This window comes from Lactuca virosa, chromosome 5 (genome assembly GCF_052849685.1).
Source record: "Lactuca virosa cultivar CGN04683 chromosome 5, Lactuca_virosa_CGN04683_v6, whole genome shotgun sequence".
Classification (NCBI taxonomy): Eukaryota; Viridiplantae; Streptophyta; class Magnoliopsida; order Asterales; family Asteraceae; genus Lactuca; species Lactuca virosa.
In genome coordinates this window covers 249,436,582-249,508,670 of record NC_136430.1, presented here as the reverse complement: position 1 = coordinate 249,508,670, position 72,089 = coordinate 249,436,582, and the positions used below count along the sequence as shown (strand labels likewise).

The 72,089-nt window shown below is 38.3% G+C and overlaps 1 protein-coding gene across 1 annotated transcript; it reads left to right on the top strand.

Moving 5' to 3' along the window:
* Window positions 1–51,556: 51,556 nt before the first annotated feature.
* On the top strand, window positions 51,557–52,009 carry LOC145112601 (secreted RxLR effector protein 161-like). Its single transcript, XM_079048747.1, has one exon. It carries the CDS (start codon window positions 51,557–51,559, stop codon window positions 52,007–52,009), a length of 453 nt encoding a protein of 150 aa, XP_078904873.1.
* The last annotated feature ends 20,080 nt before the right edge of the window (window positions 52,010–72,089 follow it).

The following is a 72,089-nucleotide window of genomic DNA, read 5'->3' as shown; positions in this document are numbered from 1 at the left end:
GTGTGGATTGACAGAGACGCGATTGATTTTGGAGTGGAGGCTAACAAATTTTAGGGTTTCTTTTTGTATTTATATGGACGGGTTAAAATTGGGCTAAAATAAAAAATTGGCTGAAATTAAAACTTGGGCTATCATGTTTATTAGTTTTTACACTAATTTTTTTTTATAAAACATATTAATTTTTAGATTAGTAGTATATATATAATTTTATTTTTTATAATTAATTATTATTTTGCAGTGTTTAGCAAAAAATGTGGAGACCCGACGGAAATAATTTAAATGACGGCGTTGAGAATACGATAGCGACATCATCGTTTTCTACCAAGCGGGTATAATTCTAATTCAAATGTTGATTAACATTTTTTTTATCATTGTGTTACAATTTGTTAACAACGATTTTTTTTTAAATATGTGTTTGAGTCTCGTGATGAGTTGATGGAATGGGTGCAAAGTATTGCATTCTCTCTTGGTTATGTCATCGTGATGAGAAGATCAAAGGCAAAAAATGGCGAGGTGTCTTAATTACACTTATTTGTGACCGTGGTCGTGAATACGAAAGCACAGCAACAATTAAAAATTCTTGAACCAAAAAAAAATCAATTGTAACTTTCAATTGGTAGGTTCGTATATCAAAAAATATGGCGGTTGGACCCTCAGGGTGATATGTGATCAACATAATCATCCACCTGCACAATATATGGAGGGACATGCTTTTGCTAGGCGGTTGAAAGAACACGAGAAACAATTGGTGGCTGACTTGACAAATCAAAATGTTACACCACATGACATACCCTCGATACTAAAGGAGCGCGACGAGAATAATGTTTCTACACTAAAAACCATATACAATGAGCGTCTCAAGCTTCGCTCGTCCCGAAATTACGGAAAACTCCAATGCAGGTTAGTATATCCAACAAGTAGTATTTTAAATTTAATTTGTATATTAAATTTTTTATTAATTAACAGTATTTAAATGTAGGTTCTAATGGAAATTTTGAACGAGAAACATTTTGTTACGAAGTTCTCCGTAAACAGTATTTCAAATGAATTGGAAAATCTTTTCTTCATTCATCCACATTCGTTGAATATATGGAAGGCATTTCCACACGTTTTGATTATAGATGCAACATACAAGACCAACAAATATGGTATGCCTTTTGTTCAGATTGTTGGTACAACTTCAACCAACAAGACATTTAGCATAGCTTTTGCCTTTATCATTAATGAAAAGGAGGAGAACTATAATTGGGTGTTAACGTGTCTAAAGTCCACACTAGACAAGTGCATGCACCCACGCGTTATAGCCACAGACAGGGAATTGGCACTGATGAACGCATGTCAACAAGTTTTCCCCGGTGCCACTCGGTTACTTTGTAGATGGCATATTACTGAAAATATTAGAAAGCGTTGGAGGAGAACATTCAAGATACACGATGAGTGGAAATCCTTTCGTATAATGTGGACTGTACTTGTTGACTCTCCAACATAGATAGTGTACAATGAAAACTACAAAACACTCCAATCGATGTTGAGAAAATATCAAGGTACAAATCTTCGTATTTTCTAAATAATTATTTATGATTTTAGACTATTTTCATAGATAAATAACATTTATATAATTGCAGATGTTTTAAACTATCCGGATGAAGTTTGGTTAAACAAATATAAGGAAATGTTTGTCTCAGTCTGGATCGATCAACATCTCAACTTTGGACAACGAACTACGAATAGAGTTGAGAGCGCACATTCAAATCTAAAGAAGTTCTTGGATGGCACAAATTCTTCTCTTGATAAATTTATCGGTTGTCTTGATCGATTTGTGAGGTCTCAACTTCCATCGATACATGATAGTCTTGAAAAGAGTAGAATTGTTCGTAAATGGGAACACGACTTGCCATGTTTTAGATTATTGCAGGGTTCAATGTCACATGAAGCTCTCGATAAACTAGTTGGGGAACTTTATCGGTTGAGTGAAAATCAAACTGACTCATCAAACTGTGGTTGTAAACTACAACATAGTTGTGGCTTACCATGTGCTTGCATGTTATCCGTTTACTTGAACTCGGGTGAGTATATTCAACAAGTATTTTTTTTTAAATTAAATTAATATATTGAATTTTTATATATTAATGGTATTTCAATACAGGTGAGTATATTCCATTAGATTCGATAGATATATTTTGGAGAAAGCTTGATTTATCAGAGTCAATTTATGTAGCAAATGAGGATATTCGTTGTGAGGATGATTTAGAAATGATTAAAGAAAACTTCTATCAGCAGTCAAAAGCAGGAAAAAAAAAGTATGATAAGAAAGTTAAGAGATATTTTCCTACCAAGTAAAACACGCATTAAGGAACCCGCAATTCAAAAAAATACCCGTGTTTCATCCATATGTCTCACATATACAAAATGTTAAGGGTGATGGACATTGTGGATTTCGATCAATATCTGTTTGTCTCGGGTATGGCGAAGATCAATGGCTCTTCGTTCGAGAACAACTAGTAGACGAGTTACAGAGTGCATCCGATGTATATGCAACGGTTTTCAAAGATGGAATCCATGAATTGTGGACTTCGTTGTATTTCTTCGGACCGAGTGCACCTACGGAACATTGGATGCTTATGCCTGAAACAGGTATTCTGATTGCTAACAGGTTTGGTGTGGTCCTTACTTTCTTAATCAATCATGGTTCCTTAACTTTCTTTCCTCTTTGGAAAGGTCCGGAAGAATTTTTGGACCATCGGATTATTACAATTTCAATTGTACATGGTAATCATTATGTTATGGTACAATTAAAAGAAGATTTTCCGATGCCTACCATTTCGGCTTACTGGATCCGCCATAGAGCTCCGTGTGCAGCTGGATGGGAAACGATGTTTATGTCACGTCTGCAAAGTTATAGACAACTGAAACCTTGTAAGCGTGATTTTATAACTATAGAGGATTGTTGAAGAGTATTATTTATGTCTTGTATTTGAAGATGATTTTATTAAATTAGATTATTGTTGTTGAATCAATTTTCATTTATTAATAACGTATTTATGATATTCATTATAACAACTTTTTGTTTAAAAAAATCAAAAGTAATAAGTAATCATCATATGCATTTTGAACACTTCTTGGTTTAAAACTTTATGGCCACAAACAATAAAAATATGTCTCCTTATCATTGTAAAACAAAAAAAACTTTAAAATATAAATTTAAGAATAGATGTAGTGGGTAGATAAGTAAAAAAAATTATAAAACAATAAAAACTTTAAAAAACGATAAAAATGTGTCCCCCTTATCAATTGTAAAACAAGATAAGTAAAAAAATATAAACAAGAAAAACTTTAAAAAACGATAAAAATGTGTCTTCCTTATCAATTGTAAAACAAGAAAAACTTTAAAATATATAAATTTAAGAATAGATTTAGTGGGTAGATAAGTAAAAAAATTATATAATTTTAAAAGTAGATTTAGTGAATGTACGAATAGAAGTTCCAAAAAATAATATAAATTTTATCGATTATAATATTTTATAATTGTATTGCATGAACAAATTTATGAAAAATGGTTCTAAATTGATACAACTAATTTTTAGGGACTAAATTTGACCCAATTAATTTTTAAGGATTAAATTTGTGAATAATAAAGGGCATGTTAAAAACTAGGAGATAATCATAATTTAAAAGTAATTATTATGTAATGATTGGTCGTAGGATTGTCAACCTCATAATAAACTAGAGTGTGCAGGGATTTGAGATGGTTACATATTGTGTTAAGGCCGGTAAGTCGGTTATGTTGGAATTAAATTTGTAATAATGATCTTATGAGAGTTTGTCTCTCTTAAAGAGATTATCATTGATTTTTTAAAATAATCGTGCAATTTTGTCCAATCGATCCTTTTCTATAGAAACCTTTTAAGTTGTTTTATTAATCAATCTTCAACCCCTTAATAGAAACGTAAAGATACTAAAATTAAATTTTGTTCAAGTTAGATTAACTTTTAACAAACTCAAAATTATTAATCAATTTTTTAAAATAAATTATTAATTAAGAGATCTTTTAAATATATAAAATTATAATTGTTGATTTAAATAAATATATGAAATTATATAACCTTATAATTTGTATTAATTTTGTTTTAGTTTTTGGTATAATGTTATTAATTAATGTAATTAGAGTGGGATTTTAAAATTTAAAACTTGAAATTGAAATCAATAGGTTGACAAATGACATGATATTAATCAGAAAACCTAATAGGATGACACATGGCAAAAGGAAAATAAACGTATTCTTTTACTAGTTGTGAAACTCATGTATTACATAGGTTAATTTAAAAAAAAAACAAGTTAAATATGAAGTTCTAAATAACGGAGAACTTTAAATTTATAAGAAAATATAAAAAATAATAAATCAATAAATTGAAATTTTTTATCTATTAAATTTAAACAAATAATTTAAATAAATAAACAAAAGAAATTAATAAAATTTAATTTAAAGTTTTTGAAATTTGTAGGTAAGCTTATTAATGAAATTGATATCAATTTATTACTATATTTATTGCAATTAGTATATTAACATATTATATAAAATTTAACAAAATAGGAAACCCATAAAATCATATGTGGAAAAAATTAATTTAAAATTACCACAAAGTTCTTTATTCAAAATTAATTTATTTTTCTCATAATATTATTATATACTATTTTATAACCTGTGAGAATCACATTTACAAAATTATTTAAACTTTCATAATAAAAACTCAAAATTATTAATTAATTATTTTAAATAAATTATTAATTAAGAGAGTTTTTAAATATATACAATTATAATCGTTGATTTATATAAATACATGAAATTATATCACCTTATAATTTGTATTAATTTTATTTTAGTTTTTATTATAATATTATTAGTTAATGTAATTAGAGTGGGAATTTAAAATTTAAAACTTGAAATGGAAATCAATAGGTTGACAAGTGGCATGACATTAATCAGTAGACCTACATGACAAAAGGAGAATAAACTTATTTTTTTACTAGTTGTGAAACCTACGTATTACATAGGTTAATTTAAAAAAAAAAGTTAAATATGAAGTTCTAAATAATGAAGAACTTTAAATTTATAAGAAAATAAGAAAAATAATAAATTATTAAATTAAAATATTTTTTTATCTTTTAAATTTAAACAAATAATTTAAATAAATAAACAAAAGAAATTAATAAATTTTAATTTAAAATTTTTGAAATTTGTAGATAAACTTATTAATGAAGATGATATCCATTTATTATTATATTTATTGCAGTTATTATATTAAAATGTTATATGCCCCTTATGTATTTATTTTTTATTTTTTCTTTCATTTTTTTAATTTAATATATATTTATCTATTTATTTTAATAATAAAAAAATAAAGAGGGGCCCTTTCTCTCTAACTCTTTCTCTCTCTCTCTCTCTCTCTCTCTCTCTCTCTCTTTCTTCGACCTTTGACTTGTGAAAGTCAAATGGACTTATGAGGGAACATGCTAAAGCACTTTCCTTCCTGATCAAATTGGAGCCATATACAAGTTAATGAAAGAAAATTAATGTTGTCTTCTTCTCCTCGTAACCATTCACCACCTCCATCTTCTTGAAATGGTGTTAAATATAGGGCATAACCCTCTAAACGTGGCAGGAGCATTGGTGAGTCTGAAGGGCATCACCACGAACTCGTAGTGGCCATAGAGAGTCCGAAAAGCAGTCTTCTGTACATCATCGTCTCTGACCCTCATCTGATGGTAGCCTGAACGCAAATCTATCTTGGAAAACCAAGATGCCCCCTGAAGCTGGTCGAAGAGATCATCAATCCTCGAGAGTGGGTAATGGTTCTTCACCGTTACCTTGTTCAGCTCCCTGTAATCTATACACATCCGATGCTACCTGTCTTTCTTCTTCACAAACAGGATCGGGGCTCCCCAGGACAAACTGCTCGGCCTAATGAATCCATTGTCTAACAGCTCCTGAACCTGTGTAGACCACTCCTGCATCTCAGGAGGAGCCAAACGATATAGTGCCTTGGCTATCAGAGCCGAACCAGGAACTAGGTCGATCTTGAACTCTACCTGTCTCTCCTGAGGTATCCCATGCAGCTTCTCTAGGAATACGTCCGAGCACTCTCGCATCACTGGTACCTCACTCACAGTCGCCTTACAGCTTGCTGGAGGTAGCGCCTAGCCCTCACTGAACATAATGCTGGTCCACGTTGTGGCCTCTCGCCCTGAATCACCAGCTCTCCCCCACTTAGGGTCCTAACTCGTACCAACTATTGTGCACAGTCGATCACTGCTCCGTTGGGGCTCAACCAATCCATGCCCATCATAGCCTTGTTCCCACGGAACGAAATGGGAACCAAGTCAACTAGGTAGCGCTCCTCATACAGTCTCAAAACACAATCCCTGAAAACCTCTGCTGCTCGTACTGATCGGTCGACAGAAATCTCGACCTCTAGAGGGAATTCCAACATGCCCTAAGACTTAGGAAACCTCTTGCTAAGGGCAAGAGAGACGAACGATCAGGTAGCCCCCGAATCGAACAACACCTGAACTGGGATACCGTTCACATGGAACGATCCTAAACAACACATAAAACATATACATAAATATCATAAACGACATATAATAAGAGCTAGGGAGAAGAAAACATACCCGTCACCACATTGGCTACAGCACGTGCCTCCTCGGCTGTCAACTGGAAGGCTCGGCTCCTCACCACCGGAGTATCTGTATTGCCCTGTCGGCCATCCGTAAGCCGCAGGGTCGCTGGAGCCGGCGCCACCACTGGCGCTGCTGCTGCTGTCAATCTCGGGCAGTCGGCCTTTTTATGGCCCTTCTGATTGTAGTGGTAGCAAATCAGGTCTGATGTCTGGAATGTGGGGGTAGGGGCAGTATAATCCTTGCTAAAGTGCCCGGTCTTGCCGCACTTGTAGTAGCCCGATGATCCCAATCTACAAACTCCCTCATGCGGCCTGCCGCATTTCCCGCAGTGGCTCTGGCCCGGCTGGCCCTTCGACCTAGTGTTGGATCCCTTGGATTTCTTCCCCGAAACCCCAGTAACCTGCCCATCAGCTGCCTTCCTCTTCCTAAGGTGCTCTATATCAATCTCCCTCTCCCTTGCCCTCGCAATCATGTCATCCAATGTCGGACATGCCGAGTAGCTGACATGTTTATGAATGTCAGCTCTCAACATGTCATGATAGCAGGTCTTCCGCATCTCCTCATCCCCTGCATAATGAGGCACCAATAAGGCCCTCTCCCGAAACTTGGCGGTAATCTTCGCCACTGTCTCCGTATTCTGTCTCATGTCAAGAAACTCTCTGGCCAACTGTTGAAGCTCCACAGCCGGCGCAAACTCAACCCTAAACTTGGTCACAAAGTCAGACCAGGTCATAGCCTCAATGGCTGAGGCTCCCAACAAATCACCAACTGACTCCCACCAATCTCTAGCTCTGTCCCTCAAACAACCTGCAGCATACCGGACCTTCGACCCCTCAGGGCAGAAGCTCGTCAATTGAGCATACTTCATGTCGGCGATCCACCTCCTGGCAACAATGAGGTCCTTCACCCAATGGAAGTTTGGCGCACCACATCCCCTAAAGTCCTTGAAGGAGAGTGTGTGTGTCCCTGTCTGGCCAGATGCCATGTCGCTCCTGAACGCCCTGAGGCGATCCTCCATCAGCTCGATAATCCCCTCCTTAATCGACCCGAAAATCACCGGGGTCGCCTCAAGGATACCTCTCGTGATCTCTGATATGATGAACTCCTGCAGTCTCTCATTAACAGGTTCGGAACCTGAACCTGATCCTGATCCCAACCCTGATCCTGATCCTCCTGCTCCGTGACACGTAATCATCACCATTCTGAAACAAAACATATAATTGTCAGGGTCATACATAATCTCGAGAGATCTTACACACTCTACAGATTCCCTGGTTCTATCTTGTCCCTCCTTGACTTGAGTACGGATCCTCTGCTTTCAGTAGTACGGGCCCAAACTACCTTCCACATCTATCCGTACTTTCCTCAAGGATTGCTTCGACTTCACCAAGTCCCTTCTACTACTGTTGTACTCTGTGCTAATCTCATCCTATGCTTACCTTATGGTAACTCTCCAACCAACTCTCCGCCATCAGCTGCGTAAGAATTCCCTGCTACCTTCACCTAACTAGCTCACGAATACCATTACATATCGCTAAGGCCAGATAATTCTTCGAATGAGAGGTCCTACCCTACAACGGTTGGACTCAAACAAGAGCTGCGAAATAGGGCCAGACCTAACCTTCTGAAATTATATAGTCCTCACAATATGTAACTTAACATATTCGTTTACTAGTTAAATAAGGATAACTAGAACTTCTAATAGTACGAAGCAAGCAACATTCGGGCAATGAGTAACCCAACCAACATATCCTATCCATGCTATCATATTACTGGCTAATCAGTGTTATCATGCAACTCAATAAGCACATACAACAAGCATATCAGGTATCTTCCTAGATCATTAGCCCTATTCTAGCATGCAGTTCTCATACACATACATGTAACATCCGGAATTCCAGGTATCATAATTTTATTATTTATTTTGGGTGCAGAAGAGGGACTCGACGAGTTGGCGCTTAAACTCGTCGAGTAGGATCGCGACTTGCTGACTGGATTAATGAATGGACTCGACGAGTCGGTAAGGCGACTCGACGAGTCCGAGCTGTGGACAGAAAACCCTAAATCTTTGGGCATGTGCCCTATTTAAGGGTCCTTATAGCTCTCAGTTGCGGCTACCATTCCAGAGAAAAGAACTCTAGTGAGCTTGAGAGTAAAGTGTGAGAGGAGGAGCCATCTTGAGCCTTTTTGGTGTAATTTTGCAAAGGAAGAGAAGGGATTCAGTAGGAAGGACCAAAGGAGGTTGTGATTCTGAGACATTCAAGCAGGGATCTCCATTTTGAGGTAGTGATTCGACCCTTTCTTCTATTTTGTGTAGAATCCTTGAATCTAGGGTTTTCTTTACCCTTTCTTGGTTAGAATATGATGTATATGAGGTCCCATTGAGAAATAGACATTGGATCTGGACCTTGAGAGGTCCAGAGAGACCCAGCCTTCCAACTTTATTCTGTTCCATTGGAGTTGTGAACCTAGGTTGCTATTTTAGGAGCTATTTCTTCAAATAAGGCCATATGAATGTTGCATGAGCTTAAAGATTGGACCTTTACGTGATTATTGGGTGTTAGAAGGTCAGATCTATAGGTTGGAGAAATAGATCAGACCTCAGAAGGTCATTTGAGTGTTGCCATGGAGGGAACTCGTCGAGTCCATAAGGGGACTCGACGAGTCGAGTCGGGTTGCACCGCGATTCGTGACCCGTGGTAACCCGTCGAGTGAAGGGTTAACTCGACGAGTCGAGTGAGGCCATAGGAGGATTCAGAGGACACGCATGGACTCGCCGAGTCACCCAGGTGCACTCGACGAGTCTGGTCAAAGTTGGACCGTTGTCTAGAGTTGACTTCAGTTGACCTTGGGGTTTTGGTCAAAGCTGATTCAGGAGAGGTCAGAGAGGGGTAGAATGGTATTCTACCCATGATTAGAGATAAGAACACGAGAGAGTATTGATTAGAGATGTTATCATTTTGATAGGAGGAGGCTAGGTTGGGATATCGAGCACGAGAGTTTATCCGACTTCATACGAGGTGAGTCTTCTCACTATACTTTACCTTGAGTGGTAGTTATGTATGACCGGAAGGTCTTATGTACTTACATTGAGTATTATGTTATCCTGTTGTATGTGGCATGCTATGCATTATGTCGTTGTGATTCATGCTATGCAGAGTTATAGACCGGACCGAAGGGTCCAACGATTTATGAGGCCGGAAGGCTCAAGCAGACCATACCGGAGGGTCCAACGAGCTTAGGACCGGAAGGTCCACAGAGTTAGGACCAGAGGGTCCACAGAGTTAGGACCAGAGGGTCCACAGAGTTAGGGCCAGAGGGTCCACAGAGTTATAGCCTCGAGTGGCTAATATGTGCTGTATGTGGTATTTTGGGGAACTCACTAAGCTTCGTTCTTACCGTGTTATGTGTTATGTGTTTCAGGTTTTCTCAGTATCTCGGGACGGCATCGGCTTGATTGTACACACCAGTGAAAGAATTATGTTTCGAGGATCCTGGATTATTAAGTAATTAAGAAGGGATTGTGTTTTGTAAACTAAACAAATGATATTTTATGAAATGTGTATTGAGAATCATATGTTTTTCAAAAGAAAAATTGTCTTGAAAATTTACAGTGTTACAAGTTGGTATCAGAGCCTTGGTTTGAGGGATTCGGATGTACCTTTGAGTATATCTGGACTCAAACTGAGGAATTGAGGAAAATTTTCAAAATAAATGATTTTTCTAAAAACGAGCAAGAGTTTCTAAGAGAAAACGAGATAGAGCAGTGTGTACAATCAGCCAGAGCTCAAACGACGATTTCCAAAAATACCCTTACGTTATGTGTTATGAGATATTATGAGATTTTATGCATGCTAGAGTAGGCTAGGTATTCATATATAGGACTAGAGTGGCCTGAGTTGTGATGCCTTAGCCTAGGAGTTGCTGCTATCTGTGATGCACTTTCGAGTATGTGCTGAGTGAGAGTGTCCAGCAGGAATCCTTGTAGAGAGGGATTTGAGTAGAGGAGTAATCTAGGAGAGATGCCTAGATGAGTATTTGTGGAGCCTATCAAGGGAGTAGCTAGATACCCGCGAGGGGTAGAGTTGCAGAGTTCGGTGATATCTTTTTAATATGAGTAGAGCAAGTGGAGTTATCATCTAGAGTGGGTTTTACGTGTTTATTCGATGCCCGAATGCTGTTTGCTTCGTGCTTTGTGGAATTCCCGATGATGGGAGCCATCTACCAAGTGAATGTGACGATATTCAGGAGGTAGATGACTGGCATCATAAGGAGTTTCTCAGCAGCTAATGGCGGAGAAGTGTGAGAACCAAGGAAGAGCCTAGGATGTGACCTTAGTCAGATGAGTACGCTGACAGAGTAGAGCATTTCGCTGGGGAGCGAGCACGCGTGTTGGGATTGGCGATTGAGAAGGTTGAGCAGCTACTTAGGGAATCTGGGATGGTCCGTGTAGAGAGTATGGGTAGATGTGGCAGGTAGTATGGGCCCGTACTACTGAAAGCAGAGGACCCATACCCGATGCAGGGAGTATTCTGGAGGATCTAAGTAGCAGATCGAGAGGTGATGTCATGGTTCGAGTACCATGATAAGTAGCAGATCGAGAGGTGATGTCATGGTTCGAGTACCATGATAAGTAGCAGATCGAGAGGTGATGTCATGGTTTGAGTACCATGATAAGTAGCAGATTGAGAGGTGATGTCATGGTTTGAGTACCATGATAAGTAGCATATCGAGAGGTGATGTCATGGTTCGAGTACCATGATAAGTAGCAGATCGAGAGGTGATGTCATGGTTCGAGTACCATGATTTGAGGCAGATTGAGAAGAGAGGACATGGTTCGAGTACCATGATTCGTAGTATATTAAGAGGAGATAACATGGTACGGGTACCATGATTCATAGCGGATCGAGAGGTAGCCACATGGTTTGAGTACCAAGACACGCGACAGTTAGCGCTTTTGGTTTTACCGGTTATTTCATGGTGATTGTCTAGACTGAGATCAGATGTGAAAGAGTTTGGGGCCAGAAGGCCATGATGAACGAGTTTTAGTGGAGCATCCCTGGAAAGGGAAATCGAGTTAGCTCCGAGGGATTGTTGGTGATATGCCAGTTGGAGTCGCAAGACTCAGGGATGAGTAGGGATGGTGCGTTATGGAAGAATACGGTCTGGGCTAGGTGACCGACCGATAGTAGAGATGTCACTTTCTGTGACCTGAGTAGTGCTAATTCCATTTCCTATGGGAGACGTAAGAGGTGTTGAGATTTTGGTTCCTGAGTTTGGGGGTGAGCCCTGTGGGATTGCACTGAGGGTGATCTTCAATTAGAGTATGTGGAAGTGGGCCTTCCGCGAGGTAAATATATAGCTTTATCAGGTCATCAGTGGGGACCGAGATGATCAAGGACCATGATACACCCTATTGAGTATAGTAGGGCATGTGTTAGCTGCAGTGTCGGACGATCAAGAGGGGTATATCAGGGCGGTGGCTCTTATTGTCTTGGATGGGTATCGAGAGTTGTAATGTGGGTTCTACTCCTATCATGAGAGACGTGATGGGGCGTGGGTTGAGGAGGATGATAGTTCACTATTTCCAGATCAGGGTTGACACTGGACGGTTGGGAAGTCCGGTGATGGAATGTGTGAGATTCTGACTGACTAGAGGCAGTCATGATGGGAAGTTCTGAGGATTTCATCTGAGATTCGGGGTATTGGAAGTTGCTGGATCTCTGTGATGGGTTTGAGCCATAAGAACTTTCCTATGTGCACATGCAAACCCTAATTGCTTGGATCTAGGTTTCTCTAATTGAACATGCATTGAATCCAAGACTTGCAATACTAGATCTAATGTAATATATTGAATCTAATCATATGAAATCAGATCTAAAAGAATACCTTGAATTACTTGCTTGATACTTCTTCTTCTTGGAGCTTAGAGTCACAATTGTCACTCCTCTAATGGCTTACAAACACCAAATAGCAAGAAGATGATCTTGAGAGAGAGGGAGGAGGGATAGAAATCGGCCCTAGGGTTCCTTGGCTTGCAAGAGTGTCAATTTCTCCATCCCAAGGGTCCTATTTATACTATGAGCTATTAGGGTTTCTCCTTTAACCCTAATTGAATGACTTAGGCCCTAAGCAATCCAAGATCCTTCTAGATTATAGGCTTGGACGAAATTAAGGTTCCCAATCCCCTAAATTTCGTTCACCCTAATATCCATAAGGATACATAGCCCAAAATACAACTATCACACATTTGACAGTTTATGCCCCTTTATTCAATTAACCTCTTTAAGTCACCAAATTAATTCTCAATTAATATATGACTTATATTAATCAAATAATATTATTATTTCCTCAATATATTATTCTCATAATATATTAATAATATTTCTTCTCTCTTAACAAATCATCCTGTCAAGTTGCTATGGTGAAGGTAACCCAAAAGGAGCATGCATAACCGGGTCAAGTACTTACCAAATATAGTTATAGCCTTAGACACTAATCCAACAGTCTCCCACTTGGATAAGTCTAGTAACTATATATGCAAATATAATCCGATTAGCAATCGTAGCTCTCAAAGATGCTGTCAACTCTGATCTTATAAGTATCCTGTCCTTTAGATAAGGGATCGTATAATCCTCTGTTCTAGATATCGTGCGGACAATTACATGGAACATGGTCATACTTATTGTCCTGCAATTTGTTTCTCGATCTCAGATTCATTTGACATAGAACTTAATCGAACACATCAATTTAGTTCTGACCGGGCCCGGCACATAAGTCAAATCAAATCATCGAGGGGCCCTGATATCGCTTTTACCCTCTTAGGATAAAAGGAACAGATAAACTTCGACTTATATGCATTTATTATCCACTAATCAATTTACACACAACAATACGTTTTATAACATCAAGTTACTGATGCGTTTGCGTATTATCAATGCATAACCAATTAACAAACAATAAACCATATATCTAGGTTTTAAGACTATATGATATTACCATCTTGTGATCACTCGTGATAAATTCCATGAAGTGATTCCAACAAGTGCGGGTTTATTCCAATGCTCAAATCAAGTTCATAAGCACTCATGAACGTTGTAGCAAACCTTTGCTATGTCTAATACACTTTAGACAATCTACACACCAATTCATGACAGTCTTCATTCATATCTACTTCCAACATATGAACGACTGTGGACTATTCGAATAATTCGATTATTATCAAATAATTAATTACTCAGGAAGTCAAAACATGCAAAATGAAACAATAGTTAAACAATTAACATAAGACAGTAACTTTACTTATAAATAATACTCCTTTATTTAATCATCAAATGTCAATTACATTTAGCTATTACATGTTTCCAAACTATCTAATCTAAACTAATATCGTCCTTCAGCCCAATGCTCCTAGCGTGCTGCAAATGCTTAACCCTGCTAAGTCCCTTCGTAAGCGGATCTGCTGGGTTATCCTCTGACGATACCCTCTTTACCACGAGGTGTCCTTCTTCTACTCGATGTCTAATAAAATGATATTTTCTGTCGATATGTCGAGATCTACCATGATCCCTCAGTTCCTTGGTCAAGGCAACCGCTCCTTCATTATCACAGAAAATTTCCATAGGCTCCTTTATGGTAGGCACAACTCCAAGATCACCAATGAAGTTCTTCAACCACATAGCCTCCTTTGATGCTTCGCTCGCTGCAATGTACTCTGATTCGCACGTTGAATCAGCTACTGTTTCTTGCTTGGAACTTTTCCAAGTCACTGCTCCTCCATTGAGGGTAAAGACCCAGCCCGACTGCGAACGGTAGTTGTCCCTGTCGGTCTGAAAACTGGCATCACTATACCCTCGCACCTTTAAGTCATCACTCCCTCCGAGGACTAAAAACCATTCCTTGGTCCTCCGAAGGTACTTAAGTATATTCTTGACCGCAACCCAATGAGCTCTGCCTGGGTTCCCTTGATATCTACTGACCATGCTCAAAGCAAAGGCCACATCAGGGCGAGTACAAGTCATAGCGTACATGATTGAGCCAACTGCGGAAGCATAGGGTATTCGGCTCATCTCAGCTATCTCGGCTTCTGTACTCGGGCTTTGAGTCTTACTCAATTTGACATTACTCTGTATCGGTAGTTCTCCCTTTTTCGAGTTTTCCATACTAAAACGTTTTAGTACCTTATCCAAGTAAGTATTCTGACTAAGTCCTATTAGTCTCTTACTTCGTTCTCTCACTATCCTTATTCCTAAAATATAGGAAGCCTCTCCGAGGTCCTTCATAGCGAAACACTTCCCGAGCCAGGACTTAACCTCCTGCAGAGTCGGGACGTTGTTTCCTATGAGCAGTATGTCATCGACATACAAAACAAGAAAGCTAACTATACTCCCACTGGCCTTGACATATACACATGATTCATCTTCACTTCGTACAAATCCAAACTCTTTGACTTTCTCATCGAAGCAAAGATTCCATCTGCGAGATGCTTGCTTAAGCCCATAAATGGACTTCTCAAGCTTACACACTCTATTGGGATGCTTTGGATCGACAAAACCCTCTGGCTGAGCCATGTAAACATCCTCAGCCAACTTCCCATTAAGGAAAGCGGTTTTTACATCCATTTGCCATATTTCATAGTCATGAAATGCAGCAATGGCTAGCATCACCCTAATAGACTTTATCTTCGCAACTGGTGAGAAGGTTTCGTCGTAGTCAACTCCAGGAGTCTGAGTGAAACCCTTCGCAACCAATCACGCCTTATAAGTGTGCACGTTCCCATCCACGTCGGTCTTCTTCTTGAAGATCCACTTGCACCCGACCGTCTTACGACCTGGTACATTGTCAACCAAATTCCAAACTTGGTTGTCATACATGGACTGAATCTCGCTGTCCATCGCCTCTTTCCATTTTACAGACTCTGGGCCTGCCATGGCTTCCTTATAGCTATTAGGTTCATTTAGATTTATTAGTGTACCATCACTAATATACGTGTCCCCTTCGGTGGTAATATGAAAACCATAAAACTGGGGTTGAACTCTAACTCTTTCGGAACGTCTAAGAGGTAAGGACTCGTCAATTGGTTCAACTGGAGTTTCCTCCTCGGGTTGAGTGCCAGTGTTAGAGGTTCCTTCATCGCTAGACTCTTGAATTTCTTCAAGATCGACTTGCCTCCCACTGTCTCCTTGGCTTATGAGTTCTCGCTCTCGGAAAACCCCTCTCCTCGCAACGAAGACAACATTGTCACTCGGCCTATAGAAGAGATATCCAAAGGATTTCTGTGGGTAGCCGATGAATATACATCGCTCACTACGAGGTTCGAGCTTGTCGTGAGTTTCTCGTCTTACGAAAACTTCACAGCCCCAAACCTTGATGTGTGCCAACGAGGGAGCTTTCCCTGTCCACATCTCGTGAGGTGTTTTGGCAACCTTCTTTGTGGGTACTAAATTAAGGATATGGGCGGCAGTCTCTAAGGCATACCCCCAAAATGAGATAGGTAGTGAAGCACGACTCATCATGGAACGAACCATGTCTAGCAAGGTTCGATTACGCCTCTCAGCTACACCATTCAATTGTGGTGTCCTAGGTGGCGTCAATTGTGAAACTATTCCACATTCCTTGAGGTAGTCGTGGAATTCAAGACTTAGGTACTCTCCACCTCGATCAGATCGAAGCATCTTGATTTTCCTGCCCAATTGATTCTCCACTTCTTGTTTAAACTCTTTGAACTTTTCAAAAGTTTCTGACTTGTGCTTGATTAAGTAGATATACCCATATCTGCTATAATCATCTGTGAAAGTCACATAGAAGCGATTTGCATCCCTTGTGGTGGATCTAAAGGGTCCACATACATCTGTATGTATGAGATCCAATAAACCCTCACCCCTCGCACAAGTGCCAGTGAAGGGTGACTTGGTCATCTTTCCAAGTAAACAAGATTCGCACGTGTCATCTTCCCTAAGGTCGAACGACTCCAACACTCCATCCTTTTGGAGTTTGGCTATGCGCTTCTTGTTTACATGTCCAAGACGACAATGCCACAAGGATGCTTTATCCATACCATTGGAAGAATCCATACACAACACATCATTTCCTAGGTTATCTACAACCATAACAGTTTCATAAATTCCATTACAAGGCATTGCTTCAAAATATAAAACACCATTTAGATAAGCATAAATCGAACCATTCTCATTATTAAACGAATATCTAAATCCTTGTCTAAATAAACCATGAAAAGAAATGATGTTTCTTGCCGTATCTGGCGAGTAGCAACAATTATTTAATTCTAAATTCAAACCATTTCTAAGCTCTAAAGAATACACTCCAATCTTGGTGACAGGCGACGTTCTTCTGTTTCCCATGATCAGATTTATTCTTCCAAGCTCCACATCCCTATTTCTTCCTAGTCCCTGCAAATCAGAACAAATGTGGTAACCACATCATGTATCAAGAACCCAAGAAATAGCATGAGATGAATCATTAGATTTAATTGTGTAAATACCTGCAAAGGATGGCTTGATCTTCCCATCCTTGATGGCTTGCAGATATTCCGGGCAGCTTCTCTTCCAATGCCCTATTTTGTGGCAATGGTGGCACTCTGCCTCCTTTGGGTTTGGGTTGGGCTTAGCAGGATCAACCTTGGTCCCACTAGAAGAGGAACCATTTTGGGACTTTCCTTTGTGGTGGTTCTTTGAAAAAGCCTTCCTCTTCTTGCCCCTTCCCTGTCCAATAGCCAAAACAGGAGCAACGGGTGGATTGGGAGTTGGTGCAACAGACTTGTCCTTGAAGTTGCTCTCAGCAGTCCTCAGGAGCCCTTGGAGTTTGCTTAGGGTGACCTCTTCCTTGTTCATGTGGTAGGTCATCCTGAATTGGTTGTAGCATGAGGGCAAGGAGTGAAGAACAATGTCGATAGCCAAATCTTCCCCAAAGTTGACATTCAACTTGCGAAGACGATCAACATACCTTTGCATCTTTTGCAAGTGCACAGTAAGAGACTCTCCACTTCCCATTTTAGCAGTAATCATATTCGTTATGATCTCATAGCGTTCTTGCCTCGCGCTTTGGTGATACCTCTCCATCAAGTCTAGATGCATCTCATAAGGATACATGTCCTCATAGGACTTTTGGAATTCTGAGTTCATTGTGGCTATCATGATGCAATGGACCTTTGTTGCATCACGCTCATGGTTCTCAAAGACAGCCATTTCTTCAGGAGTAGCAGTTTCTGGATTGATCTTCTCGAGCTTCTCATCGAGAACATACTCTTTGTCCTCGTAACGTGCGATTGTGCGAATGTATCTTATCCATTCGCTAAAGTTCGTTCCATCGAATGTCACTTTTTGACAAAGGCTCATTAGAGGAAATGAGCTAGCAGCTGCGTTGTTTGCGTTAGACATCTACAAATAGAAAGAACAAAGTTTGATTAGATTAAGTCCCTAATTAACACCCAAAAAAGAAAATTAGGGCTAGGACCCAACAACATTATTTACACATTAGAAAAGGGATGCCGTAATCCAACATGCAAATAATTTGGAGGTAAGTGAATGACGATTCACTAATTCTTCACCATGAAAAACATAAGCTTTAAGTTTTAAATGTATTGAGAATTCCTATATTTCATTGAGATTCATTGAACCTTTCAATGACATGTTTAAATCTCGATATGCCCCTCTCGTTTGTGACTGGGATGCCGAGGATCACAAAGTGGGTGTGAATAACCATGCAAATGTACAAGGTGCCCCCACTGTTACAGTTACCTATTCAATGTGCTGGTTAACAACACACGCTCCATTGAACTATAACAAACAATGAGTCACCCTTTGCCACCTTTGCTTAGAACCCAATTAATGTGCCGGTTAACCACACGCGCTCCATTAATGTCTTAGCGAGGGTACAAAGTGTAATTTCATGGGATTGCATCAATTCACTTTTCCTAAAGTAACTAAGATTGGGAATTTTATAAAACATGTTTAGTTACTTTATATAGATTCATTATACTTATTAATGAGAGGAGGTTTGCCCTATCCTACCCGTTCGGCTAACGACCCTCCACCAGTCAAGCAAGCGGTGGGTGTGAATGTACACCCATTAAGCGCCATTTTATAGGCAGCAACCTTATACCCACCTTATAGACTGGCTTCGTGAATGAGGCCTACTAACGGTAAGACTAGCATTTTAAATTATACATATATATATATATATATATATATATATATATATATATATATATATATATATATATATTAAGCTTGTAATAATATAATAGTATAGGGTTGAATTTTAAACTTGTAAAATTCTAGGGATTTGAAATTTAAATTATTCAAATTAAACATTTAATCACAAAATATAAATTTCAAAACTTGAGGACAAGTTTTTGAACTTTTCAAAACATAAGGATCAAATAGCAAATAATATAAATCAACAAATTAGATTATCTCAATTTGATCTTACTTAACATTACTTGCAAAACAATTTACCAATTCAATTCAAATAATCAACAATTATCATATAAGGAAATTATTATTCAACTAATTGGCAATTATCTTTTGTTAGGTCAAGAATATACTCATATATATGATTAAAATCGGATTTTAATGACCCAAAACAGTTAAGGCAAGTATCCTCAAGTAAAACAGCAAGAAATCCCGAAACTTCCTCCTTCTGACGCTCGAACTCGCCAAGTACCTCTATGGACTCGCCGAGTTGGAGCTACTCGCCGAGTCCACAGGGGAACTCGCCGAGTACAGCAGTCAGAATCACAAAAATCGAATTTTGTAAGCAACAAGCAATCAACCAATGCATCAATTCAATAGAAATCAATCAAAGCTCTGATACCACTGATGGGTTTGAGCCATAAGAACTTTCCTATGTGCACATGCAAACCCTAATTGCTTGGATCTAGGTTTCTCTAATTGAACATGCATTGAATCCAAGACTTGCAATACTAGATCTAATGTAATATATTGAATCTAATCATATGAAATCAGATCTAAAAGAATACCTTGAATTACTTGCTTGATACTTCTTCTTCTTGGAGCTTAGAGTCACAATTGTCACTCCTCTAATGGCTTACAAACACCAAATAGCAAGAAGATGATCTTGAGAGAGAGGGAGGAGGGATAGAAATCGGCCCTAGGGTTCCTTGGCTTGCAAGAGTGTCAATTTCTCCATCCCAAGGGTCCTATTTATACTATGAGCTATTAGGGTTTCTCCTTTAACCCTAATTGAATGACTTAGGCCCTAAGCAATCCAAGATCCTTCTAGATTATAGGCTTGGACGAAATTAAGGTTCCCAAGCCCCTAAATTTCGTTCACCCTAATATCCATAAGGATACATAGCCCAAAATACAACTATCACACATTTGACAGTTTATGCCCCTTTATTCAATTAACCTCTTTAAGTCACCAAATTAATTCTCAATTAATATATGACTTATATTAATCAAATAATATTATTATTTCCTCAATATATTATTCTCATAATATATTAATAATATTTCTTCTCTCTTAACAAATCATCCTGTCAAGTTGCTATGGTGAAGGCAACCCAAAAGGACCATGCATAACCGGGTCAAGTACTTACCAAATATAGTTATAGCCTTAGACACTAATCCAACACTCTGTCGGGGAGATCATCGAGCATTGCGTAGCACCTTCCAAGAGTAGGTGTGATGTTGCTAGTGGAAACAGTCTGTGGGATAGATTGTTGGTGCGCCAATTGGTGATAATTCAAACCCTAAGTGGGGGAGAACCGGGTATTTTATTGAGGGGATCAGAGATTTGTTCGAAAGAGGTTAAAGATCTGGATATAGGGACATGCGGTGTGGATTCATGAGTCTAGGGTTATTGGTGATCGAGGCTAGGTGCAGAGCGAGGTAATGCATGTGGTATGTGTTGAGAAAGGATGAATGAATTGGAAGATTCTTCATGGCCTGTGCTTCTCGGGGTTAACATATGTCGAGTTCGAGTGCGATCGGGTCACTGGATTGCGGATGCAATAGCTGAGATTTGCAAGTGAAGGTATAGATTGTAATCTATACCCCTGAAAGGGCAGCAGTTGATTCGTCAACCAATTTCAGGGTTGAGATGAGTAGTTTCGTATGAGTAGTGACCAGTAGAGGAGGAATTTCAGGTTCTCGACAACATGTTCTGAGCCATTGTCGATGCCTCGATGTTTCAAGTTGGGAGATGGAATACTATGAAGGTTCAAGTGGTGCGAGAGGAAGATCGGTTGAGAGGTTCCGAAAGAGCAATGCGGTATCCAAGCACGGGGTTGTGAGTATAAGATCAGTGGATTGGGCAAAACATCGTGGGATTCTGTGTTGGTGTACCAAAGTATCCGGGGGAAGCACATCGACTAGTTGATGTTAAACGAGATTATTAAAGAATGAGGATTGCAGCGAGAAAAGGAGTTGTCGTGGCGATTGTCGTCAGGAGTAGTGACACTTACTTTTGGATAGGTATGTGTGCACCTGTCTATGATTGGCCGTGGAACGTGGGTTAATGGATGCAGCGTGTGGAGCCGACTTGAGGTTGAGACCGTGGGTGGTAAGAGAAAGTGCGGTAAGGCTGCAGGGAGCTGCAGCACGTACTAGTCAGCGAGAGGGTGTTGTGATACTGCAGGGAGCCGTAGTACTCACTAGTCAGCGAGAGGGTGTTGTGATACTGCGGGGAGCCGTAGTACTCACTAGTCAGCGAGAGGGTGTTGTGATACTGCGGGGAGCCGTAGTACTCACTAGTCAGCGAGAGGGTGTTGTGATACTGCGGGGAGCCGTAGTACTCACTAGTCAGCGAGAGGATGTTGTGATACTGCGGGAAGTCGTAGTACTCACTAGTCAGCAAGAGGGTGTTGTGATACTACGGGGAGCCGTAGTACTCACTAGTCAGCGAGAGGGTGTTGTGATACTGCGGGGAGCCGTAGTACTCACTAGTCAGTAAGAGGGTGTCATGGTGCGGCAGGGAGCCGCATTATTTGTTGATCAGAGCATGACGCAGGAGAGTTCTTAGGCTTGAATAGCCTTATTGGGTTGAGTATTCGGGAGCCTGGGGGCCAGATCAGGAAAGAGACAGAGGTTTCTATATTTGTCGGGAATCGTTATACTCTAATGTGATTTGTGGTTTTCGCAACCCAAGGGAATTGGAGAAGAGGTATACGCGCGGGTTGCGGGTCATGAGACGTGAATTGAGTGCTTCATTGGAACGAGCGGTTCCAACTCTGGGTCAGACCAAGCCCTCGAGTCTGAGTTTGGCTCTGGTGGTGCGTTGGGTTGGCGAAATGAGATTCTGGATTCTGAGGTGGATTCCATGTTGAGGGGAATTGTTTATCATCTGACGTCTTAGACCTGTGTAGGTCAGTACTCGGGTACGGGAGGTACCGTGAGATGCATGGAGCTATGAGTAGTAGACGACAGAGGTCGGGGTTGAGTTGATTTTCAGTGGGGGTGTAGCATTCGCTTGGGGTAAAGTGAACTTCGTGACTTGTGTGTCACAATGGGCTGGTGTAGTTATAGGGAGGAGGAAACCATTGAGACGGTTGGGATAGTGCAATGGATGGCCTTGGAGGTCCAACTGATGGGTCGAGATCAGACCTGGTACTCAGTGTTAAAAAGGGGGTATGAGGAATGGAGTTGAGGCTTATGATTTTGATGTCTGAGGACATTTCTGAGCGAGCACGATTATTCTCTTGTGTCTGATAGCAGAGTGTTGAGAATTCTTTGTTCGGATGGGTACCGATAGCAGTTCAGTGGATGAGCCCTGGTGGGACGTGAACCCTTCCGTTTCTTGGGGCGTGATTCAGATCGTTGCTATGTTTGGTATGAGTGATCGGTAGCCGATTGTTGGATTATGTCTGGAGAGAATCAGAAGAGTTGGTTTTCTTTCGGGATTGGGAACCCCTGTTTGGATTCAGGTGTCCAGTGGGGGGGGATAGCTGTGTGGTACGAGATCCTAGCGACGACGCTAGATCTATATGTTGATGAGGAGCGATTTCGAGGGCGAAATCTAACTTAAGTGGGGGAGAATTGTAACATCCGGAATTCCAGGTATCATAATTTAATTATTTATTTTGGGTGCAGAAGAGGGACTCGACGATTTGGCGCTTAAACTTGTCGAGTAGGATCGCGACTTGCTGACTGGATTAATGAATGGACTCGACGAGTCGGTAAGGCGACTCGACGAGTCCGAGCTGTGCACAAAAAACCCTAAATCCTTGGGCCTGTGCCCTATTTAAGGGTCCTTATAGCTCTCAGTTGCGGCTACCATTCCAGAGAAGAGAACCCTAGTGAGCTTGAGAGTATAGTGTGAGAGGAGGAGCCATCTTGAGCCTTTTTGGTGTAATTTTGCAAAGGAAGAGAAGGGATTCAGCAGGAAGGACCAAAGGAGGTTGTGATTCTGAGACATTCAAGCAGGGATCTCCATTTTGAGGTAGTGATTCGACCCTTTCTTCTATTTTGTGTAGAATCCTTAAATCTAGGGTTTTCTTTACCCTTTCTTGGTTAGAATATGATGCATATGAGGTCCCATTGAGAAATAGACATTGGATCTGGACCTTGAGAGGTCCAGAGAGACCCAGCCTTCCAGCTTTATTCTGTTCCATTGGAGTTGTGAACCTAGGTTGCTATTTTAGGAGCTATTTCTTCAAATAAGGCCATATGAGTGTTGCATGAGCTTAAAGATTGGACCTTTACATGATTATTGGGTGTTAGAAGGTCAGATCTATAGGTTGGAGAAATAGATCTGGCCTCAGAAGGTCATTTGAGTGTTGCCATGGAGGGAACTCGACGAGTCCATAAGGGGACTCGACGAGTCGAGTCGGGTTGCCCTGCGATTCGTAACCCGTGGTAACCCGTCGAGTGAAGGGTTAACTCGACGAGTCGAGTGAGGCCATAGGAGGATTCAGAGGACACGCATGGACTCGCCGAGTCACCCAAGTGCACTCGACGAGTCTGGTCAAAGTTGGACCGTTGTCTAGAGTTGACTTCAGTTGACCTTGGGGTTTTGGTCAAAGCTGATTCAAGAGAGGTCAGAGAGGGGTAGAATGGTATTCTACCCATGATTAGAGATGAGAACATGAGAGAGTATTGATTAGAGATGTTATCATTTTGATAGGAGAAGGCTAGGTCGGGATATCGAGCATGAGAGTTTATCCGACTTCATACGAGGTGAGTCTTCTCACTATACTTTACCTTGAGTGGTAGTTATGTGTGACCGGAAGGTCTTATGTGCTTACATTGAGTATTATGTTATCCTGTTGTATGTGGCATGATATGCATTATGTCTTTGTGATTTATGCTATGTAGAGTTATAGATCGGACCGAAGGGTCCAACGATTTATGAGGTCGGAAGGCTCAAGCAGACCGGACCGGAGGGTCCAACGAGCTTAGGACCAGAAGGTCCACAGAGTTAGGACCATAGGGTCCACAGAGTTAGGACCAGAGGGTCCACAGAGTTAGGACCAGAGGGTCCACATAGTTATAGCCTCGAGTGGCTAATATGTGTTGTATGTGGTATTTTGGGGAACTCACTAAGCTTCGTGCTTACCGTGTTATGTGTTATGTGTTTCAGGTTTTCTCAATATCTCGGGACGGCACCGGCTTGATTGTACACACCAGTGAAAGAATTATGTTTCGAGGATCCTGGATTATTAAGTAATTAAGAAGGGATTGTGTTTTGTAAACTAAACAAATGATGTTTTATGAAATGTGTATTGATAATCATATGTTTTTCAAAAGAAAAATTGTCTTGAAAATTTACAGTGTTACAATACAGTAGGCATAAAAGGCATCCTTCCTAGATCCTTAGCCCTAATCTAGCATGCAGTTCTCATAATCATATCATAACATAACATAAAATGTATGGGTATCTTGGGGAAAACTTACTTGAGCTCGGCTGGTTGCACGCACCACACACCTTGTTCTTTCTCAAAACCCCTTTACTTTAACTTTTGAAAAACTATTTTCTTGTGAAAACTTTCAAACCCTCGATTTGAGTTCAAACACTCCCGAAAGTCTGAACTATCCTGGATGTCGGGATCAACTCCTCTCAACTCCTACACATAACAATCTTCCTTAATTACCATTTCATACTCTTAACCCCTTTCAAGGGTCAACTCAGGTCAAAGTCAAAGTCAAGGTCAACACCCTGGTCAAAGTCAACTTTTGGTCAAGCTCAACATCTGGTTGACTCAATTCACCAAGTTGATTCACTAACTCGCCGAGTTCCATAATCGTTAGAATGCTAAAATCTTCGACCCTACTCGCCGAGTCTTTCAAGAAGTCGTCGAGTTCTCCTTCATACATAATCGGGACCTTCTACAACTGACTCGTCGAGTTCATCCTTGAACTCGTCGAGTCTTGCTTCATGCAAGTTGGCACGTTTAGTCCTGGACTCGTTGAGTTCTCCATGAACTGGTCGAGTTCTTCTTCATACAGTTGGGACATTGCCTTGAACTCGCCGAGTTCGTTCTTGAACTCGTCGAGTTCTTCGATCATCAAGTCCATATTCACGTCCATCTTGTTGAGTCCTCTTCTAGACTCAACCAGATTGATCAGAAACATAAAAGATTGCGGAACCATAACCCGACTCGTCGAGTCCCTCAAAGTCCATGTCTATACAGTTGATTTCAACCGGTCTTAATATTTCCAGAACCTAGGTCTGACCTCCTAGGATCGATATAGCACGTAAAGTTACAAACTTTACGTGCATGCATGGGTTAACTAGCACACAATTCTGAAAATGGCTTCATTATGACTTAGAAAAGGTAGAAACTAGCCCTAAATAGAGATCTAAGAAATGAATAGTCAAGGTTTCAACTTTATACCTCAACTGAGCTGGAAATGTGCTAAAACCTCTGGATCTACTTGCTTTCTCTTGATCTCCCAAGCCTCCTCTTTCTTCTCAAGTTTCAAAGATACACAGATGGCACAAAAGCTCAAGAACACTCAATAATCAGTTAGGGTTTCGTGAAGAGAGTCTGAGGGTGATGGAGGCTGGAGTGGAGACCCTATAAGTTGTTTAAATAGGGTGCAAACCCTCAAATTTAGGGTTTCAACCCGCGTCCAAGTTTGCCTTGACTCGACGAGTTGGGGCTTCCGACTCGGCGATTAGATCCTTCTACCCGCGTCCAAGTTTTGCCTTGACTCGACGAGTTGGGGCATTCAACTCGTTGAGTCCTAGAGTAAAAGTGAAAGAATTCATATTTAAAATACGTACCAGGAACCGGGCGCTACATTAACGAATTTTGTTTGATATTTTTTAAAATAATTTTATTTACAAGTTATTTCCTTGACCATCTTTAATATTCTCTTACACAAGAAGAAACAAAAGAAACTAATAATGGAGTTGGCTTTTACTTTTTAACCATTGGTTTTATGATCATTTCTTAGCTAGGGATGTTTTCGTGATTAAATGAGTTATTGATCAAGAATAATGTTAGAATTAGTTAGTTCTTGAAACTTGGAGACCTCTTTTGATGTAGGACATAATGGCTTGTTAAAAGGTCTATACTTGGTGAGGGTAATTGAGTTTTTTTTACTTTACTATTAGTTACATAATCTTCTTAAGTAGTTGGGATAGTCACGTAGAGGGTATATTGATTTTCTTAGCTGATTTCTTTAAAGCGTGACCTTTAGGAGACTTTTAGTGTCTCGAACATTGCCCTATTTTGCAATCATTTACATCAAATTAACTTCAATTAATTATTTGATTCAGTTCTTACATAATAGTATTCATAATTAAGAAATGAAAACGTCAAAAATATTCTAAACTAGATCTACAAGAAGCAAACATGTGAAAATGCTATGATCATGTTGAACATAAACATACAACATACAGTTGACATGAGAGCTAAGTTGTTTCTTTTGGAATTTGGATGATATTTTGGTTATAATAGTGTTTTAATATATATATATATATATATATATATATATATATATATATATATATATATTTTATTTCAACCGTATCTAATCTTGAATTTGTAACTGGGTCGAAAGAAACGAGAGACGAGGTAAAAAATTTGCTTCTAGGTTTATAGTTTTGCAATGGTCATTTACACTTGTAAGTTGTCTTGCAGGCTGAGTCATGGTTATTTAGAAAAAAAAAACGTTCCTTATAATAGGAAGAATACATTTATATTGTGTTTAAGGATAAATGATTCTCTCATTGTGGAGGACTTCCAATATATGTAGACTAGGAAGAGCTATTATTTCAAGCATGAATATATTTGTTGGTTATGACAGTGATGATATTTTGTGGTTACTTTGGTATTTGTGTGGTTTGTTGAAAAATTTGCTATGTAGTATAGTGCAAATATTTGATTTGTTTTGAAAATATTTATGATTTGTTAAGATTTGATGTGTCTGTGGTTCATTTTTGTCATGCTCTTAAGCTTTTATAGTTGTTTGAAACAACCATAATGACTCATTTTTGTCATGCTCTTAAGCTTTTATAGTTGTTTGAAACAACCATAATGACTTAACAGCATTACAAAAATAAACTACAAAAACATGAAATCTTAACATATCATAAACATTTTCAAAACAAACCAAGTATCCGCATTGTTAACAACCACATATCACATACGACAGAGAAACTTGCTCAACAAACTACACAAATGTCAAATAAGACAAAATAAATTGTTTAACAAACCCAAATATCAAAGTAATCACAAAATATCATTACTATCATAACCATTCGAACAATCATGTTCCTGCCTGGAATAGTAGCTCTTCCTACTCTACATATATCTGAAGTCCTCTAGAGAAACATCCATCCTTACACACAATGTAGATGTGTTCTTCCTATTATAATGAACGTTTTTCCCAAATAACCATGACTTAGCCTGCAAGACAACTAACAAGTGTAAATGACCATTGCAAAACAATAAACCTAGAAGCAAATTTTTTACCATGTCTCTTGTTTCTTTCGACCCGGTTATGAATTTTATATTAGATACCGTTGAGATAAAAAAAATATTAAAATACTATATTTGACAAAAATATCATCCTACAAAATAAACAACTTACCTCTAAATTGGATCACATGTTGCATGTGCTTCAACATTTTATAGCTTGTTCACACGACAACGCCTGTAGATTACTTTAAAACATTTTTGATGTCTTGACTTTCATTCCTGAATTATGAATATCGCTATGTAAAGAACCGAATCGTATAATCAATTAAATTGAATTTGATGCTAATGATTACAAGATAGCACCGATGTTCAAGAGACTAAGGACTCTCCTAGAACTCACGTTCTCAAACCATTAAGTCCTTAATGCTCGAAAGAAAAGAAAGTCGCTAGAACTAACTAAATCTAAGCCTCTAACATCATCAACCACAACTTTTTTAACAAAAAATTCAATTCGATTTTGAAAATGTCGTAGCTAAGAAATGATCATAAAACCAACAGGTACAAGGTACAAGTCAAACATGTCGTCATTTTCTTTTATTTTCTTGTATAAAAAGAAATTGTAGAATAAAGTTTCTTAAAAAACTAATTTTTAGAAATCATAAAAAAAAAAGTTGTAAAAAAAGTTTTTGGGAAAATTTATAAAAAATTGAAAGTTTGGTCAAATTTGTAAATAGAAAATATTTGTAAATAAAGAAAATTTGGATAAACCTATCTCGAAAGACATTGAAATTGAATCTCGGTAGCAAAAAAAAGTTAACAAAATTAATAAGTTTTAGCATTATCACTTTTACCACTCGTGACGGCGCGGATCGTTGTATCCCATTCAAAAAAATGTTTTAGCATTATCACTTTTACCATTCGTGACAGCGTGGATCGTTGTATCCCATTCAAAAAAATGTTAATAATTCGGGTTATTTTTTTCAGGTAGATCGAGTTTTCTAATGTTGAATATTACCTATAACAAGTCCGAATTACAACTTGGTTATTCGGGTTTCGGGTCATATATGTTTTAGATATGCTTGGAAGCTTTGATAGAAAACTTTTGAAATACTAAAAATAATTAAATGGCATGAATATATATATATATATATATATATATATATATATATATATATATATATATGGTAAAAATGAATATGTGGCTGTTATGTACCTAAGCTTAGGTATAGAACCTTTTAAATGATGTAGTTTCAAACAAAACAAATACACTTTCATTTTCTCTTAATTTTGTTTTAATAGAATACCATTGAATTGAGTTAAATTACAGAATGAAAAAGATCAATTATATATCTTTTTATTGCAAAACATCATTGAAGTTTATAGGGAAAGTAAAAAATTAATACTTTTAACAAATATAACGCAAACGTTTTATCCTTAAATTGAAAAATTATATCAAATGATTTGTGAAAAGCTTGATTGAGTTATTGCATGTTCTTCTTTTAACTTTTATTCTATTAGTTTTTATTTAAAATTTAGTAGAGCTGATTAAAAGGTCTTGACATTTTTAAATAACTAGTGGGAGGGTGGTATTTTGGTCATTGTCTTTTGAGTTGGTTAGATGTGGTGTTTAGGCCGTTAAAATAATAATTAGTCACTTATGATGGTATTGGACTTGTAAGATTGATCTTGAGAGAGTTTAGGCGCCTCTCTAAGAGCTTATGGTAATCATTTGGTTACGGTCTCAATTTCGTGCAACTGATCATAGTGTATACGGTCTTCATAAGTTTTTTCACTGTTCAATTTTCAATCCCTTAATTACCTTATAATTAGATGCTACCTGATGTAAACCTATATTTAAATATTATATCTAATTAGATGTTACTGATGTAAACCCATATCTTTACTATATTATTAAGCATATTGAACATTTCTTGAAAAATTTAAGAGGTACAATCTTTACAACAAGTACCATAATCTAATGCAAATACCACTAATGTTTATTTTGAGAAATCAATCTATTAATTCTTATCAAATACACGGACACCATGAATTGAGGAGATGATTATGAAAATCAATTCTAAAAAATAAATATTAAGCTTGGCATTCAGCTCAACTAGGCATAAATAGACCACTAATTAGTCCTTACTAAAAATCGGATATCCTCCGATCTCGCCTAAAATTTGTCTTGTGCGCCTTTCGCTTCTCCGCTTTAGAAACCCTAATCTCAAACATCATCAAGCAGCACCCCGCTCTGTTTCTTCCTCTCTGCGTCGATGTATCTCTTTCTTTCAACATTAAATCAGACTTGATTAAAACACCACTTACAACCTCCAGACTACTAATCACCACTATCAAATACCTTTTACCACCAGCACGCCATCAAATAAAGACTGCAACTTCACCACTTTCGCCCTTCGTTTCTCTCTAAAATACCCCAAACCAACGTTGGCTTCATCACTCGCTGCTTGAAATCGGTGCCGCCCTCTGTGTCTCTTTCATTTGTTATCGTTGCTCCTCAAACGACGGCCAAAAGCATTCTATAAAAAAGCCCTAACACAAACATTCTTCCACTGTCTCCAATTCACTTCTAAAGAACTCCCGGTCAGAAGTAATTTTTTCCGAAGACCTCTACAAGATACTATTTTCTTTTAACTAATTCAAGGTAACTTCTTGATACTTGATGCTTCTCATTTCCTCACATCCAATCTTTCTTCCCAATCAAAATACTCAATCTCATGATTTGAGATGTCTCTGTTCTAAAACCTAATGCTGAATTAATGTAGGTATGTGTCGTTTTAACCATTTGTATCCAGACCACCACAAGCAACCCTCCTCACGACCGTCACATGTTTTTCTGTGGTGTTGATATATATTTGATATTGTTTTCATTTATGTGGTGTTGTTATAATTTTGAATATGAATATGCAGAAAAAATGAAATCAACTGGAAAGGTAGAGAGAAGTTGGTGTTTTTTTCTATGGTAAGTTTCTTATAAATGTGATGAAATGGTTTTGGAGGTGTTTTAATTTTGCTAACATTTGTTTTCATTTTATGAATATTATGTTTGTTAGAAAACTACATGCTTCCTACTTTGAACATGCATTTGCTTCCAACATTAAACATCTGCCATATGTTAAGATGCCAACATTTTCTGCCAACCAACGCCTAACACATTATAATTCCCCCGAATTCCAATTCATTTTACTAATTCCATCACTTACTAACTCATTGATTGGCTTGAAGGTTCATATTGGTATAACTTTGTGGGTGAGAAGGGGATAATCAACTTGAATGGCCACTACATCCTCAAGTCTTCTTTCTATATCTCTAAATATAGAGAAAAAGAACTCTGTGATTTATTTATGTGTAATAACCTTGCTTATAAACAATATAGTTTTTATGCGTTTTTATATTAAAAAAATCATTTTTTGACCTATCCTTTTGGCAGGAGGCAACCTGTGGATTACGTTAAATTTCATACTAGACAGGTATGCTAAATTTTAGTTATTAAATTTATACATGTTCCATGCTATTAATCATTTTGTTTCACGTAGGGTAATATAAAAAGATTTATTTCTAGAAACGTAGTTTGTCATTAATTTCATTTTGGAGTTTGGAATCAAAAATAGAAAAGTCCAAAGTCAATTTAATTGTATCTTAGTTTTCTGAAAATGAATCTTTTAATATCATCATGAGTATAAGTGATTTTTTCCTGTTCTGGTCCTAGAATATGACATCTTGCCATTTTGGTCCTTATTTGACCATTTTGTAATGTTTTGGTCCTGTCATGAATAAAAGGACTATGTGACTATGTGTATAAGATTATGTTTGTGTGACTGTATGTCCATATGTGTCTATGTATGTGACTGTTTATGTATGTGTATTTGGATTTCCTAAGCAAAAGATATGTTGCATCATCTTGAGAGTGTATTGGCAATTGGCAAATGAACCTGTTGCTGTCAAAAGTCCTCAATATATTGTTGAAGCCAAACCCCAGGTATATATATATATTTTTCAATTTCATGGTCATGTTTTCTATTGAAGTCATTTAAATTGTATTTTTACTCATTGTATAGTCACATAGTTCGTGGATCGCTCCGGTACGGGAACGAGGATCTGGAACGCGGTTCGCTAGGTTGGACATATCGGGTATGGTAGGGGGTAGGTTCATTTCGGTACGTCCCGGTACGGTGTACCATACAATCCGATACGGTTACCGTTAAAAAACAAAGAACAGTACCAAAAAAACATAAACATGAAAGTAACTTGAAAAATCGGAAACATGAACCGGTAGGGGTAAAAAAATTTGATTTACCTATGAACGAAGTGGTAAGAACTTGTAGGTTATTTCTTTTATGCTTTAGTAGGTCATTTTCTTTTACTTTTAATAATAGTGTAGTAAAGGCTTTTTGGTCTTTGTCTCCCATGAGGTGGTGCTACGTGGATGGGAGGAATTAATTAATATTTTTTGTCAAATTAATAGAATCCAGGGTAAAATAGATTTGATTGTATGTGCCTTGGCCCATATATACAATTCAAAACATCAGATAGTTTAATCACCAAAGGGCTTCTGGCCCTCCGGTGTTGCCCTCCCTCCTTGAGGTCGAGGGTTCAAGTCCCACTGTGGACATAGGTAGAGTAATTTAGGAGTAGTTTAGTATATATTTGTATTTGTCGTTCAAAAAAAAAGATAGTTTAATAACTGATACTGAAATGTGAAGAATCGGAAATCGAAGCAATAGAATGGAAAACGAAGCAACACGATTTTCTAAAATCTCGAGATTTCACGCCATACTGAAATCAACGACCTGAACATGTGAATTGGAGGCCCAATTCGCGATTAGGCTATCTATGGAATGATCCAAACGCGATTTCATCATCGATCCAGAATGAATTGCGGAACGATGTCTTCACGTACCAAGATGTGATCCCGACCACGATTGGATTGCAATCGTACCACGTTTGGGAACGCAATGATTGGATCGCAGATCGTGGCATGTTTGGCGAATCCTGTGACTACGGATTTGGCAAGGTGGTTTTTATCGACTTTATCTTTAAAAATGATTCTTTTAGCTTACTTTTATGTTTTCAGGTGTTGCCCTTGCTGTCTAATACAGGGGAGGTTGGCATTAACTGAAAAATTATCAAAAGTATTTGCATTGTTAGAAATAAGCTCTGATTCGCTTTAGATGCCCTTTTAAATGTATCTATAATAAAAGTTTTAATTGACATATCCATATTTTAATCTTCAATTTATACACATCCTACTGGTTTGGTAAAAACATTATGTAGGAAGATGGAGTTCTTTATATCCCTATAGTTTGTTATGGGTGACGTCTTGATTGTGTTTTTAATGGACATGTCATCTTTAAATGCATTTAAACTTTAGTTAAAGTTATAAATTGTTTTGTTTTTCTTCTGTTTCTACTCTTTGTTGCTACTATGTAGTGGTGGCGTAATGGATATTATAAAATACTTCTATATTTTCCTGTCAAATTAATTGCATATGGAATCATCCTCATCAAACCTTTATTCTAAACCAAGATGATCTTTCGCATACCGGCACAATGAAGAACATAAATTATAAAGTTCCCTACTATAAAAAATTAAAAACAAAAAATACACCGCTATAATTGGTAACACTTTGTGAAAAAGAATAAAAAAATAGATTGAAAGTAATTTAGTCGGGTGTATAGAGAGATTAGAAGTCTACATAAATGACTTCAACCATGATATTAAATAAACGCAAAGGGTGATGTTTGGCAAATAAATACAAAGTAAAGAAAAAGCCTTTGATTTTAAGTCTTCAAATAAGAGTGTGAGGAGAGATTAGATTCGCTTTTAATTTTTTTTTGTCTCTCTACATTTACATCTTGATGCATAGGTCAATATTTACATCTTGAAGCATATGTTAATATTTATAAAATATAACAACATTTTTATAGTTTCAACCAAAAACAACAACAAATATTTAATTTTAACTAAATTGTTGCACTCTCTTCTGCACTTCCGTACACCTGCCTTCGCTGAAAAACAAACCCGCTGAAAAGAGCCGACAGTAACCACTAGAATCACTATCGAGCATCATCACCGCCACATTAAATAAACGCAAAGGGTGATGTTTGGCAAATAAATACAAAGTAAAAAAAAAACTTTGATTTTAAGTCTTCAAATAAGAGTGTGAGGAGAGATTAGATTCGCTTTTCATTTTTTTTTTCATTTTTTTGGTCTCTGTACATTTACATCTTGATGCATAGGTCAATATTTACATCTTGATGCATATGTCAATATTTATAAAATAAAACAACATTCATATGTCAATATTTATAAAATAAAACAACAATCTTATAGTTTCAACCCAAAACAACAACAAACGTTTAACTTTAATTAAATTGTTGCACCATCTTCTACATTTTCGTACACTTGCCTTCACTGAAAAACAAACCCGTTGAAAAGAGTCGGCAATAACCACTAGAATCACTATCGAGTATCATCACCGCTACATTTGCATCCAGCGCTTGGTGCGAGTAAACGGTTAGTTTTATTATTAAGTATATTTATTTATAATATAAATAATTTTTTCACTTCGTCCAACTTAATGATATTTATATTTGACAATGCTTTCTAAAAGGTGCAACGAAACACAAAATCAAAAACCGCAAACTCAAAAAAGATTAGCACATAAAGGGACTAGCTACATTTTGTTAGTTCAAATTCAAATCCATCTCTCCCCTCTCCTCCCTATATTCGGCCGACCCACCACCACCCTCTCTCCACTTTTCATTTTCAAATTACATTCCTATCTCATTCTCTCTCAAAACTCAAGAAAACTCTCTCATTCTCTCTTCAATTTTCGTGGGTTTTGTGGTGTGTTTCAAGAGGTTTTCTTTAAACATTGCACTCTTGGTAAGATTCCATCAAACTTAAGATGTTTTACTTACATAATCTATTAAGATCATCCCTTATACAACATCATTTTCGTCTTTTTCCTCCTAGAACCACTTTGATCTCGAAAACTCTCCTCAAGCAAGCACACTTGGACCGAAAACCTCCTTCATCTTCCTCTCTAAAACCGAAAAAGCCCCAGGGTGAGCTTCATACCCCTATTTTTGAGTTTTTCTTTCTTTTGGGGGAGTATACAAGTCAAAGTCTTGTGTAAATCTTTGTATATTTGCTTGTATGTACATGTGTTGTATGATATGTGTGTTAAATGTTGTGAAATCCATGCTAAAATACTAAGAACTCTAGATTTTTGGTTAGATCTCAAGTTGTTGGGCTTAGTAAACTTAATATGTGGTTAAAAATGAAAAACTAGTTTCTACATGATATATATTTCCTTTGTTGCATGATAAACATCTCAAGGATTAGTCCAAAAATTATGTTTAAACAAATTTGACAAGAAAACATGGAAAAAGGTAAAAATGGAAGTTTTCATTAACAACTAACACGGGACCATTTTTTTGGCCATTTTGGTAAAGTGGGCCGAAAATGGGCCTTCTTAGTACATATGGATCATTTTAGAACATTTTGATAAACTTGGACCTTTATTGAACATTTTAGAATAAATGGGGCCGAAAAAGAACATTTTAATAAACTTGGGCCATATTTGAGCATTTTAGTAAAAATGGGCCTTAAATGAATATTTTTGCGAAAATGGGTCATTTTTGACAACTTTAGTAAAAATGGGCTATTTTTCGACATTCTGGATATTAATGAGTCATTATTGACGTTTTGGGTAATATTGGGGCCATTTATGAATATTTTAGTAAAATTGGGCCTTAGATGACAATTCCATTTTTATTGGGCCTTTAGTGACAACAATTGTATCAATGTAATATTTTGACACTTTCGGTAAAAACAATTATATTTTCTTTATCACCATTGGTTTGTAGTCAAAATATACTCTAGTAACATTATTTATAACGTTAAATAATGAAACTCAATGTTAGCGTAAATTCCGTTAAGGCTCTTGTGAGACACACCTTCACCGTACCTATTTTAGTGTACACCATAAGTCCTGTAGTTGTAGTTATAACCAGAGTCTCCTGGAGGGAGGGCGGGAGTTTATGTATAGATCTATACGGGGTTGATACCCCACACCTGAGCTGCTCTCTACAGCTAGACAGGCCAGTCTAGGGTGACAAATATCTTCTTAGAAACCGACGCCTGAAGAACATAAAGACAGGCACTCAGTCACATTGGTATGGTTATAACGACTCACATAAAGAATAACAACTCTATTATAAAATTAATGTTGAGTATACTTACCACTCATTTCTTTTCTTTACAAAGTACGAACATTGTGGCGAATATTTTATAACTAGCCACATCACTCCGGTCTTAGGGTTTAAGGCCACAATTTCTCATAAAATAGAAAATACAGGATTTTTTGGGAATCACCTTCTATACATTTTTAAACATGATAAACAAAGAGTACATATGCAATTATACATGATTTGAAACGAGACTCACAAACTATTTTTACAATAAAATATTGGATTTTCTAGAGCTTTACAAACTGTTACAAAGTTTTCATTCAAACATTCTTATGAACTCACCAACATTCTATGTTTACGCTTTTCAAAATGACTTGTATTCTCAGGAACACACTAAGCAGTTTGGCAGCTATGGACTTTTTGGATAATTGATATATTTTTGTTGATTTATCATACATTATGTATTTGGATGTAATTCATGAACAAACACAATGATGTAAACTATGTATGTTGGTATCGTAACGTATGATGATGATGGTTGCTATGTTTCATTCATATTCAATTGTTATGATACAACACAATGAAGTCATCCGCCCCCGGACGTTTCCGCCATTCTGGTTTGGGGGTGTGACAGATTTGTATCAGAGCATTGTTTATAGTGAACTAGAATATCTAATCGTACAAGATATGCAACTATAAATACAATGGGACTAAAACACTCTGATCAAAAGTAAGAAAACAATTAAGAAGCGTTAGGGGAGTTGAACGTCGCGGTTAAACTCATGCAGTTATGTAATCGTATTGGGGATAAATTGTAACATCCCAAAAATCATGACCAAAAATTTCTTTTAAAAACATTACTAATCCATAGCATTAAGTCACTCAAACATACAAAAAGGGGTTATATGACAAATCAAAGTATCTTTTCCAAAACACTTATTCATTTTATCAGAGTAAACATCCCATGCTAAACTTCTTGGTGTGTGCCATGCGATCATCCCGAGCTCTTCATTCCGGTATCGGAAATACTTGAAACCAAAACTGAAAACCGTAAGCACGAAGCTTAGTGAGTTCCCCAACCTACCACATACCATACATATCTACTGAGCCATACATATTTCTGAGCACATAACCACATACTGGGCCCCCGCCCACTGCATTAGGCCTCGCCCGCCATCAGGCCCCGCCTGGCATCAGGTCCCACCTGGCATCGAGCCCCGCCCGGTATACAGATTTGTGTCCCTTAGGCCCCGCCTGACTCTGGGCCTCGCCTGCCATACACATACATACGATTAAATAACATACTGAAACATACATAAACATTCCCTAACCATACCCTGCTCTCAGGCCTCGCCTAACTTGGGCCCCACCCCTGTTCTACTACTGAAGTAGTGGAGCCCCGTCCACACTCCTACTAGTAGTGAGATACGGGCCCTCGCCCACACTCACATCCTTCCTATCACAGGCCTCGCCCCTGCTCTGCTAATATCGAGATATGGAACCCCATCCATACTCAGCTAGTGATGAGATACAGGACCTCGCCCACACTCACCTCCCTACAAGGCGCATACAAGTGTCACAAAGACAACAAGTATAATCTAACGCACTACATAAGAATCTTCCTCGGGAATACCCCGACATCGGACCCTCGGCCCGGAAACATACTATTATTTAACGTACTTCGGGCTTACCCCGACATCGGACCCTCGGCCCGGAAACATACTATTATCTAATGTACTTCGGGCTTACCCCGACATCAGACCCTCGGTCCGGATCCTATCATACCGACACATGCAAGAATCACAAAGACCTCTAGCATCCTAACATTCCTCGGGCCTCGCCCGGCATCAGGTCGTAACCCGGAACATATACCAATAAGTGCCTAGGGCTAACCCCCGGGTCTTCCTTCTATACATAAGCGTAAACATGAGCATGAACATAATGGGCCAGCATTGTGGCCGTAGACCCATTCACACAAAAGGGAAACTCACCTGCACTGCTGAACTCTGCTGATAACCCTCTGGCTGCTATCCGACAACTCCCCGAACTGCTGCTCCTCTAGCTCCCCGAGCTACTAATTCCAATAACAACACTTAGCCTAACTATCCTCAAGAAGCCAACTAAGTCAACTCTGGTCAAGGTCCTTCTCCAGGTCAAAGTCAACGGTCAGAGTCAACTTCTAGTTAACTCAACTCGCCGAGTTGTTCTACCAACTCGTCGAGTCCATGCTCCTCAAATCCCAAAACAACCTCGACTCTACTCGTCGAGTCTAGCAACAACTCGACGGGTTCTCCTTCAACTAACATTCAAGACCATCTTCAACCGACTCGCCGAGTTATAGAACAACTCGTCGAGTCCATCTTCATAAGCTAAGGAGATTGCCTTGGACTCGCCGAGTTCCTCCTTGAACTCGTCTAGTACCATGATCTTCATGCCCATTATGGACACAGACTGGCTGAGCCCTTCTCTAACCCCACTCACTGATCCGACTCATAAACAGAAGGGCTTGGGTTTGCGGCCCGACTTGTCGAGTCCATGAACTGACTCGCCGAGTCCATCTTGTGACATCTCTATTTTGTCGATTACAGTCCATCCCAACACCTCCAACTCGTAGATCTGGACTCCTTATGCTAGCATTGCACGTAAAGTTGCTAACTTTACGTGCATGCAAGGTGTTATAGGGCTAAAACACTTAATCCAAGCTTCAAAGAAAACCTAGGTCATGAAATGGGATCTTAGCTGGATAAAGCCAGCAACTCTGAGCTCCTAAAGCTCAAGAGTGTCCAGACCTGTTATCCAAATCCATCCTTAAGAGTTTAATACTCGGATTAACCTTGGAAATGATCCAAATATGACTAAAAGCAAACTAGAGAGTCGGTCACTTAATCTGCGACACAGAGTCCGCTTCTACTCGCCGAGTCATTCCTTGGACTAGACGAGTTGACCCCCTTTTGTCTTAGGGTTTTCCTTTCTTTTCTTGGCCTTTCTGATTCTGGGTGTTACATAAATATAGCCTGATCAACTATATTTGTTCAAAATACGACCAACATGTGTTTGGGAGTGATCGTGGTGGGAGACAAATCTAAGATTTACCAACTTTGTGTCCGAAGGTTTTAAGGAACCAAACATAAACAAATTAAAATACTATAGGAGTATTTTAGGATATCATATAATCATAAACCTTCTACATGTTTCTCACATCTCCGTTCTCGCGCATACAACATGGCTGACTTTCATCTCCACGGAGACCACTACTAACAGGCCCTAGTGGCCAATGGATGGATCGAAGGGGAGCCGGAAGAAGTTCAAGAGGAAAACCCCAAATTTGGCCCTGAAGAATACCAGGAAATGAACTACGAATAGGAAAATTCTGATGAGGAGTTAGACGAGGATAAAGGCACCAAAGGGATCCATGGCGAGCCTTACCCATCAGGAGGGCCCTACCGACCGTCTACGCTCTTTAGAGGAGGAAGTGTGCACCCTAAAACAGCAGCTCTTTGCAGCCGAAGCTAGGGCAGTTCAAGCAGAACAGAGAGTAGATGAGACCACTCGTGAGATGAGTGAATTGGTCGGGCTCCTTGTGCGTTATTTCGACATGAGTGTTATTACACTACTCGCACTATGTCCTAAGTTTACTAAGTATTTCGTTATAACTAGTAGTAGTAGAATCAAGAGAGGTGCGCCCTCCCAAAAACCCATGTAATCCAAATTCACTAAATTGTATTGTTAGTAGTATTATTCTATGATAAACTTGGCATTCATGCAATGTCTATTTTTACTCTTTATCATAAATACATCATCGGGATGTAGGTCTAAGCATTGAAAATTGTACAACCACACGTGAAATTTATATGTGAATTGAATATAAATGGATGGGTATAACTAGAACTGACCATGGTTACTCACGCACTTGTTTCTCTTCGTGCAACAGAATCATGTCATCCCATAAAAACGATCAGCCAACCGGCGAAACACCTATCCTATGAATAGACTCCACTACTTTCCAAGCCGCGGTGACAACTGTTGTGATAGCTGTCATGGCACAACTCAACAACACAAATGGGAAGGAAAATATTGTCAACAATGCTACCCACAGTAAGGACCCAAGGCACCAACAAGTGTCCACCTGTAGGACCACCCGGAACCACAAATCCAAGAACAAGAAGCGAAAGTCTTGTAACAAGAGAGGGAGAAGTTCAACCCCAGGACCTACCAAAAGGCAGCAAGCTGTAGTAGCCCCTACCCCCACTGACCCTGCTACCTCAATGCTGAAAACTCCATATGTTGGGATTCGCCCAAAATGCAGCAAGTGTAGTTTCCATCACTATGGAGCCTGCCGAAAGTTACACTGCAAGAACTTCAACACGAAGGGACACACTACCCGTTTCTGTAGGAAACCGGCACGACCGATCTCTCAGAACCCCAGTATCAGTATAAGCTCGACCTGTTACGAGTGTGAGGAATCTGGACACTTCAGGAGGGACTGTCCAATAACAAGGAGGAAAGGATGCTGACAATCACTATAGGAAAGACCCTCCCGAAATCATCTGCGAGCAACGGTACGTTTTTCCCAATAAAGATGTTCAAAGGCCTTAGGCAATAATTATAAATTACTCTCCCGTCCGAACGAAACATGCCATTCATATAAAAACTAAGGGTCCTTACAGGTGAGCTATGATGGCTTAGTGTATACCTTAGGGTCATATATAATTGAGATTTGAAGGGCTCAGAGTGTGTGATTCCACCTTATTTCCTGCTCCTTGTTTGGTTGTGGATTTAGGACAAAGCCCCTCAGTCGACGATCTTACCAATCTTAATTGTACATGACTTGTATACACCAAGCGATTATAGAGGGGCCTGGTGGGGACCATACTATCAAATTTCATCACTAATACTCAAAGCAGTGATACTGCTAATACTCACTAAACGTAGTTCAAAAACGTTCGTAGTAGCGACAACAAAGACAACACTGGTAACATTATAAACGTGCACATAGAACAGGCTATCATTTCGAAAAACCATCCCTCTTTGATCAACCCAACATCTATTAAACACAAGTAGCCCAATCGTGTCATTCGACATGGGATAGCTTGATCCTCACCATATGAAATTCATGTACCGCAAAGAGACCCTTCGCCTTAACCAATCAATTAACAAAACCCTTACAACTTATAACGACGAATCCTCGAATCATCCCTGACATCTAGACTCCTAAGTACCTATGTAAGAAATACCACGCTCTTCTTAGCAGCAATAGAATTTGGACACAAGAAGTGAAAAGACCCCAAGGGAACCTCAGAAATTCATAACCTCCCTAAGATGTTCCCGAAGCCCCTTCGAGAATATCGCCTACGTACCAAGCTAGATTCGAAAATCAACCAAAATTCATGGAGCCATTTCCATAACCGGACCACCAAGGCCAACTAGTACCAACATAAACCTGGAAAGAGTCCAATTGATGGAACAACCCAATGATTGAAGGAATTATCAGACCAAGACTCGTACCTCCGAGAGTACCCCTCCGACTCATAAAGAGGACAGGCTAAGTGTCCATAGGACCACTAACTACTAAGAATCAAACGAACCCATCCTCAAGGATCGATATCCCCTATCCCGAATCGAAGACTTACTCGAACTGTCGTCAAAACAAGAAAAGATCGACATTCCATTAGTCAGAATCCCATAGTAAGAAACTCCCAAAAATATCCTAAGAGTTTTAAGACCAACCACATCACGCGACCTTAACCATAGTGGCAATAGTTTCGCCTTAGGGTTAGAGGCACTACTTTTAGGGACGTTAGTAATCAATTCTCATTAACTACAACCATCCACTTACCTCACTAAAGAGGACGTAAATGCAGACCGCCTCGTGTAGGCTGAGGTGACTAACACACAACTAGCCAAAGGATGAGTACCATACGACACTGTCGCCGACCCTGAACTCACCGGAGAGACAACCGAAGAGATCATCCAAAATCCGAACACGACTAGAGACATCTAGAAACTGACCAAAGAGACATGAATGTGAGCAATGGAAGCCCTTGGAATTCCTAAGTCAGTGATTGTGCACTGCTAAAAGTCCCAACTTGGAATGATATAATACGCTTTGGGGAAGCATAGGAAATTGATCCCGAGATACATCAGGCCTTTGAAGGTCCTTGCTAGGATTGGTCCAATGACTTATAAACTACAACTACCTCTTGAACCCGGAAATGTACACCCTGTCATTCATGCGTCCAATCTAAAGAAATGCTTATCCGACGAAACTTTCATTGTCCCGCTTAACGTAATAGAAGGGAATGAAAATCTCCATTTCGTCGAAGAGCTCATAGAAGTAACAGACCGGAGAAAACCATAGGAGCCAGGCCAAACGCCAGAAGCAAGGGTCCGTTGAAACCCTAAACAAATACCTAAATTCTCCTAGGAACGAAGAGACTAGGCAAAACCGAGATGCCCACATCTTTTCCCTAGTGTTTGAAAGCTACTTTAGAACGAATTTCGAGACGAAATTCCCTCTAACAGGGGGATGATGTCATAACTAGCAAATTAGGGTTAATATGTTGCTCCTTGAACAAGATAATTTCCTTTGTGTAACCTTGCATCATTTCATTTAGTAAAAATCAATCTTGAATGCTAATAAGTGCCTACGTTCATGCAATGTGATTCCAGCCGAAACAACCTCGTACAAGTCCAAAACTCGATCCAATTAACCAATTTCAATCAACTTTGGGCCTTAGCCCAAGTTTTATCGGCCTAAAACTCTTATTGAAACCAGAATTTGTCATTGGGCCTTATTGGGCCGATAATTTCTTCATTTGGCCTTGTTGGGCCGAAAACCCACTGTTGGGCTGAAAATCTTTATTTAATACCATATTGGGCCATAAGACCCTTATTGGGCCTTATTGGGCCGTGAAAATTCTTCTTAGGCTTTAATGGGCCTAAAACTTTATGTTTATCATTAATGGGCCACATTTTATTATTAAACCTCCTAATGGGCCCTATTGGGGCAAAAACTCTTCCACATAACCTCATTTGGGCCAAAACCATTCCTTTGGACCTAGTAATGGACTGAAATCGTTCTTGGGCCCGATCCAAGCCCAAAAACTTGTGCAAACCGAAAACGTCAATGGGCTTAATGTGTTCGGCCATCCTTGAAAAATTGAACACATCTTCCCTCTCCAAATTAGCCTAAATCGGTTCTAAAAAAAGAATAACTGGTTTATAATTGTGACACCTCACAATTACACCACATATAAACATGTTAATTACCTCTCATGTAACCATGCATGAAACTTTTAACCAACAAGCAAAAATTTCCATCTCTCCCCTCTCCTTCCTATATTCGTCCGACTCACCACCACCCTCTCTCCACTTTTCATTTCCAAATTACATTCCTATCTCATTTTCTCTCAAAACTCAAGAAAACTCTCTCATTCTCTATTTAATTTTTGTGGGTTTTGTGGTGTGTTTCAAGAGGTTTTCTTCAAACATTGCACTCTTGGTAAGATTCCATCAAACTTAAGATGTTTTACTTACATAATATACTAAGATCATCCCTTATACAACATCATTTTCGTCTTTTGCCTCCTAGAACCACTTTGATCTCGAAAACTCTCCTCAAGGAAGCAAACTTGGACCAAAAACCTCCTTCATCTTCCTCTCCAAAACTGAAAAAGCCCCAAGGTGAGCTTCATACCCCTATTTTTGAGTTTTTCTTTCTTTTGGGGGAGGATACAAGTCAAAGTCTTGTGTAAATCTTTGTGTATTTGCTTGTATGTACATGTGTTGTATGATATGTGTGTTAAATGTTGTGAAATCCATGCTAAAAGACTAAGAACTCGAGATCTTTGGTTAGATCTCAAGTTGTTGGGCTTAGTAAACTTAATATGTGGTTAAAAATGAAAAACTAGTTTCTACATGATATATATTTCCTTTGTTGCATGATAAACATCTCAAGGATTAGTCCAAAAATTGTGTTTAAACAAATTTTGACAAGAAAACATGGAAAAAGGTAAAAATGGAAGTTTTCATTAACAACTAACAAGGGACCATTTTTTGGCCATTTCGGTAAAGTGGGCCGAAAATGGGCATTCTTAGTAGAACATTTTGATAAACTTGGACCTTTATTGAACATTTTAGAATAAAAAGGGCCGAAAAAGAACATTTTAATAAACTTGGGCTAGATTTGAGCATTTTAGTAAAAATGGGCCTTAAATGAATATTTTTGTGAAAAAGTGTCATTTTGACAACTTTAGTAAAAATGTGATATTTTTCGACATTCTCGATATTAATGGGCCATTATTGACATTTTGGGTAATATTGGGGCCATTTATGAATATTTTAGTAAAATTGGGCCTTAGGTGGCAATTCCATTTTTATTGTGCCTTTAGTGACAACAACTGTATCAATGTAATATTTTGACACTTTCGGTAAAAACGATCATATTTTCTTTATCACCATTGCTTTGTAATCAAAATATACTCTAGTAACATTATTTATAACGTTAAATAATGAAACTCAATGTTAGCGTAAATTCCGTTAAGGCTCTTGTGAGACACACCTTCACCGTACCTATTTTAGTGTACACCGTAAGTCCTGTAGTTATAGTTATAGTTATAACCAGAGTCTCCTGGAGGGAGAGCGGGAGTTTGTGTATAGATCTATACGGGGTTGACACCCCACACCTGAGCTGCTCGTTACAGCTAGACAGGCCAATCTAGGGTGACAAATATCTTCACAGAAACCGACGCCTGAAGAACGTTAAGACAGCAACTCAGTCACATTAGTACGGTTATAACGACTCACATAGAGAATAACAATGATATTATAAAATTTGTGCTGAATATACAGGATTTTCTGGGAAATCACATTCTATAAATTTTTAAACAAGACAAACAAAGAGTACATATGCAATTATACATGATTTGAAACGAGACTCAAAAACTATTTTTACAATAAAATATTGGATTTTCTGGAGGTTTACGAACTATTAAAAAGTTTTCATACAAACATTCTTATGAACTCACCAACATTCTATGTTGACGCTTTTCAAAACGACTTGTATTCTCAGGAACACACTAAGCAGTCTGGCAGCTATGGACTTTTTGGTTATTTGATATATTTTTGTTGATTTATCATACATTATGTATTTGGATGTAATTCATGAACAAACACAATAATGTAAACTATGTATGTTGGTACCGTAATGTATGATGATGATGGTTGCTATGTTTTATTCATATTCAATTGTTATGATACAACACAATGAAGTCATCCGCACCCAGACGTTTCCGCCGTTCTGGTTTGTTGGTGTGACATACTTTGATTCGCACGTTGAATCAACTATGGTCTCCTGCTTGGAACTTTTCTAGGTTATTGCTCCTCCATTTAGGGTAAACACCCAACCTGATTGAGAGCGAAAATTATCTTTGTCGGTGTGAAAACTGGTGTCACTATACCCTCACACTCTCAAGTCATCACTCCCACCGAGGATGAGAAAGCAGTCCTTAGTCCTCCGTAGGTACTTAACAATGTTCTTTACCACAGTCCAGTGAGCTCTACCAGTGTTCCCTTGATATCGACTAACCATGTTTAAAGCGAAAACCACATCAGGGCGAGTACATGTCATAGCATACATGATCGAGCCAACGGCAGAAGCATAAGGTACCCGACTCATTTCTACTATCTTAGCATCGGCACTCGGACTCTGAGTCTTACTCAGTTTGGTATTGCTTTGGATTAGTAATTCCCCTTTCTTGGAATTCTCCATGCTAAAACTTTTCAACACTTTATCCAAGTAAGTACTTTGACTAAGTCCTATTAGTCTTTTACTCCTATTTCTCAATATCATTATCCCTAGAATATAAGTAGCTTCTCCGAGGTCCTTCATAGCGAAGCACTTCCCAAGCCAGTACTTGACCTCCTGCAAGGTTGGAATGTCGTTTCCTTTGAGCAGTATGTCATCCACATACAAAACGAGAAAGCTAACTATACTCTCACTATCTTTGACATATACACAAGACTCATCCTCGCTTCTCGAAAAACCAAACTCTTTGACTTTCTCATCGAAACAAAGATTCCATCTACGAGATGCTTGTTTTAATCCATAGATGGATTTCTCAAGCTTACACACTCTATTAGGGTACTTTGCATTGACAAAACCCTATGGCTGACTCATGTAAATATCTTCAGCCAACTTCCCATTTAGGAAAGCGGTCTTGAGATCCATCTGCCATATTTCATAATCATGAAACGGAGCTATGGCTAGCATAACCCTTATAGATTTAATCTTCGCTACTAGTGAGAAGGTCTCATCATCTTCAACTTCAGGAGTTTAAGTAAAGCCCTTCGCAACCAATCACGCCTTATATGTGTGTAATTTCGCATCCATGTCGGTCTTCTTCTTGAAGATCCATTTGCACCCGACTGTCTTACGACCTGGCACATTGTCAACCAAGTTCCAGACTTGATTGTCATACATGGACTGAATCTCATTGTCCATAGCCTCTTTCCACTTTGCAGACTCCAGGCTTGCCATGGCTTCCTTGTATTTGTTAGGTTCATCCATATTTATTAGCGTACTATCACTAATAAACGTATCACCCTCAGCAGTTATATGGAAACCATATAATACGGATGGAACACTAACTCTACTGGAACGTCTAAGAGGTAAGGACTCGTCAATCGGTTCAACAGGAGTTTCCTCCTCAGGTTGAGTGCCAGTGTTAGAGGTTCCTTCATTGTATGATTCTTGAAGCTCTTCAAGATCAATTCGCCTCCCACTGTCCTCTTGGCATATGAGTTCTCTCTCTCGGAAAACCCCTCTCCTCGCAACGAAGACAACATTGTCACTCGGTCTATAGAACAGATATCCAAAGGACTTCTATGGGTAGCCGATAAAAATACATCGCTCACTATGAGGTTCGACCTTGTCATGAGTCTCTCGTCTTACGAAAGCGTCGCAACCCCAAACCTTGATATGTGCCAACGAGGGAACCTTCCATGTCCACATCGCGTGAGGTGTTTTAGCAACCTTCTTAGTTGGGACTAGATTAAGGATATGGGCGGAAATCTCTAACGCATACCCTCAGAATGAGATATGTAACGAAGCTCGACTCATCATGGAACGAATCATGTCCAACAAGCTTCGATTGCGCCTCTCAGCCACACCATTCAACTGCGGTGTCCTAGGTGGCGTCAATCGCGAAACAATTCCACATTCCTTAAGATAGTCGTGGAACTCGATACTAAGATACTCACCATCTCGATCAGATTGGAGCATCTTTATCTTCCTACCAAGCTGATTCTCCACTTATTGCTTAAACTCTTTGAATTTTTCAAAGGTTTCTGACTTGTGCTTTATTAAATAGATATACCCATATCTGCTATAATCATCGGTAAAAGTCACATAGAAGTGGTTTTCATCCCTTGTGGTGGATCTAAAGGGTCCACATACATCCGTATGTATGAGATCCAATAAACCCTCACCCCTTTCACAAGTACAAGTGAAGGGTGATTTGGTCATATTTCCAAGAAAACAAGATTTGTACGTGTCATCGGACCTAGGTCAAATGACTCCAAGACTCCATCCTTTTGGAGTTGGGCTATGCGTTTCTTGTTAACATGACCAAGACGACAATGCCACAAGCATGCTTTGTCCAAACCATTGGACGAATCGATATGCAACACATTTTTCCTAAGTTGTCTACAACCATCACGGTTTCATATATACCATTACAAGGCAATGATTCAAAATAGAAAGTACCATTCAAGAATGCATTAATAGAGCCAATTTCCGTGTTAAACGAAAATCTAAAACCATATTTATACAAACCATGAAAAGAAATAATGTTTCATGTCATTTCTGACGAGTATCAACAATTATTCAACTCTAAACCTAACCCACAACTAAGCACTAAAGAATAAACTCCAATATTGGTGACAGGCGACGCTTTCCTATTCCCCATGATTAAGTTCATCTTCCCATGCTCCACATCCCTGCTTCTTCTTAGACCCTGCAAATCAGAACAAATGTGAAAACCACATCCTTTATAAAGGACCTAAGAAATAACATGTGATTAGATGTTAGATTGAATAGTGTAAATACATGCGAAGGTGGGCTTTATCTTCCCATCCTTGATGTCTTGCAGATACTTCGGGCAACTTCGTTTCCAATGCCCTTTGTCGTGATAGTAGAAGCACTCTTCATCCTTCAGATTAGAAGAGGGAGCAGCGGAACCACCTTTAGTCCCACTAGAAGAGGATCCATCATGGGACTTTCCCTCGTGGCTCTTAGAAGGAGCCTTACTCTTCTTCCCTTTCCCTTGTCCAATTGCCAAGACAGGGGCAGCAGTAGTTGGAGTTGATGCAACAGACTTGCCTTTTAAACTACTCTCAGCAGTTCTTAGTAGGCCTTGGAGCTTGCTTAGAGTGACTTCCTCCTTGTTCATATAATAAATCATTCTGAACTGATCATAACAAGATGGCAAAGAGTGTAGGATGATGTCAATCGCCAACTCTTCGATGAAGTTGACATTCAACTTCAGCAAGCGGTCCACAAATCTCTGCATCTTTTGCAAGTGGGTGGTGATGGACTCTTCATCCTTCATCTTTGTTGTTATCATGGCAGAAATGATCTCGTACCTTTCCGGTCGAGCACTTTGATGGTACCTTTACATCAAATCTTGGTGCATCTCGAAAGGATAGTAATCCTCGTAGGACTTTTGGAGTTCAGTAGTCATGGTAGCAAGCATGATACACGACACCTTTATCACGTCTTTCTCATGAGCCCTATATTCTTCGATTTCTTCAGGAGTAGCAGTGTTTTCGTTGATCTCCTTCAACTCTTTGTCAAGGACATACTCCTTGTCCTCGTAGCGAGTGACCATGTGAATGTTGCGAATCCAATCGTTAAAATTGGATCCATCAAAGATCACCCTCTCACACAAGTTCATGAGGGAGAAGGAGCCAGAAGCGTTGAAGTTAACAGCGTTGTTTGAAGTCGACATCTGAAAAAGAAAAGAGACAAAGTTTAGTTTAGATAATAATCATTAATATAACACCCAAATGAAATATTAAGGCTAGGACCCAACACAATATTTCACAATTCGGAAGAGGGATGCCGTAATCCAATTGCAAAATATTTGAAGGTAGGTAAATGACGATTTACCAATTTCCACCATGAAAAACGAAAAAGAATATTAAGTTTTAAATGAATTGAAATTCCTAGATTCTTTTGAGATTCATTGAACTTTTCAATGACATGTTTCAATCTCGATTATGCCCTTCAAGTTTGTGACTGGGATATCGAGGATCACAAACAAGGTGTGAATAACCATGCAATTTGTTTGGTACTCTCGATTTCATTTATCACCTAATCAATGTGTCGGTTAACCATACACGCTCCATTGATCTATGATAAACATCAAGCTACCCTTTTCCACCCTTGCTAGTCCCAAATTAGTGTGCCAGTTAGCCACGCATGCTCCACTAACGACTTGGCAAGGTGCAAAGTTGCAATTTCATGGAATAACATCATTTTCACATTTTCCCTAAAGTAACTAAGATTGGAAATTTATGAAAACATTTAGTTACTTTATAAAATCATTATACTTATTAATGAGGAATTATTTTGTCATATCCTACCCGTTCGGCTAACGACCCTCCACTAGTCAAGAGTGCGGTGGGTAAGAGTGGATACCCAATGATGGTCATTTTATAGGCCGCTTCCTTAAACACTCCTTATAGACCAGCTTCGTGAATGAGACCTACTAACGGTAAGACTGACTTGTCTTATATATATATATATATATATATATATATATATATATATATACATATATATATTAATCTTTTAATATTATAATAGTATAAAGGTTGAATTTTAAACTTTTTAAAACTCTGGGATTTAGAATTTAAAATTTTCAAAATTAAAACTTTTTAATCAAAATTTAAATTCCAAAACTTAAGGGCAAATTTTGAAACTTTTCAAAATATATTTTAGATCAAATTTGAAAAATAATTAAATAATCATATAATTAATATTTATCACAAAATTTGACCTAATCTACTTTCTATGGCAAGATAATTCAAATCAAATAATATAAATAATTAATTTTATCACATAAACTAGTAATTATCTTATAATTTGACAATTATCCTTTTATAAGATGAAGATAATCATTCCCATAATATAAAAATCGAATTTTATCAGTCAAAATAGTTTATGGTAATTATCTAGATCTAATTTAGGCTAAAAAACCGAAAATTCTGCCAACAGACCCGCGAACTCGTCGAGTCAGACTTGGACTCGTCGAGTTCACAATGAACTCGTCGAGTTCATATATGGACTCGACGAGTCCTACTGCCAGAATCCAGATTTTCGATTTTTTTCAACTTTGAACAATTAACCAATGCATCATATACTACAGATAAACGACCTAGGCTCTGATACCACTGATGGGTTTTGAGCATTACATCATTCCTATGGTGCACATGCAACACTAAAGCTTTGGATCTAGGTTTTCTATAGTAATACATGCAATAATAATCATCCAAAGCTATAACCCTTAACTAGCATACTTTTTCGAAATTAACACCTAATACATGGTTAGATGATTACCTTTCTTTGTAGCCTGCTTGATCTTCAACCTTTGAGAACTTAGCACCTCAAATGTGATGCCTATAATATATCACAAACACTAAGAGCAAGTTTGGAGGAATATGAGAGAGAGGTTAGGGATCACAATTTCGGCTGGTACTCTTCTAGGGTTCAAGTAGCCGAAAATAAGAGTCCCAAGGGTTCCTTATATAGCTGAGCTGCTAAGGTTTCAGTCAAAACCCTAATTTGATTGCTTAGGCCTTAAGCAGTCCACATGATCCTTCCAGAAGGCCCCTATGGACGAATTGTATATGGGCTTCCACATAAATTTCGTCCACCTCCTTCTTTTAGGAGTCCATAGCCCATCTTGCAATTATCTTATAATTACAATATCAGTCCCCTTAATTTAATTAATCTCTTTTGATCACTAAATTAATTCCAAATTAATTCTTAACCAATACTAATTAAATAATATGATTTCTCAATTAATATATTATTCTTATAACATATTAATAAATCACAATTAACCTCTTTCTCCATAATTCATCCAGTCAAGTTGCTATGGTGAAGGCAACCCAAAAGGATCATACTACTATCGGGTCAAGTACATACCAATTATAGTTATGGGCTTAGACACCTAATCCAACAGTTTTTGCACCAGTGGCTCAGATAGAAACAGTACGCTCATTGTTAGCCCTGGCTGCTCTTGAAGGGTGGCAAGTTCACCATCTCGATGTAAAGTCGGCATTCTTAAATGGTGAATTAGAAGAGGAGGTGTACGTACCTCAGCCTGATGGTTTTGTGATTACAGGGAAGGAACACATGGTGTACAGGTTGAATAAAGCTCTCTACGGCTTACGACAAGCGCCGATAACTTGGAATGTCAAGCTTAACAAAACACTCAAGAAGTTAGGCTTTCAAAAGTGTCCCCATAAACAAGTCGTCTACAAACGTCAGGAATCGACATCCATATTAATTGTAGGAGTGTATGTTGATCATTTGATAGTAACCAGTTCAAGTGAAGAAGGACTTTGTGTGTTTAAAAGGCATATGAGGGAAGTATTCGATATGAGTGATCTTGGGAATCTGTCATACTATCTTGGAATGGAAGTTCAACAACACAATAATGGAATCTCTATTGGACAAATGGGGTACGCGAAAAAGATATTGCAAGTAGTTGGTATGTTTGATTGAGATTTAGCAAAAAGTCCCATGGAACCAAAGCTTGACCTGACCAAAGATGAAGAAGGGGTGCCAGTAAATGCCACACATTATCAGTGTCTCATTGGGTGTCTGCACTACTTAACTCACACCAGACCAGACCTCAGTTATTCTGTGGGAGTCGTGAGTAGATACATGGAGTCACCACGAGAAAGTCACCTCAAAGCAGTTAAGAAAATTCTGCAATACATCAAAGGGATTATCAACTATGGGTTAGTGTATCGGAAAGGAGGAGACGGGAAGATACTCGGCTACAATGACAGCAACCACAATGGGGATCGTGAAGATGGGAAAAGTACATCTGGGATAGCATTTTACTTTTTAGGACATCTAATCACTTGGTGTTCACAAAAACAACGAACAATAAGTTGTCCTCTTGTGAAGCCGATTTCATGGCGGCGACTTCAGCAGCATGTCAAGCTTTGTGGTTACAGAGTTTGTTGAAATATCTGACAGGTTCTAAAGTAAGTTGTGTAAAGCTACTTGTAGACAACAAATCCGTAATTAGGCTGATGAAGAACCCAGTGTTCCACGAGAGAAGTAAGCACATCAACACCCGGTATCATTTCATTCGAGAATGTGTTAAAAAAAAGGTTTAATCTTCATAGGGCATGTAAGCAGGGAAGAACAGAAGGCAGACATTTCAACCAAGGCACTCCCACGAGTCAAATTTGTAGAAATGCGAAATTTGTTAGTTATTGAAGACTTGCAAGACACAAATCAAGATTAAGGGTGAGAATGTTGAAATTAATCTTGATTTGGTTCATGCTTAACTCAGTTTTTATTGCATTAAAGATGGATAAGTGGTTACCATATTCTTAGGTGAATATGGTTAACCAGGTAGTAAAGTATTTCAGTTTCTGTTCTTAAGTTTAAAGTTTTTTATTTCAGCTTTCAATGTAGTAGTCTATAAATTTCAAATCTTTGTTTTACTGTCAATAGAGGATCAGAATAAAAACTTTCAAAAGTTATTTCATGTGTGTGTACCTATGATTCCTGATTCAGTTTGCATGTTTAAGTGTGTAGCTTGATCTCTTATTGTCTGATTTCCAACAGAACCATTGAAAAAAACTAAAAAAATGCTCTAAAAAAGACTACTAGGACAACATGACTGGAGACTAGAAAACCACACTAATACGATGTCTCCATAAGATCCATATTGTGGTTAAAACTACTAACCCCAAAACTTTCCTCCTCCTTGCACACACTCTAACCAAATCCACCCAAATCAGCAACTCAAAAACACTAGAACATTGTTCCCTTTATCATGTGGGTTTGCCGTTTTTTTTAAAGAAAAAAAGAAAAAAAGCATATCAGTCATTGTTGCACGACGTGTTTCATACCACAATTAGTGAAAAAAATTGATGGTAGTTTATATAGCCTCTAGTTTTAGCTTGTATTAGACTCTTTGATTTCAAAGTAATTTGTGCATGATAGAATAATAGATTGAGATTAATGTATAGTCGTAAGAATATCGATATTGGAGTAATGGTATGATAAGTAACTTATAGATTTTGGCCTTGCAAAAAATTATATAGACCCTTAGACACGTGAAAACATACCATATAGGTATTTTGCTAGTCATGTTTATTCTTAATGTGTTAAATGGGTATGATTGATTTGCTTATTATAACATCTTACTGACATTTCTTCTTCTGCTTTGAAAAATCTAATTACAAAAATGTCTTGGAATATAAGGCTTTTTATATTGATTTAATAAAGTCGAATTATCTAAGTTTAGTGCTCTATTAAGAAGAAAAATGTAAGTAGAATGATATAATTAGGTACAATGCCTTGATAAGAAAAAAAGGAAGTAGAGTAGAACACATACCATATGGGTCAAACAATTTAAAGCTTTAAATCTTGTAAAATGTATTCAAGTGCTCTGAAAAAAAGTCTCGACCCGTTTTGAACCATACTAAAAGTTAGCTTGTTTGACGTAACCCACATATTTGTACACATTTTCAATTGTAATCATTTAAAATTTTTTGCAAGGAACAGAAAAGCTTCGTGGGCACTAGGCCGGTCCAAGCCGATCTGAGGCCCGGGGCAAAATAAAAAGTGAGGTCCTTTAAATTTATTTTATTTTGGAAAATAAGGGCGACATACCCCGTGCAACCCTGCTGAAGGTAGCGTCTCGCCCTCACTGCTGAACACAAAGTCGGCCCACACTTCGGCCTCTCTCCCTGAATCACCAACCCTCCCCCACTTGGGGTCCGAATCCGAACTAGCCGTTGATCGCAGTCGATCACTGCCCCATTGGGGCTCAACCAGTCCATACCTATGATGACCTTATTCCCTCGCAGGGGAATGGGGACTAACTCCACATAATACTGCTCATCGAACAATTGCAGTGTACATCCCCAATGAACCCTCACAACCTGAACAGTCCTATCATCTGCAATCTCTACATCAAGACAACAGCCCAGCTCCCCTGGAGCTCAAACAAATCGCTTGCTGAGTGCGAGCGATACAAAGGATCAGATAGCCCCCGAATCAAACAATACCAGAGTAGATATACCTTTCACAAGGAACGATCCTAAAAGGAGACAAACAACATAAGTGAAAATTCAATACTCAAAAAGAGATAAGGAGAAAGTACATACCTGTCACAACATCAGGAGCTGCACGTGCCTCCTCTGCAGTCATCTGGAAAGCCCTGCTCCTCGCTGTAGGCGCCTCTACCCGGCCCTGACGGCCGTCGACGTAATCCTCAGTGTTGAAGGAGCGGGTGCTGACACCTGTCCCGCTGCTGCTGCTGCTCAACTCGGACACTGGGACCTTTTGTGGTCCCTCTGATTGCACTGAAAGCAAATCAGATCAGATACTGCATGGGTGGTGGTGGTAGCAGTATAATCCCTACTGATATGCCCAGTCTGGCCGCAATTAAAGCAGCCCGAACCATCCATTCTGCACGTCCCCTCGTGCATCTTGCCACACTTGCCACAACGGTTGCGGCCCTGCTAGCTCTTCCTCTCCATCTCCAAATCTAACTCTCTTTCCTGAGCCCTCACTATCATATCCTCCAGCGTCTTGCAGCTGGATCCACTAACAAACTGCCAGATATCACTCCTCAGCATCTCATGGTAACTGGTCTTTTTCATCTCCTCGTCCGCCACATACTGCGGAACGAGAAGGGCCCTCTTCCTAAACATGGCGGTGATCTCAGCCACCCTCTCAGTGGTTTGCTGGAGGTCCTGGAACTCCCGTGCTAGCTGCTGCACTTCAATCACTGGTGAAAACTCGACCCTGAACCTGGTCGAGAAATCACTCCAAGTCATAGCATCAATAGCAACATCATCTCCAATAACATGCCCAACCTCCTCCAACCAATCCCGCGCCCTGTCCTTCAGGAGGTAAGAAGCAAGTCATACCTTGTCCCCCTCTGGACAATGACTGGTACAAAAAGCGTTGGTGACATCTGCTAACCACCGACTGCTAGCAATGGGGTCCCTAGCCGCATGGTATTTTGGAGCTCCACAAGATCGGAACTCCCGAAATGTCAATCTGAACCCCCCCCCCCCCCCCATCATGGCTGCCATCTCCATGCAGAATGCGCTCAACCTCTCATCGAGAATCTCCAAGATACCCTCCTTGACCGTACTGAAGATCACAGGAGTCTGGTTAATGATACTGTGCGTAATCTCAGATGAAATGAACTCCCTCATCTGATCATCGAGCTGCCCGACTCTAGAGCCCGAGCCTGATCCCTCGCCGCCACCAAAATTGCCAACTGGTCTACCATGTAGCATCTGTTGGGTTTTGAGCATTCTAACACTCCTATGGTGTACATGGAACCCTATAAACCTTGGATCTATGTTTTCTCTATTATACATGCAAATATTAACTATTCCAAGGTTTCATCCTAACTAGCATATTATGAAGCACCTATACTACAAAGTTCTAGTTAGATGACATACCTTTTGATGTAGCTTGATGTCTTCAAGCTTTAAGAGCTTAGCCCCAATAGTGTGGAAGCCTCAAATGGAATCACAAATCACCAAAACACCTTGGAAGAACTTGAGAGAATATGTATGCACACTAAAATCGACCCACTCTTATTTTCACACACTTGTGCCAATTTTGTGAGCCAATGACCCCTTTATATATTATGGAGGATTAGGGTTACATCCATGTAAACCCTAATACCCATGACCTTTCATTTACATAGGATCCATGGGTTTAAAGCTCCATGGACCATCCATGAAAGCTTAGCCCAACCTAAATGAACTTGGCCCATTCCATATATATAAGAGTCCATATTTAATTAGTTCTTTTTGATCACTTAATTAATTCTAAATTAATTCTTGATCAATACTAATTAAATAATATGATTCCATATTAATATATTAGAACTTATAATATATTAATATAAATCATAAATATACTATTCTCAAAAGACTATCCATATAAATTGTGCCGGTGAAGTGCAACCCAAATGGACCATGCCGGGTCGGGTCAAGTACATACCAAATATAGTTATGGACTTAGACATTAATCCAACAGTCTCCCACTTGGATAAGTCTAAAACTATTATTGAGTATGACTTCAAAACCTAACTGGCAATCGTAGCTCTTAAAGCTGCTGTCGAACTCTGACCTTGTCAATGACTTGTCCATTAGATAAGGGATCATATATTCCTCCATTCTAGATATCATATGGACTGACACATGGATTATAATCATTCTCTCTGTCCATTTGTTGTTTCCCGATTTTCGATTTATGATGACTGACTGATTGAACAAATCAAATCAGTCCTGGCTTGGCCAAGCACTCACATGTGTCATCGCTAAATCATCGAGGGGCCCACAAATATCGCTTTTATCCCGAAGGTAAAAGGAATGGATAAACTTCGACTCATATGGCTTATTCTACTACTTGTTGAATCATACACAAAGGCACGTTTTATAACATCGAGTTACCAAATGCGTTTTCGTGCAATCAATGTATAACCAACTCATAGTAACAACTCATATCTCTAGGTTTGAAGAATATAAGATATTATCGTCTCATGATCACTCGTGATAAAATCCATGAAGTGATTCAAATGAGCGCGGGTTGAATCCAATACTCAGAACTTATGAGCACTCATGAGTGTTGTAGCATCACTTTGTCCACCAACTTGGACCTCTACAAACCAACCCATGACAGTCTTGATTCATATCTACTTCCAACATATGACCGACTGTGGATGGTTTGAATAACTTAATCATTCAGGAAGAGCGACTTAGTTATTCTGGAAGTCAAAACATGCAAAGTGAAACACAAGAATAAATGAATCAAATATGGTATCAAACCCTATGAATATAAATAAACACTTTTATTTATCACCATACTGATTACTCATTATTCATTGTTTCGGTTTTATCAACTTTATACTTGAATTAAAAAACACTAGTTGTCCCGTGCTCTAAGCATGTACACTATGTTTTTCTTAAACAATAGCTTTGCCATACACCAAGTATGCACTCTATGTTCGTCTATGATCCTTACTTTCTGAAATAAACTAATTGAACATAATTTCAATGATTCTAATTTCACACTCCCAAATCCTTATCAAAAAATGTGAGAATTTCAAATTCCTATCATTTATCGAAATCTGTTTAGATTTTAAACTTATATGCACTGACCCTCCTGTAATGAATATGTACAAAGTCACAAAGACTTGTCAACAGTCATTATAAGGTATTCCAATGGAGATCAACTCCATGGAAACTAAGTCTCATATTTAAAGTACATTGGTTTGGACATGCTTCTTGCATTAAGTTTTCTAATCTTACACAGATAACTTCCACCTATGGAGACAACTCCATATTCTCATTTTGACTATCACTTCTGAATAAGAGATGCCTCTTTTCAGAATATGTCAATATGGTCCTTCCAGAATTAGCACTATACTTCCAACTGTCCCTGAGCAACCAATCTTTTGGTAAACCTCAGATTGTCCTCGACAATTGCTTAATCATTTTAGTCATATCCAATTCTAGACCTTTTCCCTTCTTAATGCCTCTGGGCATTTGGAAAAATTTAGAAATGACAAATATTATAGCACATGCAATCGATCCTGTACCCAAAGCAAATGGTACACGATTCATGATGTCTCACATAAAGACATGATTCTAGACCAGTCTTTTGCTACAATATTTTTATTTGCCATGTTTTCAAAATTTGACTATGAAGAGGGATGTCGTAATCATAATCGAATTTTGAGAACGCAATATATAGAATTTCCTTAAGTTGAACCAATCCAACATGAAATTCATATATATATATATATATTCTTGACTAACGATGATTAAGGTCTCAATCTAAGCCTTTAGAACTGAAATGAAGTATATCCTCTCCCTTAATTATAGCAAAACAACTTTTTCAATCCCTGCAGCCTCACAAATTGAAACTTTTGTTTTCTATAATTAACATTGCTAACTTGCAACACTAACAATAATTATTATGCTCCCACTAACATGATGATTATTAGCATAACACTTATGCTCCCACTAGCTTTGACATGTACTCAGAAATCAGCTGGACTTCTAGAAATCAATACTTTATTGACTTTCTTTCCAAAGTTCAGATTTCTGATACGAGATGCTTTGATAAAACTTTATCAAAATCATACACCTTTCCTTAGATAGCATGCATGTGTGTCTAAACAATTTCAGAACTATGAAAAGGGATGCCGTAATCATAGTCTCAATTGTTTAGACCTTTTGCCATCTGCTTCAAATCTACTTGGTGGAAGTGTTTCCCCACCATCATTTTCATGAATCGGAGAGAAACCTTATGACCCTTAGATTTTATGGTGTATGTGTTCTTATCCATGTGAATCGTCAAAACCATAGTCACAAGACAAGGATAATGACAAATCCAAACTCATATGGACTGAACTTATGCAATCTTAACTTCTTGCCACCTGGCAGTACAGGGCCTGCCATTGCTTCCAAGTTGTTATGCAACGAATTGAGAACTTTCAGAACTCCTATGCAAAGCCAACTTTAACTGGAATGGGCACCAGAATATGTCAACACGATAGGTTATAAACCTCAAGTCGTGTGCTAGTGAAGAACCTCAGGTTTTATTCTTGATTAGTTCTTGAAATTCTTTTTAGGATCTTTAAGACTCCCACTATCCTCTTGACATATAAGACTATCTTGCCAAATATTCAAGAGATAGTGCGGATTCTTTATCAAGACAAACACTTCACACAATTGGCCTTAGGTGGTCTTTGTTTTATCCAAAACATCACAACTTACCAATTTCAAATGTACAAGAGTAGGACACTTTTTACTCTTACATTTGACAAGTGTTTTAAACCTTTCTTTAAGATATGTCACTCAAGTTACAATCTTGGAGTATGAATCTAAGAATTGTTTTGGAACGAAGTATGACTCATCTTCCTGATCTAACCATTTCAACAATTCATGACTCCTCTTCTTAGTCATAAGAATGCACTAAGATGACCTTTAGAGGACTAATTGTGATATGATTTCTAAATCATTAAGATGATCACAAACATGATACTAAAGTACTCTCCCATCTTTTCAGATTTGAGAAACTTTTATCTTTCTGCCTAATTTGATTCTTCCCATTCGTTCTGCCATACATTGAGACTTTTCCAATGTTTCAGAATTATACTTAAACTTGTAAGTATAACCATATTTACTAAACTTTAGTAAATCAAATAGTTTTCACGAGCTTTGTGGTGGACATGACCAGTGCACAAGAATGTGTACTCGATCCCTTTAGTCCTTCACTTGACCCACACATCCATGTGAACAAGTAATTAGTCTTGATTTTCCAATGCTTGAAAGTTCTCATTCATCCTAATATTCAACTTGCATGATTCCAAGTTTCGGTCCAATTGAAACTTGGGTGATGAGGAACTTTCCTGATTTGGTAAATTTAGACACTACCACAAATGAAAGAATCAAATCCATTTTCCAATATTGCTGTCAGTGGAATCATATAAGCAACAATTTTCCACAAATGCCATTGTAAGGATACTTCAAATAAATAAAATTAAACAATTTTCTTTTATTTTAAAACTTTGCGGAAAAACTTATCCTTACAATCCACATGGAAAATTGTTGTTATCTATTCCTTAGCAATATATCATAACTTCTTAAGCAACTGCTCAAAATTCTGATGCGATCGAAATCCACCTTCGCGATCAGAATCAACATATACTTCCTTTAAGATTTCTCTCTATTCTTTGATTCTTAAAACATCAACATGTGACCCAGTCACATCATGTAATGAGGATGTCAGACTAGAACTTAACAGAGTTAGATATTGGGCTCTACCTGATGTAGAGTCAAACTTATTGACTTTAAAATCCTTAGGTAAATTTGGCAGCTTTGCAATCAACGCCCCTTCCTTTGCCAAAATAAACATATGGACCCTTTGGTAATGGGACTATCTCAGACTTAGCCTTTCTCTTTACCATTTGGTCAACCGGGTTGACTATGGCCAATCCCTTTCCATTGGGAAGAGAATGCTTTTTATGGATTTACAGTGTCACCATTGTCACTGTCCATAAAGTTTTTGGGAAGTTGATCTTCTAATCAAATTTGCTTTACTATCGTTCCAAATCATTGCTGATTCAGCAGCACCAAGCAAATAGATATGATCATTAAGGTTCATGTCATAGTCTGTTTCATAGTAGTCCCAAAGGAACTCACTATGTGACTTAGAAAGTGATTGGACATCCAACTTTCTCAAGACTTTGACACCCAACTCTCCCGGCTTGTCAATATGTGACTTCATCTCTAAGATGTGATCACACATAGACCTTGTTTGCCATTAGGGCTTGAGTGACCTTGAACTTGTGGGTTAGGGAGAATAATTGGAAGAGGTGGAGGAAGAGAAGTATGACTTCCATGAGCCAAACTCGGGAAGTCATATTCATTAGGAAAGCTTGGTTTGGGAAGATCACTGTTGTCTAAACCAGACATCAACAATGGGAGAAATTCACGTAAAGTTGATTTAAGTCCTTAATATAACACCCAATATGATATATTAAGGCTAGGACCCAACAAACTATTTTATAACTTGGAAGAGGGATGTCGTAATCCAAGCTATAAAATATTTGAAGGTAGGTGAATGACGATTCACCAATTTCCACCAAGATAAACGAAATGTATTTAATTAGGTTTTTTACTTGGATTTGAAACTCCTAGATCTTTTGAGATTCATTGAACTTTTCAATGGCATGTTTCAATCTCGAGTGTGCCCTTCAGGTTTTGTGACCGGGATGCCGAGGATCACAAAACAAGGTGTGAAGTAACCATGCAAATATACTTGGTACCCTTAATACTTACCCCTCAATCGATGTGCCGGTTAACCACACACGCTCCAACGATACTATGATAAACATTAAGTTACCCTTTGCCTACCTTGTTAAGTCCAGGTTAGTGTGCCGGTTAACCACACACGCTCCACTAACAGCTTAAACAAAGTGCAAAGTGTAATTTCATGGATTAGCACCTTATTCACATTTTCCTAAGTAACTAAGATTGGGAATTTATAAGTGTTTAGTTACTTAGTATTTATCATTATACTTATAATGAAGGGAGAATTATAGTCCTTGTCCTACCTGTTCGGCTAACGACCCTCCACCGGTCAAGGAAGCGGTGAGTGAGAGTGGACACCCATTAAACTGTCATTTTATAGGCAGTAACCTTATACCCCCCTTATAGACCGGCTTCGTGAATGAGACCTACTAATGGTAAGACGACTTGCTCTTATACATATAATATATTAAACTTTTAATATTATAATAGTATAAGGGTGTATTTTAGACATTTAAAATACTTGGTGGTTTAATCTATTAATTAAACTAGACTTTTAATTTAATTAAACTCAAACCATATATTTATGGATTAATAATACTCTTTTAATTAAACGCTTTAATTAACTATTAATAAAGTCCATAAGAGTTAATTTGAACTATTCAACAAAGCATCATAATTCCAATTATTAAACTCAAAATTAAAACCATTTAATTAATTGTTTAAGTTATGAACCCAAGAGTTTTAGAATTCAATTTTTTTTTCATAAAAAACTTTTCTCAAATTCCAAAACTTGAGGGCAAGTTTTGTAATTCTTGAAAACCTTTGGATTCCATAACTTATGGAATTAATGGTGTTTTATGATGAAACTTTCCATGTTCCATAACTTAAGAACAAGTTATGGAATTCTTTAAAACATTAACACCAAATTTTGTAACTCAATAAAAACTTTGAATCAATTTTTTTTTTTTAAAAACTTTAATATCCATAACTTATGGAAGTTTCAAAAACCCTTAAGATCACAACTTTAAAAAAAAACTTTTGAGCTCCAAAATTTTATGACAAAATTTGTAACTCCTTAAAACATTTAGATCAAACTTTTAAAACTAATAAAATAATCATATCATTTTATCTTTTACTAAATTTGACCTAATTCAACTCATATAACAAATGATTCAAATTTTACAAATAATTCGTTTTTCACAAAACAAGTAATTATCTTAAAATTTGACAAACGTCATGTTTTTTTTTCCTTTTTTTCCAACTTGAAAATAAAACATTTGCATCAATATAACAGAAAACAACCCATGGCTCTGATACCACTGTTGGGTTTTGAGCATTCTAACACTCCTATGGTGTACATGCAACCCTATAAACCTTGGATCTATGTTTTCTCTATTATACATGCAAATATTAACTATTCCAAGGTTTCATCCTAACTAGCATATTATGAAGCACATATACTACAAAGTTCTAGTTAGATGACATACCTTTTGATGTAGCTTGATGTCTTCAAGCTTTAAGAGCTTAGCCCCAATAGTGTGGAAGCCTCAAATGGAATCACAAATCACCAAAACACCTTGGAAGAACTTGAGAGAATATGTATGCACACTAAAATCGGCCCACTCTTATTTTCACACACTTGTGCCAATTTTGTGAGCCAAGGACCCCTTTATATATTATGGAGGATTGGGGTTACATCCATGTAAACCCTAATACCCATGACCTTTCATTTACATAGGATCCATGGGTTAAAAGCTCCATGGACCATCCATGAAAGCTTAGCCCAACCTAAATGAACTTGGCCCATTCCATATATATAAGAGTCCATATTTAATTAGTTCTTTTTGATCACTTAATTAATTCTAACTTAATTCTTGATCAATACTAATTAAATAATATGATTCCATATTAATATATTAGAACTTATAATATATTAATATAAATCATAAATATACTATTCTCAAAAGACTATCCATATAAATTGTGTCGGTGAAGTGCAACCCAAATGGACCATGCCGGGTCGGGTCAAGTACATACCAAATATAGTTATGGACTTAGACATTAATCCAACAGCATCACCATACTGAAAATACACCATAACAATTGTCAGATTACTCATCATATATCGAGGGATCACACACACACAAGAAGTTCCCTGGTTTTATCTCAACTCTCCTTGACTCGAGTGTTGGATAAGGTGTCTAAGTCCATAACTATATTTGGTATGTACTTGACCCGAAAGTAGCATGGTTCATTTGGGTTGCATTTCACCGGAACAATTTGTAAGGATGGACTTTTGAGAAGAGGTTATTTATGATTTATTAATATATTATAAGTTCTAATATATTAATATGAAATCATATTATTTAATTAGTATTGATCAAGAATTAATTTGGAATTAATTTAGTGATCAAAAGAGACTAATTAAATATATAGGGACAGATTTAGTACATCGATGATTCTTTTTTGAAAAACAGCCACAGCTCAGCAAACAGTAAATCAATGATTCTTATAGTGTGGGCCAGTGGTTATTTAGGTTGGGCTAAACCAACATGATAGTCACTGGATAGTCTATGGAGGTTTAACCCATGGAGCCTAAGTAAGATGAAATGTCATGCACATTAGGGCTTACATGGGTGTAACCCTAATCCTTGCCACACTATAAAAGGAGTCCCTTAGCTCATGAAATCGGCCACTAATGATCTTTAGAAGAGCACAACCGATTTTTTTGTGCAAGATATTCTATTTCAATGTCATGCATTGTTGGTGGTGTTTTGTGAAGCATTTGAGGCATCACATTTGGGGTGCTAGGCTCTTAAAGGTACAAGGTATCAAGCTACAAGAAAAAGTATGTCATCTAACTAGTTTTTGTTATACAAGTACCCATGTTTTGTATGCTAGTTAGGATAATGTTTTGGAAAATCAAATTGTATGTATAATTAGAGAAAACATAGGTCCAAAGCATTTAGGGTTGTATGTGCACCTTAAGGTTGTTAGAGTGCTCAAAACCCATCAGTGGTATCAGAGCCTAGGATTTTTTTTTTCTATTATACTTGATGTTTATTGGTTTTAAAAAAAATCGAATTTTTGCAATCTGACTAGTTAACTCGTCGAGTCCACTGGGTGACTCGACGAGTCCAGTTCATGTACTCGCCGAGTTGGTGCTCCAGTGTGTAGAATTTTGAGTTTTGGCCAGAAATTGGATTAGGATCATTACCCCCAAACTGTATTTTGAACCATGAAATCTGTTTTTTCATAAGGTAATGATCATACTTGTCCAATTAAAAGAATTGTCATAATTTCAAGATTTGTATTAGTTTATATGATTAGGCTAATTTCTTGAAGATTGATGATATGAATTATCTCGTTCTTATGAGTTTAACTAGATCACGTATGTATTATTTGATTATTGTGTTAATTAAAATAATAATCTAAATGTTTTTAATGGACTCCATAACTTTTCCTCAAGTTATGGAAAATGAAAATCTTTTCTTTAAAAAGTCATTAAACTCATAAGTTATAGAAATGAAAAGTTTTGAATAATTTCAAAACTTGTCCTCAAGTTTTGGAATTTGTAAAGTCACACTTATGAATACTTTAATTCCAAACCCTAGAATTTTAAAAGTTTAAAATTCAACCCTTATACTATTATAATATTAAAAGTTTAATAATTATATATATATATATATATATATATATATATATAAGACAAGTCAGTCTTACCGTTAGTAGGCCTCATTCATGAAGCCGGTCTATAAGGGGGGTATAAGGTTACTGCCTATAAAATGGTGGTTTAATGGGTGTCTATTCTCACCCACCGCTTCCTTGACTGGTGGAGGGTCGTTAGTTGAACGGGTAGGATAGGACACTAATTCTCATTAAAAGTATAATGATAATTATAAAGTAACTAAATATATTATTAAATTCCCAATCTTAGTTACTTTAGGAAAATGTGAAATTGATGCTAATCCATGAAATTTCACTTTGCACCTTGCCAAGTCGTTAATGGAACGTGTGTGGTTAACCGGCACATTAACTTGGACTAGTAAGGATGGCAAAGGGTAGCTTGATGTTTGTCATAGATCGGTGGAGCGTGTGTGGTTAACTGGCACATCGATTAGGTGATAAATGACATCAAGTGTACCAAGTTAATTTGCATGGTTAGTCACACCTTGTTTGTGATCGTCGGTATCTCAGTCACAAACTTGAAGGGCATAATTGAGATTTAAACATGCCATTGAGAAGTTCAATGAATCTCAAAAGAATCTAGGAGTTTCAGTCCAACTAAAACTTAATAATCAATTTCGTTTTTCATGGTGGAAATTGGTAAATCGTCATTTACCTACCTTCAAATATTTTGCAACTTGGATTACGGCATCCCTATTCCAAATTGTAAAATATTGTGTTGGGTCCTAGCGTTAATATTTCATTTGAGTGTTATATTAAGGACTCTTATCTAATTTAAACTATGTCTTTCTTCCTTTTTAGATGTCTTCCAACACTGCTTCTCGCTCAAACCCTACTAGCTCTTTCTCTCTCATGAACTTATGTGGGAGAGTCATCTTTGGTGGCACTAACTTCAATGACTGGATTAGGAACATCAGGATGGTCACTCGCTATGAGGAAAAGGAATATGTCCTAGACAAGGAGCTTAAGGAAATCGATGAGTCTTCTGCTACTCCTGAGGAGATCGCTGAGTTTAGGACACATGAGAAGGATGCCACCAAGGTGTCTTGTATCATGTTGGCCACTATGACAGCTGAACTCCAAAAGTCCTATGAGGACTTCTACCCTTTTGAGATGCACCAAGACCTGATGGAAAGATATCATCAGAGTGCTCGTCAAGAGAGGTATGAAATCATCTCTTCCATGATAACAACTAAGATGGAGGATGGGGAGTTCATCACGGCCCACTTGCAAAAAATGCAAAGGTTTGTGGACCGTTTGCTTAAGTTGAATGTGAACTTTGATGAGGAGTTGGCTATAGATATCATTCTACACTCCTTACCTCCATGTTATGATCAGTTCCACATGACCTATCATATGAAAAAGGAGGAGGTCACACTTAGCAAACTTCAAGGGCTTTTGAGGACTGCTGAAAGTAGTCTCAAAGGCAAATCAGTTGTTACTACTCCTACTACTGCCCCTGTTCTGGCAATCGGGCATGGTAAAGGGAAGAAGAGGAAGACCGCTTCCAAGGGTCACAATGGAAAGTCTCTTGATGGATCCTCTTCAAGTGGAACCAAAGGTGGTTCTACTACTCCCTCAACCAACCCAAAGGAAGCAGAGTGCTTCTGTTGTCATGATAAAGGGCACTAGAAGCGAAGCTGCCCAAGTACTTGTAGGATGTTAAGGATGGGAAGGTTAAACCCATGCATGCAGGTATTTACACTATTCTATCTAAAAACTCACCACATGCTAACTCTTGGGTCCTTGATACATGCTGTGGATTTCATATTTGTTCTGATATGCAGGGCCTAAAAAGAAGTAAGGATGTGGAGCACGGGAAGATAAACTTGATCATAGGGAATAGGAAAGTCTCACTTGTTACCAATATTGGAGTTTACTCATTATTGCTTAGTAGTGGGTTAGAAATAGATTTGAATAATTGTTGTTACTCGTCTGATATGGCGAGAAATATTATTTCCTTTCATGGTTTGTACAAACAAGGTTTAGTTTTTCATTTGATAATGAAATTGGTGCAATTAATGCTTTCTATAATGTTGTATTTTATTTTAAAGCATTGCCTTGTAATGGTGTATATGAAACTGTGATGGTTGTAGACAACTTAGGAAATAATGTGTTACATATTGATTCTTCCAATAGTTTGGATAAGGCATCCTTGTGGCATTATCGTCTTGGACAAGTCAACAAGAAGCGCATAGGCCAACTCCAAAAGGCTAGAGTTTTGGAGTCATTCGACTTAAAATCGGATGACACTTGTGAATCTTGTTTGCTTGGAAAAATGACTAAGTCAACCTTCACTGGTACTTGTGAAAGGGGTGAAGGTTTTTTGGATCTCATACACACTGATGTGTGTGGGCCCTTCAGAACCTCCACAACGGATGCTAACCGCTTCTATGTGACTTTTACTGATGATTACAGTAGATATGGCTATGTCTACTTAATCAAGCATAAGTCAGAAATCTTTGAAAAGTTCAAAGAGTTTAAATAAGAAGTGGAGAATCAGCTGGGCAGGAAGATAAAGATGCTCCGATCCGATCGGGGTGATGAGTATCTTAGTATCGAGTTCCTTGACTATCTTAAGGAATGTGGAATTGTTTCACAGTTGACACCACTTAGAACAACACAGCTTAATGGTGTGGCTGAGAGGCGCAATCGAACCTTGTTGGACATGGTTCGTTCTATGATAAGTCGAGCTTTGTTACCTATCTCATTATGGGGGTATGCCTTAGAGACTGTCGCCCATATCCTTAATCTAGTCCCAACTAAGAAGGTTGCCAAAACACCTCACGAGATGTGGACAGGGAAAGTTCCCTTGTTAGCACACATCAAGGTTTGGGGTTGTGGGGCTTTCATGAGACGTGAGACTCACAATAAGCTTGAACCTCGCAGTGAGCGTTGTATTTTCATCAGCTACCCGCAAAAGTCCTTTGGATATCTCTTCTACAGACCGAGTGACAATATTGTCTTCGTTGCGAGGAGAGCAGTCTTTCGTGAGAGAGAGCTGATATGCCAAGGGGACAGTGGGAGGAAAATTGACCTTGTAGAACTTCAAGAGTCAAGTGGTGAAGGAACTTCAAACACTAGCGATCAACCTGAGGAGGAAACTCCTGTTGATCCGATTGACGAGTTCGTACCTCTGAGGCGTTCCAGTAGAGTTAGAGTTCCACCAGAGTTTTATGGTTTCCATATTACTGCAGAAGGTGATACATTTATCAGTGATAGAAAACTGGTAAATTTGGATGAACCTAACAACTACAAGGAAGCCATGGCAGGCCCCGAGTCTGCTAAATGGAAAGAGGCGATGGACAGCGAGATTCAGTCGATGTATGACAGTCAAGTTTGAAACTTGGTTGACAATGTACCGGGTCGTAAGACAGTCGGGTGCAAATGGATCTTGAAGAAGAAGACCGACATGGATGGGAAGGTACACACATATAAGGCGTGACTGGTTGCGAAGGGCTTTACTCATACTCCGGGAGTTGACTATGATGAGACCTTCTCGCCAGTAGCAAAGATTAAGTCTATTAGGGTTATGCAAGCCATAGTTGCATTTCATGATTATGAAATATGGAAAATGGATGTCAAAACCGCTTTCCTTAATGGAAAGTTGGCTGAGGATGTTTACATGAGTCAACCAGAGGGTTTTTGTCAATACAAAGTACCCTAATAGAGTGTGTAAGCTTGAGAAATCAATTTATGGATTGAAACAAGCATCTCGCAGATGGAATATTTGTTTCGATGAGAAAGTCAAAGAGTTTAGTTTTTCGAGAAGCGAGGATGAGTCCTGTGTATATGTAGAGGCTAGTGGGAGCATAGTTAGCTTTCTGGTGTTGTATGTGGAGGACATACTTCTCATATGAAATGAGATCCCAACCTTGCAGGAGGTTAAGTCCTGGCTTGGGAAGTGTTTCGCTATGAAGGACCTCGGAGAAGCTGCCTATATTCTTGGGCTAAGGATATTGAGAGATAAGAGCAAGTGACTAATTGGACTTAGTTAAAGTACCTACTTGGAAAAGGTGTTGAAAAGATTCAACATTATGAATTCCAAGAAAGGTGACTTACTGATCCAAAGCAACGCCAATCTGAGTAAGACTCAGAGTCCGAGTACCGAGGCTGAGATAGCTGAGATAAGTCGAATACCATATGCTTCTGCTGTTGGCTCGATCATGTATGCTATGACTTGTACTCGCCCTGATGTGGCCTTTGCTTTGAGCATGGTCAACAGATATCAAGGGAATCCGGGTAAAGCGCACTGGACTGCGGTAAAGAACATTCTCAAGTACCTACGGAGGACTAAGGACTGGGTCCTTACCCTCGGTGGGAGTGATGACTTGAGAGTGGTGGGGTATAGTGACGCCAGCTTTCAGACCGATAGAGATAATTTCCGCTCTCTGTCGGGCTGGGTATTTACCCTTAATGGAGAAGCAATCACTTGGAAAAGTTCCAAGCAGGAGACTGTAGCTGATTCAACGTGCGAATCAGAGTACATAGCAGCAAGCGAAGCGGCGAAGGATTGCTACAACATTCATGAGTGCTCATAAGGTCTGAGTATTGGAATAAACTCACGCTCACATGAATCACTTCATGGAATTTTATCACGAGTGATTGTGAGACAATAATATCATATAAGTCTTCAAACCAAGAGATATGAGTTGTTGACTATGAGTTGATTGTACATTGATAGTGCGAAACCGCATTAGTAACTTGATGCTATAAAACGTGCTATTGTGTACAATTTGATGAGTAATTAGTACAAGCATATGAGTCGAAATTTATCTGTTCCTTTTAGTCCTTGGAGGATTAAAAGCGATATCTTGGGCCCCTCGATGATTTTGTTTTGACTTATGTGCCGGGCCCGGTCAGAACTCAATTGATGTGTTCGGTTAAGTTCTATGTCAAATAAATCGGAAATCGGGAAAGAAATGTTGGACAATAAGAATGACTATGTTCCATGTATTTGTCCGACTGATATCTTGAGAACAGAGGATTATATGATCCCTTATCTAAATGACGCGTCACAGTTCGACAAAGGCTTTTAAGAGCTACGATTGCTAGTCAGTTCCTGAAGTCGTACTTGAAGCTATAGCTATTAGACTTATCCAAGTGGGAGACTGTTGGATAAGGTGTCTATGTCCATAACTATATTTGGTATGTACTTGACCCGAAAGTAGCATGGTCCATTTGGGTTGCATTTCAGCGGAACAATTTGTAAGGATGAACTTTTGAGAATAGGTTATTTATGATTAATTAATATATTATAAGTTCTAATATATTAATATGAAATCATATTATTTAATTAGTATTGATCAAGAATTAATTTGGAATTAATTTAGTGATCAAAAGAGACTAATTATATATACAGGGACCGATTTAGTAAATCAATGATTCTTATAGTGTGGGCCAATGGTTATTTAGGTTAGGCTAAACCAACATGGTAGTCCATGGATAGTCCATGGAGGTTTAACCCATGGAGCCTAAGTAAGATGAAAGGTCATGCACATTAGGGTTTACATGGGTATAATCCTAATCCTTGCCACACTATAAAAAGAGTCCCTTAGCTCATGAAATCAGCCACTAGTGATCTTTAGAAGAGCATAGCCGATTTTTGTGTGCAAGATATTCTCTCTCAAAGTCCTCCATTGTTAGTGGTGTTTTGTGAAGCATTTGAGGCATCACATTTTGGGTGCTAGGCTCTTAAAGGTCCAAGGTATCAAGCTACAAGAAAAGGTATGTCATCTAACTAGTTTTTGTTATACAAGTACCCATGTTTTGTATGCTAGTTAGGACAATGCCTTGGAAAATCAAATTGCATGTATAATTAGAGAAAACATAGATCCAAAGAATTTAGGGTTGTATGTGCACTTTAAGGTTGTTAGAGTGCTCAAAAACCATCATCGAGTACGAATCCTCTGCTTTCAGTAGTTCGAGCCCATACTACCTTCCACATCGATCCATAATTTCCTCAACGATTGCATTGACTTCACCAAATCCCTTTCACTACTACTTCTCACTGCACTAATCTCATCCTAGGCTTACCCTTGGGTAATCTCCGACCCACTCTCTACCATCAGCTGTGTAAGAATTCCCTGCTACCTCTCCTTAACTAGCTCGCGAATACCATTACATATTACTAAGACCAGATAATTCTTCGAATGAGAGGTCTCTCCCTACAACGGTTGGAATCAAACAAGAGCTGCACAATAGGGATAAACCTAACCTTTTGAAATAATTTAGTCCTCTTAATATGTAACTTAGCATATTCGTTTACTAATTAGTTAAAGATAACTAGAACCCCTAAAAGCAGAAAGCAAGCAACATTCGAGCATTGAGTAACCAAAACCAGGCATATCCTAATCAGGCCATCATATCACTGACTAATCAGTGCTAACATGCAATTCAATAAGCTCATACAGTAGGCATACAAGGCATCCTTCCTAAATCCTTAGCCCTAATCTAGCATGCAGTTCACATATTCACAATTCATATCATAATATAAACATGTGTGGGTAATTTGGGAGAACTTACTTGAGCTCGGTTGATTGCATGCACCACACCCTTTTCTCTTTTTAAAATCCTTTTTTATAAAAATGATTTCTTTTGAAAATTTTCATACCCAGTCCTCAGTTTGAGTCCAGAAACACCCGAGAGAGTGCCCGAATCCCTCAAACCAAGGCTCTAATACCAACTTGTAACATGCATAAAATATGGTCCCAAAAATTTCGTTTTAAATTATTAAATAAACAACATTTATGAAAACATCCAATCATGTTCATAAATCAGAGTATCCATATAAAAAACATCAGAGTAAACATCCCAGGCAAAAACATCATGGTGTGTGCAATGTAGTCACACCGAGCTCTTCCCTTTGCTACCAGAAGTACCTGAAACCAAAAATGAAAACCGTAAGCACGAAGCTTAGTGAGTTTCCCCAATCTAATACATACCATACACATAAACACATATAGTGGGCCCCACCCGACATCAGACTATATCCGGCATCGGGCCCCGCCCGACATCGAGCCCCGCCCGACATTAGGCTGAGCTCGGCATGCATATAAACATATCAACAATACACATATAATAATCACAAAATACAAGCATAAAAATATCCATCGGGTATCGCTCGACATCGGACCTCAGTCCAGAAACATACAAGTACAGACACATGTAAGAACCATGAAGACATCAAGAATACAACTATTCCTTGGGCATTGCCCGACATCGGACCGTAATTCGAAAGGCATATAAATATTTATCGGGCACTGCCTGACATCATACCTTAGTCCGGAATCATACAATCATAAACATGGGCCGACATTGGTGCCTTCGACCCGTTCCAAAACCGGAGGAAACTCACCTTAAGTGTCGGATGATAGCTAAAAACATCTTTGCTCTGGAATCAACTCTGCTCAACCCCTAAACCAAAACAACCCTTTAGACACCAATCCATACTCATAACCCGTTAAGGGTCAACTTTGTTCAAAGTCAGAGTCAAGGCCAAAGTCAAAGTCAAAGTCAACGCTCTGAGTTGACTCAACTCGTCG

Bases quoted from the DNA above. Each gene is read 5' to 3' on its own strand.
- LOC145112601 (XM_079048747.1), top strand. From the start codon at position 51,557: ATGGAACCAAAGCTTGACCTGACCAAAGATGAAGAAGGGGTGCCAGTA.